Below are 71,566 nucleotides of genomic sequence, written 5' to 3'. Positions count from 1 at the left end.
GTGAATTTTGCCCCATTCCTCCTGACAGCTGGTGTAACTGAGTCAGGTTCGTACACCTCACAAGCTTTTTCAGTTCCCCCCACACATTTTCTATAGGAGTGAGGTCAGGGCTTTGTGATGGCCACTCCCAATAACTTGACTTAGTTGTCCTTAAGCCATTTTTCCACAACTTTGGAAGTATACTTGGGGTCATTGTTCATTTGGAACACCCATTTTTGACCAAGCTTTAACTTCCTGACTGATGTCTTGAGATGCTGTTTCAATATATTTATGTAATTTTCCCTCATGATGCCATCTATTTTGTAAAGTGCACCAGTCCCTCCTGCAGCAAAGCACCCCCACAACATGATGCTGCCACCCCATTGCTTCGCGGTTGGGATGGTGTTGTTTGACTTGCAAGGCTCCTTTTTCCTCCAAACATAATGGTCATTATGGCCAAACAGTTGTATTTTTGTTACATCAGACCAGAGGACATTATTCCAAGAAGTATGATCTTTGTCCCCACGTGTAGTTGCAAACCGTCTGGCTTTTTTATGCCGGTTTTGGAGCAGTGGCTTCTCCCTTGCTGAGCGGCCTTTCAGGTTGTGTAGATATAGGACTCACTTTACTGGGAATATAGATACTTTTGTACCTGTTTCCTCCAGCATCTTCACAAGGTCCATTGTTGTTGTTCTGGGATTGATTTGCACTTTTCTCACCAAAGTACGTTCATCTTTAGGAGACAGAACATGTCTTCTTCCTGAGCGGTATGATAGCTGCGGGGTCCCATGGTGTTTATACTTGGGTACTATTGTTTGTACAGATGAACATGGTACCTTCAGGCGTTTGGAAATTGATCCCAAGGATGAGCCAGACTTGTGGTGGTCTACCGTTTTTTATCTGAAGTCTTGGCTGATTTCCCCATGATGTCAAGCAAAGAGGCACTGCGTTTGAAGAAATACATCCACAGGTACACCTCCAATTGACTCAAATGATGTAATTTAGCCTATCAGAAGCCTCTAAAGCTATGACATAATTTTCTGGAATTCTCCAAGCTGTTTAAAGGCACAATCAACTTAGTGTATGTAAACTTCTGACCCACTGGAATTGTGATACAGTGAATTATAAGTGAAAGAATCTTTCTGTAAACAATTGTTGGAAAAATTACTTGTCATGCACAAAGTAGATGTCCTAACTGACTTGCCAAAACAATAGTTTGTTAACAAGACATTTATGGAGTGGTTGAAAAACGAGTTTGAATGACTCCAACCTAAGTGTATGTAAACTTCCGACTTCAACTGTATGAGGCAATCCATATACCAGTGCGGCAGGCTGGTCTCATAGACTAGACGTAACATAGTAAACCTACATCCGGTACACTCAAATAGAGCCCCACAGTGAAGGTGTCATAATACCAATAAAACCTAGCGGTCAAACAGGGAAATAGTTTTTCCACCACTGATTTTAGAAACAATTCAAATAAGGGCTGTGTGTCGTGTAGGCTTATCCTAGCGTGACGTTTTTTGATAAACATGTAAATCTCTCTCAGACAAGTTGGCCTTTATCAATATATTCAGCTCTGTTTACTCTCAGATTTGAACATGCTAATTAGCATCATAGAAGACTGCAAGCTCGTGCACATCTTCTCTAGCTGACACCTTTGCTAATAGGTATTGTGTTAATTTAAAACTTTATAGACAGTTCACAAAATTATTAACTTAAAAACATTTAGCCAATTTATTCATGACTAAATTTAGCTAATATTAGATAGTTAATCCAGATATTCTTACCTTTGCCTTTATTCAGCTGTCTCATCCAGCCGTCCGGGATGTTCTTTTCCCATTGCGCTCTAGCGACTCCTGTGGCGGGCTGGGCACATGCACACTGACTTCAGTCACCAGTTGCACAGTGTTTCCTCTAACACATTGGTGCAACTGGCTCCGGGTTAAGTGGGCAGTGTGTCAAGCTGCAGTGCGACTTGGCAGGGTTGTGTTTCGGAGGACGCATGGCTCTCGACCTTCGCCTCTCCCAGGGGTAGAAAATATAATAAATAAAAAAGTCACCTTGTCCTAGAGAGATTTACACAGTTATCAAAACATCATGAAAGGGTAAGCCTACACGAAACACAGCCCTTATTTGAACTGTTTCTAAAATCTCCTATGGGAAAAATGAATGGTGGAAAAACAATTAGCGAAAAGAGGCAACTCAAATTATCTTTGATCACTTTTATTAGAATTTTTACATTGCTAAAAGTTACACTTATTTTTCATGCCACAAGAGGTACCGGATCTGTCCAAATAGGTTCCGGAAAGAGGAACGGAGAGGTGCCAGATCCTGTTCCGGCTCAAATTAAGCACTGACATTAACGCTAACCGCTAACCTTAACCCATAGCCTAGCTAACATTAGCCACCTAACTAGAATTCATGACATATCATACATTTTGCAAATTCGTAACATATTGTACATTTTGCAAATTTGTAACATATAATATGAATTGTAATTCATAACATATACGAAATGGGTGATGGAAATCCACAAATTAATACCATGCTAAACGTAACATATCATACTAAATGAAGCATCACGGATTTACATACAAGATAATACAAAATGCTCAGACCAGGTTGAGTGCTGACAAAATTATAAAAATCCAACCCTTGTAATTTAGGTACAGTATGAAAGTTAGGCGATGACAATTAGGTTACAGGATATGAGAATTAGAGGTAACATATTTTGAGGTTCATTTTATTTTATTCATTTTAGCAATGTTGCTTGCAAAAGGTAGCCATTGTTCCCATAGTAGACAGATCAGGCGTATTCAACTCTTACCCTACGAGGTTTGGAGTCTGCTGGTTTTCTCTTCTACCTGATAACTAATTGCATCCACCTGGTGTCCCAGGTCTAAATTAGTCCCTGATTAAAGGGGAACAATGAAAGCAGTGGAATTGGCTTCGAGGTCCAGAGCTGATATGGAGGGGGATAGACAGTACTATGGTTGCTTTATGTATCACTGACCCTGAATAAGTTAGATACTGGGCTAACACAGCTAACCCTTTAGGTCAATAATATGCTTTTTTAAATTAAAATTTTGTTGCCTTTATAATCCTGAGAGAAATTGAACTAGCTAGTAGGTAACTGTAGCTAGTTATACCTAGGTAGCTTACAAGGTTAACTGACTTTTGTCAAAGTGAACCTCATTGTGACTCGCTACTTCTTTTCCCGGGGCTCATGCAAGCCTGCACACCCAAATATCACTCCAGAAACTTCAAAATAAGAAATATTGAAATGGCCAGCATTGTAGACCTTTTTTCCTCTCTTGCTGCAGCTTTATCTCGTCCCGAAACAGAGAAATGCTGTATAAACGAGGGTGATGCAAACGTTCTAAAATGTTTTGTCACCACCCAGTGCTTGTTTTATCGTTTTTTTTTGTCTTTACGCACTGAGGGGGTTTGATTAATCTTGCCCGGGTGCCCGTGTAGGCGTGTTTTGCACCGTAATTTACACCTGGTTCCCTCCCCTCTTTAGCTACTTTTTGCCATGGAACTTCCCCAGGCTTCCCGTTTTAGGGAAGCTTGGTTCACTATGAGGCTAGGTTTGATACAACTCCTAGTTTGATTATTTGGTTTTATCCTTGCCCAGAATCATATTTTATTTTAGTGATTGATGGCAGAGTTTAAACTAAACACATATGTTTGATTAAATATATATATTGTAAGTGGCTAGAGCAAGTTTGATCGTAGACATTTATTTAAATATTTTATTTAAACTTTATTCAACTAGGCAAGTCCGTTAAGAACAAATTCTTACTTATAATGACGGCCTACCAAAAGGGAAAAGGCCTACTGCAGGGACGGGGGCTGGGATTAAAAATGTAAAATAAATACAATATAAATATAGGACAAAACATACATCACGACAACACAACACTACATAAAGAGAGACCTAAGACAACAACATAGCAAGGCAGCAACACATGACAACACAGCATGGTAGCAGCAGAAAACATAGTACAAACATTATTGGGCACAGACAACAGCACAAAGGAAAATATGGTAGAGACAACAATATATCACACAAAGCAGCCACAGTGTCCATGATTGAGTCTTTGAATAGAACTGTCCCGTTTGAGTATTTGTTGCAAATCTGATGGCCGAATAGTAAAGAACACCTAGCCGCTCAAGAACACCCTGACTTGCCGATCTATAAATGATGTCTCCAAAATCTATGGTCATCTGAATCAGGGTTAGTTTGGCAGCTGGGGTGAAAGAGGAGCGATTACAATAGAGGAAACCAAGTCTAGATTTAATTTGAACCCGCAGCTTTGATATGTGCTGAGTGAAGGACAGTGTACTGTCTAGCCATACTCCCAAGTACTTGTATGAGGTGACTACATCAAGCTCTAAATCATCAGAGTTAGTAATCACACCTGTGGGGATAGGGGCATTCTTCTTACCAAACCACATGACCTTTGTTTTTGAGGTGTTCAGAACATGGTTACGGGTAGAGAAAGCTTATTGGACACTAAGTAAGCTTTGTTGAGCGTTTAACACAAATTCTGTGGAGCCCTTGAGCCAAGCCACTCACAATGCTCAGTACAGACTCAGAATGTTGTAGTGCTTTGTTAAGCAGCACTGGTAAAGTAACATCCATGGCCTTGTGTAAATGTGCCATTGATCTCCTTCTACTTGGTATAGGAGAGTCAGTTCCATTTCCACATCTTTGAAGGCATGCTGATCCCAGCTGCTTGGCTAGATGTCATGTGTCCTTGTCAGTTAGGCTGTAAATAGAAACATGCAGAGGAAGCCTTTATAGAGTCCCCTAGCTGAGGGCAGAAACATGTCATGACATCATCATGCGCTGGATGATTAATTCAGACACTCAAGTTGTATTTTACACTCTGCCACTTCACAGGAGAATGGGTTTTAATTAAAAAAGATGGCTCGGCTCTTGCATGGGTGAGATATTTTTAATTAACACCACATGAAAAACAATGTGCCTCTCAACCAATTGAATGTGTTTGTTTACTCAAAATTGAAGTGTTGCTGGATTGAGGAAGAAGAGGATATTATTATTTCTCTCCTCACACCTTTCCTCCCTAATGTTTCTCACATTCAGAAGTCTACACCTGGACTTTCCACACTCCCCGTTCAGTGCCATCTATGGAGTGCCCATCAACAGCCCTGGGACACTCTACCCCTCTGAGTTGCCCCCGTCATATGAGTCTGTGGTGGGGTTGGGGATGGGGCAGACCCATGCCAGTCAGGTGAGTATCACTACCATCCTTCCCCCATAAAAGACCAGTGTACTAGCCAGCCTCTTTCTAACATTACACATTGTCTATTCACAGTCAGAGTAGTTTAGAACCCCTCTCACTGTTGAATACGTCCCTGTTTACATGCACATTGTAAGAACACAACTACAAAGGAGAGTGCTAAGAAAGGCATTTTGGCTTCAGAAGAAGCTGTTGTGTGAGATCACAAAGAGAGAAGGAGAAGTACACAGAGAGAAGCTAGCCAGTTAGAGACTCAGTTGATGTTTCTATTTGGGTTGAGGATTAGTGAGGTGAGAGGATTTTATGCTCCTCTCTCTCTCTGTGTAAATTGCTGCCACAGGCTCTAATAAAGGACAAATAATAAAGACGTGTAACATTTCATTATGCAGATGACCCAATTCACTGCTGACCTCATAAGGCCTCCCCTAAGGCAGCAGCACACACATACAGTGCATTCAGAAAGTATTCAGACCCTTTGACTTTTTCCATATTTTGTTACATTTCAGCCTTATTCTAAATTGGATGAAATAGTCCCCCCCCCTCATTAATCTACACACAATACCATATAATAACAAAGCAAAAACAGGTTTTTAGATTATTTTTTTTGCAAATGTATTAAAAATAAAAAACTGAAATATCACATTCATTTACATAAGTATCCAGACCCTTTACTCAGTACTTTGTTGAAGAACCTTTGGCAGCAATTACAGCCGAGAGTCTTCTTGGGTATGACGCTACAAGCTTGGCACACCTGTATTTGGGGAGTTTCTCCCATTCTTCTCTGCAGATCCTCTCAGGCTTTTTCCGGTTGGATGGGGTCACTGCACAGCTATTTTCAGGTCTTTGCAGGGATCTGGCTTGGCCCTTCAAGTACATTCAGAGACTTGTCCCGAAGCCACTCCTGCGATGTCTTGGCTGTGCGCTGAGGGCCGTTGTCCTGTTGGAAGGTGAACCTTCGCCCCAGTCTGAGATCCTGAGCGCTATGGAGCAGGTTTTCATCAAGGATGTCTCTGTACTTTTCTCTGTTCATCTTTCCCTTGATCCTGACTAGTCACCCAGTCCCTGCTGCTGAAAAACATCCCCACAGCATGATGCTGCCACCACCATGCTTCGCCGTTGGGATGGTGCCAGGTTTCCTCCAGATGTCACGCTTGACATTCAGGCAAAAGAGTTCAATCTTGGTTTCATCAAACCAGAGAATCTAATTTTTCATGGTCTGAGAGTCTTTAGTTGCCTTTTGGCAAACTCCAAGTGGGCTGTCATGTGCCTTTTACTGAGGGGTAGCTTCCGTTTGGCCACTCTACCATGAAGGCGTGATTGGTGGAGTGCTGCAGAGATGGGCAGATATGGTTGTCCTCTAGAAGGTCCCCCCATCTCCACAGAGGAACTCTGGAGAGCTGTCAGAGTGACCATCGGGTTCTTGGTCACCTCCCTGACCAAGGCCCTTCTCCCCGGATTGCTCAGTTTGGCCGGACTGCCAGCTCTAAGAAGGGCCTTGGTGGTTCCAAACTTCTTCCATTTAAGAATGATGGAGGCCACTGTGTTCTTGGGGACCTTCAATGCTGCAGAATTCTTTTGGAACCCTTCCCCAGATTGGTGCCTCGACACAATCCTGTCTCGGAGCTCTACAGACATCTCCTTTGATCTCATGGCCTTTTCCTTCTCTGACATGCACTGTCCACTGTTGGACCTTATATAGACCGGTGTGTGCCTTTCCAAATCATGTCCAATCAATTTAATTTGTCACAAGTGGACTCCAATCAAGTTGTTAACATCTCAAGGATTATCAATGGAGACAGGATGCACCTGAGCTCAATTTCTAATCTCATAACAAAAGGTTTGAATACTTATGTAAATAAGGTATATGTTTTTTTTTATATACAGTTGAAGTCGGATGTTTACATACACTTAGGTTGGAGTCATTAAAACTCATTTTCAACCACTCCACAAATTTCTTGCTAACAAACTATAGTTTTGGCAAGTCGGTTAGGACATCTACTTTGTGCAAGACACAGGTCAGTTTTACAACTGTTGTTTACAGACATATTTTTTCACTTATAATTCACTGTATCACAATTCCCGTGTGTCAGAAGTTTACATACACTAAGTTGATTGTGCCTTTAAACAGCTTGGAAAATTCCAGAAATGATGTCATGGCTTTAGAGGCTTCTGATAGGCTAATTGACATCATTTGAGTCAATTGGAGGTGTACCTGTGGATGTATTTCAAGGTATACCTTCAAAACTCAGTGCCTCTTTGCTTGACATCATGGGAAAATCAAAAGAAATCAGCCAAGACTTCAGAAAAAAAAATGTAGATCTCCACAAGTCTGGTTCATCCTTAGGAGCAATTTCCAAATACCTGAAGGTACCATGTTCATCTGTACAAACAATAGTACGCAAGTATAAACACCATGGGACCACACAGCCGTCATACTGCTCAGGAAGGAGACATGTTCTGTCTCCTAGAGATGAATGTACTTTGGTGAGAAAAGTGCAAATCAATCCCAGAACAACAGCAATGGACCTTGTGAAGATGTTGGAGGAACCAGGTACAAAAGTATCTATATCCACAGTAAAACGAGTCCTATATCTACACAACCTGAAAGGCCGCTCAGCAAGGAAAAAGCCACTGGTACAAAACCACCATTAAAAAAGCCAGACTAAGGTTTGCAACTGCACATGGGACAAAGATCGTACTTTTTGGAGAAATGTCCTCTGGTCTGATGAAACAAAAATAGAACTGTTTGGCCATAATGACCATTGTTATGTTTGGAGGACAAAGGTGGGAGGCTTGCAAGCCGAACAACACCATCCCAACCGTGAAGCACGGTGGTGGCAGCATCATGTTGTGGGGGTGCTTTGCTGCAGGAGGAACTAGTGCACTTCACAAAATCATCATGATGAGGAAAATTATGTGGATATATTGAAACAACATCTCAAGACATCAGTTAAAGCTTGGTCGCAAATGGGTCTTCCAAATGGACAATGACACCAAGCATATCTCCTAAGTTGTGGCAAAATGGCTTAAGGACAACAAAGTCAAGGTATTGGAGTGGCCATCATAAAGCCCTTGACCTCAATCCTGTAGCAAATGTGTGGGCAGAACTGAAAAAGCATGTGCGAGCAAGGAGGCCTACAAACCTGACTCAGTTACACCAGCTCTGTTAGGGGGAATGGGGAAAAATTCACCCAACTTATTGTGGGAAGCTTGTGGAAGGCTACCTGAAACGTTTTAACCAAGTTAAACAAGTTAAAGACAATGCTGGTAGCATACTAATTGAGTGTATGTAAACTTCTGACCCACTGGAAATGTGATGAAAAAATCTACTATTATTCTGACATTTCACATTCTTAAAATAAAGTGGTGATCCTAACTGACCTAAGACAGGGAATATTTACTAGGATTAAATGTCAGGAATTGCGAAAAACTGAGTTTAAATGTATTTAGCTAAGGTATATGTAAACTTCCGGCTTCAACTGTATATTTGCAAAAGTTTCAGAACCTGCTTTTGCTTTGTTGTGGGTTATTGTGTGTAGATTGATGAGGAAAACAATTTATTTAATCGATTTTAGAATAAGGCTGTAACCTAACAAAATGTGGGGAAAGTCAAGGGGTCTGAATACTTTCTGAGTGTACTATAAGTGTGATGAAAAAAAGTCTCATTTAGATGAGATACAGAAGACACATCTTGTCTGGTAGAACATCAGAGCGGGTATAGATTTTAGTTTGATGAGTTTAACATAACATCCTGTTTTTCCTTTGAACTCAATCATGGGGGTACTATTGTTGTCCACCTGGAGAAAATGTGAGATGTCACTTCTTCAAGAAATATAGTTGGTTTCCTGTTGAATGCAGTTGAGTCGTTCCACCAATTGGGTACCTTTTGAGAAGTGGAACTTGGTAAAGAAAAGAACATTTGATTTCATCTCATTTTAATATTGTCATTAAGAGCACATGTTCCTAAAAACATGTTTTCCCATCTCTTGAGGTTAATGTTTTTTAAAATCTATAGTAATTACCTATAAGTGCCAAATATAGTATCAGGGTTGACTGTAACAGGGTTGACGATTTCATCTTAAATCAGCCATACATCCCCTTGTGACAGGGGGGATTAAAGCTTGTTGTGTGCAACAGGGAGTGCAATTGAATGCAAGCTTAACCAAAAATGCCATTCAATCATTGGCACAGTCATCTGTTTAGGGCTGAGTGGTGCTTTATGGCTCTCCTAAGACAGACAAGGGCTTATGTCTCTTACATGACAGCGAAGGGAAACCACAGGAGACAAAGACAGGAATCGAATCTATAACAAAGCTGGGTCGTTCCACAAAAAGAGTGCCTTTTGTGTCCCTTTGATATTTTAAGAGACATTGGTGCACCAACATTTTAGAGCAAAATATATTATTTTCTCTAAAATGTAATACCAAAAGGCTTCCCTTCCTCTTTTAGAGCTCTCTGCACAGATCTCCTGAAAATGATCTTCTAACAAAGATTCTGTGAATAAGGTCAAATCAATATAGAGTTTTCTCACCTGAAGTACATGCCTTTGAAGTGTTGATGCAGGGAGAGCACCTCAGGGGACTGGCTACTGTTAGATGTATGCCTCATAGGGGAGCAGCTGCAATAGGAGGGATCTAGATTCCCCCTGAATAGACATTCTATTCGCTCACCTCTTGCAGGTTGACAAGAATAGAGGTATGGACACGAAATGATCAGTTTGTACAGGTGACTGCAGCTTATGATTGGTAAGACAGAGGTATTGTATTGGAACATACTTTATATTAAATGGTACTACAGACACTACACAGCGTTACATGCTTCTAAGACCCTGATTATCCTTTTCCATGTTCACTGCTATGATTTAGAAATACTCATCATGATGGGATGAGAAAACAAGCACACTTAACACATAACACAATAAGCATTCAATTATTTAAGAAAACCACATTACAGTGACAGTTCACCACCTCTAAAATGGCAATGGAATTCCTGATGTGGAGTGGGTGATGTGTGCTTAGAGAGCTCTCTGCTGGCCAGAGTGTGGTACTGAGCACATGGTTGCCAGATGTGTCGGGAAGAAGCAGCAGCCTCTGACAGATGTTCTCCAAAAGGATTCTCTGCCTCTCCCACCTGTTCCTCATCTTTAACAAGGGTTTCACTAATGGCAGATTTCTCACTATCCCTTTGGAAATGTGTGTCTCCTTTGTTAACTGTAAGAACTAATCGTGTGTGTGTGTGTGTGTGTGTGTGTGTGTGTGTGTGTGTGTGTGTGTGTGTGTGTGTGTGTGTGTGTGTGTGTGTGTGTGTGTGTGTGTGTGTGTGTGTGTGTGTGTGTATCTGTCTGTCCATGTGCTCCTCTCTGCAGGTCACTACCAGCATTGATCAGTCCAGCCTCTGTGAGAGAAACGCCACAGCTGGTCTCAGTACTCAGGGTAGGGAAGGCTTAATCACTATCGCTACAGCCACCACTCACACGACTTTGACTGTGTGTGTGAACAGGCTGGTGTATCTCACCCATAGGGTTGAGCCATGTTTGATATCTATGCCTGTACTATAATTTGGTGCAGCTGATGCTTGTGCTCTCCTGTGTCTTGTCCAGGCTCGGTGGACAGTGCCTCTCTAATGGTATCAGAGGAGGTAGCAGAAATTCCAGACCACAGTTGCTCCTCAGAGGATCTCTGTTCCCTGGAGGTGCAGGGCTCTGACTCCTCTCCCTATGGCACGCTGCACACCGCCCCCACTGATAGCAGCTCCATCAGTCTAGAGTTCAGTGCCCGCTTCTCCCACCGCCACCGCGGCCTGGCCCGGGTCGACTACACTGGCTACAGCGAGCCCTCCCACACCCAGGACTCCATACCCCGCTCTCCAGACTGGTCCATAGAGAATGTCAACATACTGGAGCACGAGGAGCCCAAGGGAGGAGTAAAGCTACACGCAAACCACAGAGAACGAGCCAGTAGGAGGCAGCTGATTCTTCCTGTCCCTCCTACTCCTCCCTCCCTGCCCTCTGCCTCCCCCTCTGCAGCCACAGCCACAGCCTCTGTAGAGGTAGCCACAGCAGCCCAGAGCCTCCCTGCCTGCCCCTCCACGTCCCCCCCTTCCCGGCCCCGTGGCTCCCGGCTGTGCTTCAGTGTGTGGTCCCCATCCTCCTCTTCCTCCTGCCCGGCCTCGCAGCCCCCTTCTACCTCAGCGCCCGCAGAGCGACCCCGCATGCTCCGGTCTGGCAGGAGGTATCGCAAGCTGGCTCGCATCGTACGCTCCACCAGCGACCCCATCTCCTGTACCTCCATATCTGGAAGTACGTGAGTTGTTCCTGTGTCGGCACGGCATTGTTCCCCAAGTGTTGTTTAGGAAAGATCCGGTCATTACTGTTGAGATGAACCGGGTTAATCAGATCACATAGGCAGCTAGCATCACTTCATTTGGTGAAATGCAAATAATATACTTTAGCATAAGTACTTGTTCACCATAAGGCTAACATCTCCCTCTGCAGGTGACAGCTGTGGCTGCCCCTCTGCAAGCAACCCTCCTCCTGAAGATTCTCCTCAGACTTCACCAGAGCAAGGTAACGCCCACCCCACCAGAGCCTTTTACCACCTCTCTACTATGTACGCCTTTCACATCTCCCCACCAGATCACTGCCCACCTAACCTGGCAGTCTACACATACAGTACCTCTGGCGAAAACACCCATTTAGACCAGCGACTCGTAGGTGAAAATAGCGTTCACCTACAGAATGTGCAAATGTGTTGAATATGTTGAGTCCCGCCTGATTGGATGTTGTATGTTTGTGTTGGTGTTGGTGTGTTCAGAGTCTACAGAGGTGGCAGCTCCTCCCCACGCCGCTGCCAAAGTCAGCACCCGCAGTGGTAGGAAGCAGAAGGAGGGGAGGAAAGTGGACATCCGCCTCAAACCGCGAGCCCTGCACACGGTCTCCAACGAGCGCCCACACTCTCTGGCTGACCTCAAGACGTATAAAGACACCAAAATCCTGGTGGCCAAATTCCTGGAGCACTCCAGCTGCAGTCTACCTCCAGAGGTCCAGCAGGTGGTCAACAGCATCAAGTATGTCATCAAGTCTGACGAGAGACACATGGAGGAAGCTATATTCAGTGCCAATGTCATAGATCAGGTACGTCTATCAATGAGCATGAGTATGAATGCATATGAAAAAAAGCTGGTCTGATAACTTAATGAAACCATTGTTGGATCATTCTGGGCTGAACTGTTGGTCTGTTGGTCAGGTGATGACACAGTCACAACGCATCATCGGCAGCCCAAGGAAGCGTGCCCATGAAGACCTGCACCTCCAAAGCTGTGGGGCCTTGAGTTCCCCTTTCTCATCCCTGCGGCGTCCACCTACAGCACCAGGGCCTCCCAACCCCCCTGCTCCCCTGGACTCCTCTCCCTCACCCTCTGAACGCACTCAAAGCCTTTTATGTAGAGAGACCATCCTTTGACCGCCCTCCCTCCCCACCAAGGACTCAACCCCTATCTCTATCTCATAGTGCCCTGTGAGACTGTGCCAAGACATTAGCAGAAACAAACTCAGTAAGTCATGTCTGGACTGGATTGGCTTCTGTTCTCTCTCATATCAAAAACACCAGAATGTTCTTTTCTCCCTCAAGGGATTTTTTAAAGTCTCAACCTTGTAAAACACACTTGTAAGCCAACTAAATGGAGATATGATGAAAAACTAGTGCTCTACTTTATCAAAAGGAAAAAAACAACTTTGTATTAAAACTGTGAACTGGACAGACTTGGGATGGTACTGGCTCCTGCAGACTTTGTGGATTCTAACTCTGATTGGCTGAATACTGTGTGCCACTGCAGGACAGAGAACTTTACAAAAGTGGATTATTTAACTTACCTCAATGTGTTACAATTCTTATCAGTGTTACAATAAAATATGACTTTCTATGTTGTAGTTGACCTCCTTCTTTCAACAATGGTATATCATTTGAACATTACATACATTTTTAGGAGGCACACGAGGCGCAGAAGTCCATACTTAAAGAAGATGCATGGCGCAACTGAATAATTTAGAAGAAGAATAAAACACTGTATCAATGTACAAAACACACAAATTGTGTAATATTTTTAGAAACCTTGGTCATTGTAACTTACGAAATATCAAGATCTTGCGGTTTTACAAACTATTCTGAATCAGATAGGTTGCCATCCAATTGGCAAAAGATTTTCAGGTGAATATTCTAAAATCTACATAGAAACCATATGCACATTTTCCCAACAGAGGTTTTTCCATCAAACTGACTTATTAGCGGATAAAATGCTGTGCGTGATGACGTAGTGTACTTAAAATGACTTTTGCACTTAACTTTTCATGTTCTGAATAAATCAATTGAAGTTTAAAGGGATAGTTTATCCAAATTACAAAATGACATATTGGCTTTCTTACCCTGCAAGCAGTCTATGGACAAGGTATGACAGCAATCCACACTTTGGTTTAGTTTCCCTGGCACTGATTCTATATACTAACCTTTTAAGATGTTTGGCACAAATCCCATTCAAGTCATGGGACATATATTGTACTTTTTCTGGTGTAAATTCCAAATCATGTGAAAGTATCTAAAATCGATTGTGAACCTCAAGAAAGTCACTTATAGATGTTTTAAACATTTTCTCTTATTGATCCAGACAGGTGAGTGTCATCGTGACATGCAGCACTTTAGGGTGGACCCATGGGTGAAATTAGATTACATTTTTTCCGGTACCATGTGTGCACACCCCAAAAAATGATGGGCCTAATCAAAGAAGTACATATAGAATCCCTATTAATTCAATAGGATCTCTGTGGGCCTAGTCTTAAAGATGTTTCATTTAACTTTTAAAATGTACAATATGACCCTTTATTGTGGCATAACCACAACTAGTCATAATGTTTTCATCTGATTCTCAAACATTCACTTCAAAGGGCTCCTTTACTAGGCACCCGCGCACATTCATCCACTTGCAACACATTTCACACCTCCAAACAGAGGTAAATGGAAAGAGACATCCGTTACACAAAACACCAAAAAGTGTAATGACACGTGACATTTGGTGATTATCATTAGGCTAGAATGTATGCATCCACTGCTGTCCCACGTCTCGGGTTTCCGGCACTATTCATCTCAGTTTTCTTGAAATGTTGTTTTAATTATTGCGATAGACTCATGTTTTAACAATGCGGTTTACCCCCACTATTTATTTTGCTGGGACTCTGCACCACCTTACTTTCACACCTGGAGGCACCTACCTGTCTAAATCAATGAGAGAATATTTCAAATAGACAAGATGACGATGTACACATACTTCATGGAGCAAAACATTTATTTATTTTAATAACGGAGCATTTCCAAAATTCTAACGACGCGGACATTTTAGAAGATAAATGTTTTGCCGAACGAAGATAGTATCACTGAGTTAAGGTTGGTCGGAAATTCGCTGCTACGCCAAACAGTACCTTTCCTGTAACGGCTAATGGAGCATCGATATGTATTAGAACATTTGCATCATAACCTATTCCATCTGCTTATAAACTATGCATGTTTTTACATGTTGTGGTGGTAGTAGGCTACAACATCATCGTTTACGACATGGATTTTCTATCAATATTTACGCATAAAACCTTTCCATCGCAATTGTTGCATAATCTATTTTACCTACCCCAAAATATCCGACCTTTTTCTACTTTAAATGTGTATTGTCACAGCCTCCCTATTCATGTATTTCTCTTATCTATCCCTGTGGATCCGCCTACTGTTCTGGAGTGTGAATTCATTATCCTTTGTAAGACAAAAAGGGACGGGACAAATGATGGGGAAAAGGGGAAAAATCTGCCCTACCAACTAACCCTAGACCCTTTAAAACCTCACCACTATCTGATCCTGCACCAGGTCAACAGCCTGGGAGGACTGGACACTATCTTGTAACACACATTGTAACTCTTCTGCAGTAAAATCACGTACACCCAAGTACTTTTCTGCAACACAACGTCTTTTTTTCTGTGATTTATGTTTCATTTCTGCAGTACAGTTGATAACGATGGGTATGAACCCTAAGAAACACACTTACTGAAACACATGTTGTTCCTATCAATCTCTATAGGCCTTATCCTACTCACAGGAATCCTCTTCGAATCCCTCACCCTGGACCCCATCTTCCTCTACTACTCTCTTAACTGCCTTAGCATATGACACCTTCTGTACTACTCTGATCCTGGCAACCTCAACCTACCTTTCTCTCACCGGACAGGAGCCGGCCGAGGCATCCCCAGTTGTTTCAACAGCGGCACCCGGAACCGACGTCACCAAAAATAAATATATAAACTCCATGATGCTTCCAATTGTGGAGTCAGCATTCTGTAAGGACAGACTTTGGGAGACAAGAAGCAAATACAGGGAGTGAATATTTCATGAGTAAACAGACAGGAAACAAACCACGAACAGCGTCTGGACAAGGGACCCATAACAACATTAATAATGCTGACTCGGGAAAGAAACTGAGGAAGTGACAGATATAGGAGAGATAATTAATAACTTGATGGAGTCCAGGTGAGTCCGATGAAGCACTGATGCGCGTAACGATAGTGACAGGTGTGCGTAATGATGAGCAGTCTAGCTGCTTCGAGAGGGGGAGCAGGAGCGGGAGTGGACAGGACAGCATTGTAGGCTGCAAGCTGTTGACGCACGTACCAAGACCAGACTAGGCTATTTAACGCAAAAGTTTTTGTGACAAAACTATTGGTAGAGTTCAAAGTGTGATGAATACACAGGTTTTATTCCGTAAATTGAGATTTAAGTGAACGTCATCAGGACTGATTTGTATCTGCAACGTGTCTGTTTGGTGGAAACATTGGTGGGGAAATTGTCACGTTCTGACCTTTATTTCCTTTGTTTTGTCTTTATTTAGTATGGTCAGGGCATGAGTTGGGGTGGGCAGTCTATGTGTGTTTTTCTATGTTGGGGTTTTGAGTTCAGCCTAGTATGGTTCTCAATCAGAGGCAGGTGTCGTTAGTTGTCTCTGATTGAGAATCATACTTAGGTAGCCTGGGTTTCACTTTTGAGTTGTGGGTGTTTGTTTCCATGTGAGTGTTTGTTGCCACACGGTACTGTTTCGGTTTTCGTTCATGTTCACATTTATTGTTTTGTATTTCATAGTGTTCAGTTATTGTCTTAAAATAAACGTTATGGACACTTACCACGCTGTGCATTGGTCCTCCGATCCTTCTCGCTACTCCTCCTCCTCAGAAGAGGAGGAATGCCGCTACAGAGACACCCACCAACCAAGGACCAAGCATAGTGGTAACAGGCAGCAGCAGCAGCAGCAGGAGAGGCAGCGATACCTGGAGAACTGGACTTGGGAGGAGATTCTGGACGGTAAAGGACCTTGGGAACAGCGCCCCAAAGCAGAGCTGGAGGCAGCGAAAGCAGAGAGGTGGCATTATGAGGAGCTAGCGCGGCTGGAAGCCCAAGAGGCAGCCCCAAAAATGTATTGCGGGGAGGCACACAGGGAGTGTGGCGACGCCAGGTAGGAGACCTGCGCCAACTTCCCGTGCTTACCGGAGAGCGAGAGGGACCGGGCAGGCACCGTGTTATGCGGTGGAGCGCACAGTTTCCCCAGTTCGTGTGCATAGCCCGGTGCGGTACATTCCAGCTCCTCGTATCGGCCGGGCTAGAGTGGGCATCGAGCCAGGTGCCATGAAGCCAGCTCTACGCATCTGGTCTCCAGTGCGTCTCCTCGGGCCGGCGTACATGGCACCAGCCTTACGCATGGTGTCCCCGGTTCGCCAGCACAGCCCAGTGCGGGCTATTCCACCTCGCCGCACTGGCCTGGCTACGGGGAGCATTCAACCAGGTAAGGTTGGGCAGGCTCGGTGCTCAAGAGCTCCAGTGCGCCTACACGATCCGGTCTACCCAGTGCCAACTCCACACACCAGCCCTCCGGTGGCAGCCCCCCACACCAGGCTGTCTCTCTGTATTCTGCCTACAGGTGTTCCCGCCTGTCCAGCGCTGCAAGAGCCTTCCTCCTATCCAGCGCCGCCAGAGTCTCCCGTCTGTCCTGAGCCGCCAGAGTCTCACGCCTGTCCTGAGCCGCCAGAGTCTCCCGCCTGTCCTGAGCCGCCAGAGTCTCCCGTCTGTCCTGAGCCGCCAGAGTCTCCCGTCTGTCCTGAGCCGCCAGAGTCTCCCGTCTGTCCTGAGCCGCCAGAGTCTCCCGTCTGTCCTGAGCCGCCAGAGTCTCCCGTCTGTCCTGAGCCGCCAGAGTCTCCCGTCTGTCCTGAGCCGCCAGAGTCTCCCGTCTGTCCTGAGCCGCCAGAGTCTCCCGTCTGTCCTGAGCCGCCAGAGTCTCCCGTCTGTCCTGAGCCGCCAGAGTCTCCCGTCTGTCCTGAGCCGCCAGAGTCTCCCGTCTGTCCTGAGCCGTCAGAGCTGCCAGTCAGCCAGGAGCCGCCAGAGCCGTCAGCCAGCCAGGAGCCGCCAGAGCCGTCAGCCAGCCAGGTGATGCCAGAATCGCCCTTCACTCCGGAGCTGCCGGAGTCTCTTGTCTGTCTGGCGCTGCCGGAGTCTCCCGCCTGTCCGCCGCTGCCGGAGGCGTCCTTCACTCCAGCGCTGCCGGAGTCTCCCGCTTGTCCGGTGCTGCCGGAGTCTCCTGCCTGTCCAGCGCTGCCGGAATCTCCCGTCCATTCGGGACCCGTGGTGTGGGTCCCCAGTCGGCGGAGAGGGTAGTCGCTTTTAAGAGGCCACGGAGGCGGACAAGGAGGCGGAAAGAAACTGTGGTGAAGTGGGGTCCATGTTCCACGTCAGAGCCGCCACCGTGGACAGACGCCCACCCAGACCCTCCCCTATAGGTTCAGGTTTTGATGGCCGGAGTCCGCACCTTTGGGGGGGGGGTACTGTCATGTTCTGACCTTTATTTCCTTTGTTTTGTCTTTATTTAGTATGGTCAGAGCGTGAGTTGGGGTGGTCAGTCTATGTGTGTTTTTCTATGTTGGGGTTTTGAGTTCAGCCTAGTATGGTTCTCAATCAGAGGCAGGTGTCGTTAGTTGTCTCTGATTGAGAATCATACTTAGGTAGCCTGGGTTTCACTTTTGAGTTGTGGGTGTTTGTTTCCGTGTGAGTGTTTGTTGCCACACGGTACTGTTTCGGTTTTCGTTCATGTTCACATTTATTGTTTTGTATTTCATAGTGTTCAGTTATTGTCTTAAAATAAACGTTATGGACACTTACCACGCTGCGGATTGGTCCTCTGATCCTTCTCGTTACTCCTCCTCAGAAGAGGAGGAATGCCGTTACAGAAATGCACTTTTTTTATGAGGATTCTAGAATATTCACATATTTCCAATTGGATGGAAATTTAGCTAGAATGTAATTTTACCAATAGGTATGCTGTTTCCATAAGGCCTGTCATGACTTATTTTATGCGTTCCAGACAAGAGGCGAAGCTAGAGGTTTCACTCTCAACAAACTCTTTAAAAAATAAGCCCAATGCATCTCTACGGGCTTATTTTGGATTTATCTTGTCCCATTGTTAGGTTGAAGATATGGGCATCTCGTCATTGTATTCAGATAGATGGAAACCTGGTTATTGTAGTCTACATCTACATGACATGGTTGTTTCACTTCAACATGAAGTTATCTACCAGACCACTAACCAGAGGGGTATACGACAAATCTTAATCAATGAGTTAGCCAGATAACATGCCCAAATATTCTGAAATAACTTTTTATTTTTTCAAAAGAGAATCTTGAAATGGGCCTGGTGTAATTGACTCAACAGCAAAAAACACATATCAAAGTTGAACTTTCTTAATGAAACAGGAAATCAGTAGGTGTAGTTATTTATGGTTGTTTATCAAAGTATACCCCTCAGGTATGACATTGGTTGTTGTGTTCCAAACAGCATTGGCATTCTGTACAATTTCCACACATCAAGATCACTCAATATAAATATATCAATTGTAGAAGCATAAACTAAATCTCCATGAGAGTAAAGAAAAAAGCAGAACACCATTTAATGCTATCAAGTTGCTAATTGTCTGTCGATTGCCACTCTGACACCTTCAGTGTAGTGTCTGTTCTGATTCTTGATTGGTTCTCATTCTTTGAGGTTGTAGATACAATGACAAATTACACACACATACACATACACACAGGGACGGCGCTAGCCTTTAGGGGGCCCTAAGCGAGACTTGTTTGGGGAGGCCTCCACCTCTTGGCAAAACATTTTAGTGCCACCCCCTCTTGACGGTGGAGAGAAATGTATGTTTTAAAGTTAGTTTACTGCAAATTCGACACATTTTGCCATAAGGCGTAGAGAAAACGTTGCCGTTTTAAAGGTGATTGACCTGTGTTTTATATGTTTCCACACTATACTGTGAAATTGTGAACATGATAATTCTATTTTAGTGTAAGAGCTGTTTGAAAAGACTGCCAAAAAATGTCAGTCTAATTTGGTGTGATGGAGTTTTGACCTTCCATTGTGAAATCACCATGTGCTAAATTGGTTATTATAAACTGGGTGGTTTGAGCCCTGAATGCTGATTGGCTGACAGCCATGGTATATCAGACCATGGGTATGATGAAACATTAATTTTTACTGCTCTAATTAAGTTGGTAATCAGTTTATAATAGCAACTTTTTACTTTTGACTTTTTAATTTATTTCACCTTTATTTAACCAGGTAGGCTAGTTGAGAACAAGTTCTCATTTACAACTGCGACCTGGCCAAGATAAAGCAAAGCAGTGCGACACAAACAACAACACAGAGTTACACATGGAATAAACAAGCGTACAGTCAATAACACAATAGAAAAAAACTAAAGTCTATATACAGTGTGTGCAAATGGTGTGAGGAGGTAAGGCAATAAATAGGCCATAGTAGCAAGTAATTACAATTTAGCAAATTAACACTGTAGTGATAGATGTGAAGATGATGATGTGCAAGTAGAAATACTGGTGTGCAAAAGAGCAGAAAAGTAAATAAAAACAATATGGGGATGAGGTAGGTAGATTGGATGGGCTATTTACAGATGGACTATGTACAGCTGCAGTGATCAGTTAGCTGCTCAGATAGCTGATGTTTAAAATTAGTGAGGGAAATATAAGTCTCCAGCTTCAGCGATTTTTGGAATTCGTTCCAGTCATTGACAGCAGAGAACTTTAAAGAAAGGCGGCTTTGGGGATGACCAGTGAGATATACATGCTGGAGCGCGTGCTACGGGTGGGTGTTGTTGTCGTGACCAGTGAGCTGGGATAAATAAGGTGGAGCTTTAACTAGCAAAGACTTATAGATGACCTGGAGCCAGTGGGTCTGGCAACGAATATGTAGCGAGGGCCAGCCGATTAGAGCATACAGGTTGCAATGGTGGGTGGTATATGGGGCTTTGGTGACCAAACGGATGGCACTGTGATAGACTGCATCCAGTTTGCTGAGTAGAGTGTTGGAGGCTATTTTGTAAATGACATTGCCGAAGTCGAGGATCGGTAGGAGAGTCAGTTTTACTAGTATATGTTTGGCGGCATAAGTGAAGGAGGCTTTGTTGCGAAATAGAAAGCCGATTCTAGATTTAATTTTGGATTGGAGATGTTTAATATGAGTCTGGAAGGAGAGTTTACAGTCTAGCCAGACACCTAGGTATTTTTAGTTGTCCACATATTCAGAACCATCCAGAGTAGTGATGCTATTCGGACGGGCGGGTGCGGGCAGTGAATGGTTGAAAAGCATGCATTTAGTTTTACAAGTGTTTAAGAACAGTTGGAGGCCACGGAAGGAGTGTTGTATTGCATTGAAGCTCTTTTGGAGGTTAGTTAACACAGTGTCCAAAGAAGGGCCAGATGCATACAGAATGGTGTTGTCTACGTGGAGGTGGAGTCACAAGTAGCAAGAGCGACATGGTTGATTTATACAGAGAAAAGTGTCGGCCCGAGAATTGAACCCTGTGGTACCCCCATAGAGACTGCCAGAGGTCCGAGCAACAGGCCCTCCGATTTGACACACTGAACTCTTGTCTAAGAAGTATTTGGTGAACCAGGCGAGGTAGTCATTTGAGAAACCAAGGCTGTTGAGTCTGCCGATAAGAATACAGTGATTGACAGGTACACCTCCAATTGACTCAAATGATGTCAATTAGCCTATCAGAAGCTTCTAAGGCCAGTACATAATTTTTCAGCTGTTTAAAGGCACAGTCGACTTAGTGTATGTAAACTTCTGACCCACTGGAATTGTGATACAGTGAGTTATAAGTGAAATAATCTTTCTGTAAACAATTGTTGGAAACATGACTTGTGTCATGAGAAAAAACCCTTGCCCACCAAAGAAACCATTGAACAGGAGAAGCAAGCAACAGCATGAAGCCCAAGCTTCCACTATGCACTGTACATTCCACGAGCATTGCCTTTATTTTATCGATTTTAATCGATCATTCAAATTTTCTTGTTTGTTTCGTATTGCCGTTTCCTTTATTGCCTTTTAGAAAATCGGAATATAAGAACCATTCTTAATAATATGACAGTTTGATCTAACTTTATTAAACGAGCACCATTCACCCGAGTAGCCTGTTCTCTGTGTGTAAAGTAGAGAATATATTCATGCGCAGAAGCTTCAGGAAGCTCCGGAACTTTGAGTGGGGCAGACTATAGATCCCGAAAATTGTCATTTTAATCCATAGAGACGTGAATGAGAAGCTTGTCGGATGTTGATCTCTTCTCGGCTAACCAACTTGCCAAAACTATAGTTTGTTAACAAGAAATTTGTGGAGTGGTTGAAAAACTAGTTTTAATGACTCCAACTTATGTGTATGTAAACTTCCAACTTCATCTGTACATATGAGATGAGTCATGTAGGGTATGTAAACATGATATAACGTGGCATTGTTTAAAGTGACTAGTGATACATTTATTACATCCAAGTTTTAATTATTAAAGTGGGTAGAGATTGAGTCAGTGTGTTGGCAGCAGCCACTCAATGTTAGTGATGGCTGTTTAACAGTCTGATGGCTTTGAGATAGAAGCTGATTTTCAATCTCTCGGTTCCAGCTTTGATGCACCTGTACTGACCTAGCCTTCTGGATGATAGCGGGGTGAACAGGCAGTGACTCTGGTGGTTGTTGTCCTTGATGATCTTTTTGGCCTTCCTGTGACATCGGGTGGTGTAGGTGTCCTGGAGGTCAGGTAGTTTGCCACCGGTGATGCGTTGTGCAGACCTCACTACCCTCTGGAGAGCCTTACGGTTGTGGGCGGAGCAGTTGCCGTACCAGGCAGGGATACAGCCCAATAGGATGCTCTCGATTGTGCATCTGTAAATGTTTGAGTGTTTTTGGTGACAAGCCTAATTTCTTCAGCCACCTGAGGTTGAAGAGGTGCTGTTTGCGCCTTCTTCACCACGCTGGCTGTGTGTGTGGACCATTTCCGTTTGTCCATGATGTGTACGCCGAGGAACTTAACTTTCCACCACAGGGGTGCTCCCTCTGCTGTTTCCTGAAGACCACGATAATCTCCTTTGTTTTGTTGACTTTGAGTGTGAGGTTATTTTCCTGACACCACACTCCGAGGGCCCTCACCTCCTCCCTGTAGGCCGTCTCGTCGTTGTTGGTAATCAATTCTAACACTGTAGAGTCGTCCTTAAACTTGAGGATTGAGTTGGAGGCGTGCATGGCCACGCAGTCATGGGTGAACAGGGAGTACAGGAGAGGGCTGAGAATGCACCCATGTGGGGCCCCAGTGTTGAGGATCAGCGGGGTGGAGATGTTGTTTCCTACCCTCACCACCTGGGTGTGGCCCGTCAGAAAGTCCAGGACCCAGTCGCACAGGGCGGGGTCGAGACCCAGGCTCTTGGGCTTAATGATGAGTTTTGAGGGTACTGTGGTGTTAAATGCTGAGCTGTAATCGATGAACAGCATTCTTACATCGGTATTTTTCTTGTCCAGATGGGTTAGGGCAGTGTGCAGTGTACAGTGGGATTGCGATTGCGTCGTCTGTGGACCTATTGGGGCAGTAAGCAAATTGGAGTGGATCCATGGTGTCAGGTAGGGTGGAGGTGATGTGATCATTGACTAGTCTCTCAAAGCACTTCATGATGAAGGAAGTGAGTGCTACAGGGCGGCAGTCGTTTATCTCAGTTACCTTAGCTTTCTTGGGAACAGGAACAATGGTGGCTCTCTTGGATCATGTGGGAACAGTAGACTGGGATAAGGATTGATTGAATATGTCCATAAACACACCAGCCAGCTGGTCTGCGCATGCTCTGAGGACGCGGCTAGGGATGTCGTCTGGGCCGGTAGCCTTGCGCGGGTTAACACGTTTAAATGTTTTACTCATGTTGGCTGCGGCAAAGGTAGGGGGCCGTGTCAGTGGCAATGTATTGTCCTCAAAGCGAGCAAATAAGTTGTTTAGTTTGTCTGGGGGCAAGACATCGGTGTTCGCGACGGGGCTGGTTTACTTTTTGTAATCCGTGATTGACTGTAGACCCTGTCACATACGTCTCGTGTCTAAGCCGTTGAATTGCAACTCTACTTGGTCTCTATACTGACGCTTAGCTTGTTTGTTTGCCTTGCGGAGGGACTAGCTACACTTTTTGTATTCGGCCATGTTTCCGGTCGCCTTGCCATGATTAAAAGCAGTGGTTCGCGCTTTCAGTTTTGTGGATTGCTGCCATCAATCCACGGTTTCTGGTTGGGGAAAGTTTTAATAGTCACCGTGGGTACAACATCACCAATGCACTTGCTAATAAACTTGCTCACCGAATCAGCGTATATATCAATGTTGTTGTCTGAGGCTATCTGGAACATATCCCAGTCCACGTGATTGAAGCAATCTTGAAGCATGGAATCATGGAAAGCATGGAATCGGAGGCAGCATGTGCAAGGTCGGTATTCGGCCATGATTACTACAAGTTTAGATAGCTGTCTAGACTAAATACCAATAAAAAAAGTTTTATCTGGATAATTGAGTGACTGTCAGTGACTGACATAATAAGAGAACTGCTAATGCATAACCAAATTTCAAAATTGCACCTGGTGCAGTCTACAATTCTTATTCTTAAAGCTGCAATATGTAACTGTGGGTAACCTGACCAAATCAACATAGAAATGTGAGTTATAGATCTGTCATTCTTATTTAAATCAAGTCTAAGAAGCTGTAGATCTGTTCTGTGTGCTATTTCTATACTTCCCGTGCTTAAGTTTGGTATTTGCATAGTTTACTTTTGGTTTTGTACAACCTCTTCAAACAGCTGAAAATACAGTATTTTTGGTTACTGAAAAGATATTGCACAGCGATTTAGAACGTACAGTGATTCACTACACTAGACATTGCTTGTTTTGTCACATAAACGGAAATTAGGCTATTAGAATTTTAGCATCCAGGAAATGGTGGAATGATTTCTGCATATTGCACCTTTAATAGTAAGAGACACTAACTGAGTAAAATATATATATATAATAATTGGTTGGGCCCTTATTTCGCTTATGCCTGGAATCGGCCCTGCACACACACACACACACACACACACACACACACACACACACACACACACACACACACACACACACACACACACACACACACACACACACACACACACACACACACACACACACACACACACACACACACATTTCCACCCGAGTCAGACACCAACATTTTTGATAATTTTCACTCATATTTCTGTCCACTGTGTGCTGCCTTGCCTACGAACACGGAACTTCAGAGCGTTAGAAATCCGAATCCAACACCCCCTCATGATCTGTAAAACCCCGTCCATGTCATTTTTCTCGTCCAATGTGCTTCCAAACTTGCAAGAACTACCCAATAGAATGTGTTCTTTATTGCAAGACGTATGTCATGATTGGATAATTGTACTGTCACTTTAACCCAACCATGCACCTTGCACGCCTTGGTTACACTACAGAAATCTGAAATTGATGGTTTGACAAACTAGCTTGTATTGTGTGTCTACGTTAGCTAGTCTTTTGTCAATGTTACGTTAACTGTCTAACCTTTTATAACGATATAGCTAACCACTGTATTCAACGTCGCTTGCGTTTCTTATCCACGAGTCAAGAGGCACCAACAACAGAGGATATGCCAGCCAAGCCAAGGTGGAAGTAGCTAAAAGTAACCATATCAACAGACAAGACAGGTTCGGGACGGGTAAAACAAAACTGATCTGATTAGGAATATGACCGCAAACTAGTAAGGGAAATTGTTATCTATCGTCAAAATAATCGTTTACCTCGTGTAACCTTATTTCAATGAGTCTAGTAGCTAGCTACAAAGAACGTATTGCTACCCTATGTTGCTATCTCGCGTAGTAGCTCCAATGATTAGCAGTTAACGCGTAGCGACTACGTTGAATTGCATTGGATAGCGCTATAAAGGTTAGCTAGATTAACGTTTGAATACAGTATTTTCTATATACATAATTAAGATCCATAATCAAGATGTGTCATTAGGGTGGCAATAGTTGCTTTCTAGTGTCTGACTAGCACTTTCAGTGCAAACAGCTAGCCAAACCAGTTTGGTAAATCTGTGTTAATTGCAGTCAGGTTGCTAATGCGTTAGCTACCTACTGTAGGTTTACGATTTGGTGGATAAATACACTTTTTCTATCTATCTTGAAACGATTCAGGGCCCATCAGAATCGTTCAGATATTTTGACACCGGACTCGTTAGATAGATAAATAATTTGTCACTTGCATGCTTGGCTAGTGTTTGTCCACGTTTGCTGTTACATTTAGGCCACGTCGCTGCAGATGCATTTCATCCACTGACAGCGTCGTTGCCTGTCTTGTTTGCATTCATCCGACAACTGTGCGGAAGAGGGAAGGCGCGTGAATAACTATTCCCCACATTCCCTGCAGCTAACTAATGCAAGAAACTCGTTTGGGGTTTGATACAAATGCTTTCTTTACTGACCATCTCAGTGGCTGTATGTTTGCCGTAATTGAACGGCATGTCAGCTACCCAATTTGTTTACCAGTGGAAGCATAGGCTTATTTAGTTTTCTAGATCAGTTATCGAATACATTCTGAAATGGTTGGCTTTGGCGCAAACCGACGAGGAGGCCGTCTCCCGTCCTTCATCCTGATCGCATTGATGGTGATCATTGCCATACTGTCTTTCAACTACTGGACTGTGTCCAACAAGCAAGGGCGCCTGTTGGACGAGTTGGCAGAGGTGCAGACACAGGTGAAGCGGACCGACGCGGCGCGCAGTCGACTTGAGAAGCGCAACTCGGAGCTGATGGTGCAGGTAGACACGCACAGGAAACAGATCGATCAGAAGGATGGAGATAACAGCATACTGGATGGCAAGCTGCAGGCGCGTGAAGCACTCGTCAAAAAGTGCACAGATGAAAAGGTAGGTAGGACTAGATCACTAAGTCCATCTGTAGTACCTATGCTTCCTAGTTCCTGCATATCTCTGGCTTATTAACTAACTGCCAGAGGTTTGACAGGTGGAAAGCAGCCTTGCACCTGCATCCTATTGTATTACAGTGGAGGGCTAAACCTGTGATGTCAACCTAGTGACACCTACCAACATGGGTAAAGACTGAGCAGTCTCCAGCAACGTTTTGATTGCTCAAAACACACACACACAAGCAAGCCAAAGTTGAGTGTGTTATCCCAGTGCATTGTTGTTATCTAAGCCTCAGATGAGTTAGGTTGTACTGATGTGTACCTCAAAGTGACACATTTTTAAAAATGTACTTCCCAACTCAAGGAATGAGTCTTGATGTAATTTTAAATGTAGGTTATACTCATAAACAATATTTTAGTTTAAGTGGTTATTTTATCTACTTCAGCAATGATAGGCATCGGATCCTTTGAATCTCAAACGTGATTTCAAAAGCCATATCATGTAACAAGCTAATCTCACTTATCCCCCATCACAATAGCACCTGCTAACCTGGCATTGCAATTTATTTATTGGTGTGTATTTGTGTGCTTATATTAGTCATTTTACAGGAGGTAAAGTCTCCCTCCCTGCTGACATGGGGGTTATGAGTCCCAGCTGGGGCCCATCTGTGTGCCCAGGGCTGGGGATCAGCCTCTTACACTTACTACAGTCGGTCTGCCTCTCCCCTCCTCCTTGTCCCAACCACCTCAATGTATGCTTATGTGCCTCATTGCATAGAAGGTGTGGTGAGAACAGCTGCGGGGGGGGGGGGGGGGGGGCGCTACCTTTCATTAGCATTCTGCCGTACCCACACGGATGTTTGCTTTTCGGATTGTGTGGGCTAGCCATTCCCAAACCGGATTGTAATTTAAATTACAGCTCATTTCCTGAATGTTCACTGTTGTACACAATTAACATCTTCTGTTCAACATGAGGGATGTCGTAGTGTAAGACCAGTCCCAGATATTTCCCAGCGTTAATCTACTCTTTGTCCCGTATCAGGATGTTACCAGTGTTAGGGTTGGGCAATGTCAACCGTAGTTCTATTGTGATTATGTACCCATAAAACACGCCCCTATTGCGCCCCTCATAAATAAATAAAAACGTCAGTTGGGCTATAGCGTGAAATTGAATGCAACTGGATGAATCATGACGAAAGATCATGTTAAACACCTGGACAGATGTTATGTGCAGGCAATGGCAAATGTTATCTAATATTCCTTTCTGGTAGAGGGGCAGAGCAGGTTTGTGTGTGTCTGTGTGGCGCACACATGATGATGCAGTGACTGTCTGATGAGGAACGGTCTGTCTTACCTTAGTGCGCTAGGTTATAGGCCTACATCATGGGCTAGATAGAAGCAGTCTTCAGAATTTGATAATTGCTTTATTTCTCTCATAAAATAATGGTAATTTTGCATGAAGCAAAAGCACGTTCCACCAATTTAACTCTTTACATGTGTTTTTGTGGTAGTGGAAGAAGTTTAAAATGTTTTCAGCCAAGCAGTTAAATATAGTCAAAGTTCAGTTTTGTACAATAATTGGTCTGATTGCTTTGATAGACTACACTATCAACCTTATTACTTTGGATTGTGGGGCAGTTAGATCATATTTCTTCACAAATAACGAGATGCACAGATATGAAATTTCGGGCCCATACAGATATGCAATATTTTCCTTGCCTCAAAAAAAAACGTTCTAGTAAGCATTCTAGTACAGTTAAATAGTTGAAACACACACAGACCAAAAAGTTATTTTGTTGGTATTTAGATTTGTCTCCATTACCAGTAAAACATAATCAACACCTATTTATTTCACTTACTTGATGTTTTGTTATTCATTTGTTCAGTCTCAACCAGGATTTCATCACACATGTCAAGCAGTGAAGTTTCAGCTCTGTCTGTCTGTGGCTTCTCTCCCTCGGTGCACACTGTCACTGTGTCCGTTTCCATCTTGTCCAGCTCTGTCTGTAACATTTCACGTAAACCCTGTTTCTTGTCTGCATTGAACCTAGGTCCTTGTACCTAGCTTCGAGCATGGTGGCGATAGAGTAAAGAGGCTCAGATAATGCCACCGAATCGCTTGTTCACAGCCTCTTGCGAGTTTTAACCCCACGGTCTGTCAGCAGTTTTGTTGAGCAGGTGTTACAATGCCATGACAGAGGCTATCACGTCTGCTGCAAACGCAGTTGATCTTATTTCTCGAGTCAGTTTGATTGGAGCTAGGAGTGTGTTCATGTTCTCAAATGCCATTGAAATGTAGCTAGCTGGTAATTGCTATGAGAACCAGCACATTCTTGGGGTGGCAATACGGCTTTCCTCAGTATGAAATCCTCGTCGACCCACTGTGCTGTCAGACTCATCATGCTCATGGGGCTGACATCATTGCTGGTCCAAATGTCAGTCGTGAAGCTAATAGCAGTGACGCCCATAGCAAGTAGCTCATGGATGTGCGTTTCAACAATACTGTGTAACTCCGGTAGGGCGACACCTGAAAAATATTGCCTACTTGGTAGTGCATACCGGTGCTCGACCAGTCAGCGAAAGCCAACATCACCCACGACCGAGAACGGTTGATTGTCGAGGGCAATTCATTCCATTATCTTGGTGTTAAGGAATTTTGCCTTTGAGTTGTCTCGCTGAATTTTTCGTACTCTTTCAAATCGCTGCTCGACTTGAACTTGTTTAGTTGTTGGAAGTATTATTAGTATTTTTCAGGTTTTGTGGCGTCATCTACCTTTATATTGGTATGCAGGTCAGCTTTGACATCGGTTTTAAACATCAGCATTGAACTAGACATTGGGCCGATGTTGGCATTTTTAGATAATATTGGCCGATTTCCGATATGCTTACCGATTTATATCGTGCATCCCTACAAATAACTACACTAGCTCGCCTACTACACTTATCCACTCTCTTACAATACCACAGTGTATATGCAAACTGTAATAACCGAGTACAGAAGACAAGTAGGCATTGTTCAAGTTTAAAATAAATGTAAAGCTGCATATATATGTAACTTTTTGGGCAACCCTCACTAAATTCACATAGAAATATGAGTTATAGATTTTTAATTAATTACGTTTAATTGGGTGTTTCTCAATGCACACTACCGTGCTCCGAGCGGTCGGAGGGTGAGTCCAAGCCAATGTGTGCGAAACAGAGCACTGGGGGCACTTCTCGAATGCGTACTCCGTTTGTACATATTTTGAAGCATGCATCGACGCAAGCTTCAACGGAATGTATGCACAGAAATGTGACGCAACCACGTAAAAAAATGATATAACATTTCTTGAAATACATGGCGGTCATTATTTGAGCTGAAGCGAGAGAATACACCGGAATGAAATGATGCTTATTCACATCTTATATGTTGCCAGACTACAATTTTTTTCAAATCTTCATACGTTAATAAATACATGCTGTGTTAATTTTGGCATGTCTACCTGCCTACAATACTCACTGTAGTGTGTGTGTGTGTGTGTGTAGATTGCAAGCCCGTAGTAAGTCAATAGGGCTAACTGGCTAGCTACTACTGTTAGCTAGCCAGATGGCCACAAATCATTTTTAGCTAGCTAGCTACCTACCATAAGTTTTAGGTCATGTTACCTGTTGAACTAGCTGGCTAGATTATTATGATTCACATGTAGCTAGCTGATAAGTAAAAAAGTTTTGCTTTGTGTATATCTTGATTTGTTTCTATTGTTGCCATTGTCCTGGCTGGAGGAAGGTTTAGTGGAGGTGCAGCGTGAGGTTATAAAGTACTGCGAGTGCTTCTCAAATGCAATGTTTTATCCGTTCTCCACACTCTCGTCCTCACAAGAACGTACCCGAGAACGGCCTCAGAGAATGCACTCGGAGGTTGAGTGTGGAGCACGGTAGCATGCATATTGAGAAACATCCATTTTCTCATTCTTAACACTGTGCTCCCACATTGTTATTTGAAAGTTCTGAAAAGTTCCATGGCAGTTAATTCAACAGTGGAAAGTTGGCGATATTACTAAAACAGACGTATCGTTAAATCTCGACAAGATATTTCTATTACGATTACAGATTTGAGTAGCAGAGAAGTAGATAAATATGTCTTACCCTGTAACATTTTGTCGAACTTTTTGGGAAAGTGGTCAAAGTAGCTGATTTGTATGTTACATTGTTTACAGTGAATGTGAAGTCATAATTTCACAATGGGGTGCTTTAGCCCATACAGTCCCTTCAGTAACTATTCACACCCCTTGACTTTTTCCACATTTTGTTATTATAAGGTGGGATTGAAATGGATTTAATTGACCTTTTTCTGTTGTCAGTGATCTAGAAAAAGTACTCTGTCAAAGTGGAAGGAAAAATTCTAACATGTTGTAGAAACTGAATGTAATAAAACCATATCTTCATTAGATAAGTATTCAAACCCCCCCGGGTCACTACATGTTAGAATCACCTTCGGCAGTGATTACAGCTGTGAGCCTGTCTGGGTAAGTCTCTAAGAGCTTTTCACACCTGGATTGTACTATAATCATAGTAATCATGCTGTATTAGTGTAGCCTAGTTATGCCTTTACTCCTCTCATTCTAGTACTGCTGAAAGGGCTAAAGGATAGAGAATTAACACAATGTCATTGTTTGAAGTGCTTTGCTTTAATGTTTTGGTTTCTGTCATCACATCTGCAGTGTACTTTGTGGGTGCCAAGAAAGAGCATTGTTATTTTCCACACAGCAGATTTGGTGGAGAGACTGTGAACCACTCGGTGTCTCTCTGCAGGGAAGGTGACAGCACGAAGCTTTTATCTCCACAATGGCTGACATTGATGCTGTAATTACTGACACTCCTCTTCTGTGCATTCTGCCTCATTAAAGTCCTGAGCCCCCCCATTCCCTCCCTCTGTGGATTTGATTCAAGCCCTTGGTTCTCACTGGAGAATCCACCCCTGAGAATCTCGTTTGTGGGGGAGGTGTTTGTCTCTGGGACAGTCATATAGAGGTGCCTGAATGGATACTATTCCCTCCTTGGCCTATAAATAACGTTTCCTTTACTTATTGAGCGGTTCTTTCACTTTCACTCCCTTCAATGAACAAAAAGGAGCACATAAGGAATATCAGGCAAGATGGCAGCCTAACACACTGACGTGACAGTCAGGATTATCAGGCACTATTCCACACGGCTATAAAATGTTTAGTGACTGGGCCAATGGAGCTATCAGAGAGAATCTTCTTTGGGAGAGACTAGTATTGAATTCCACATATGGGGCAGGCAAACAAAGTAGGGATCTCTTTTGACACGCGGTTACTTTCCACCTGGGAAGGTAATCCCAGCCAGGCATCCCCTTGGTGTCTGCACCATGCTCAAATCGATTTGGTTTCTCCGGGCTGGGTTTGATGTTTTTGTCTTTTGATGTTCATTCCATGCATTGAGGGTGGTAGAATACAGTAGGTCTATGATGCTCCTAGGTTTGATGGTCCTTAAGCCTGTGTTTTTAGCAGCTGGGATCTCCTGCCCTTACACTTATGACTTTCTTTCTTTTTTACTCATTCTGAGTGGTTATACGTTTGGCTGGGCTGTAGAGACTTAGTCAGACCCCAGACAAGGGAGATGGTGTAATTGGGTGGAGGGCAGAGAGGGGCCTGTCTGGATCAGTCAGGGGCTCAGGAGGACAGAGCTCTCTCTCTCGTCTGACAGATTCTCACTCCGCCTGCCGTCTGTGGCCTCTCAGCCACTGAGCTGACCGGACCTATATGGCCTGTGTTGGATTTTGGACAGCTTGAGTGCTTTCAATTAGATACACTTTGGTATATTAAAAAGATGGGTATTGCAGAGATGACGTGCCACATCTAACAGTATAATACAATAGTATTATTGTTCTATATAGTGAATGTATTTACTTTGTGCATGGTAGATAGGATACCAAGTATTAGGCTGTGCATGTGCAGTAGCTCCCTCAGTGACGAGTACGGCCAATGAGGAGCGCTGCGATGATGGCTCCCTCTTCAGGTCACTGGGCAACGCTGGGCCGTCTTTTATTGTGGTCAAGGTAGGGGGAGGGGAGAGAAGGGACAAAGGAAAGCAAACTGGACAAATTAGGATTTTTGTCTCCTTTTGAAATAGGCTACATCTGGCAACGGTGTATAATATAACCATTGCAGAATTAGACAAATATGAAACTGAGCACAGGATTTCTGCATAAGTTAAGCTCATAATGCCTTTGTAACAAATCCAGATGTTGAGCTCAGAACACAAATACCTACTATTATTTGGTGTAGCATAATGTTGCCTCAGCCTCGCCTCTCTTTTTACTGTGTTCTATTATGTTCAATACAACGGTAACTGTATTTCATAAATACACGTTATACAGCTCGGCCTACGTGGCCACACAAACACTTGTCTGTCAAACTTGCGTATATGGACACACAAATGTGCAGAATACAGATACCAGACATGTAGACTCTTCACGTTCTCTGTCCCTCTAAGCATGCACACATAGCGTCCCGGGGATGGCCTTTCAGTCCTCTGTTTCTCTCCCAGCTGCATTTCACATTCACCTCCTCCCCTCAGTCCCCTGAGATCAATGCCTGCAACCCTCCCACTGCTCCCTAAATCTACCTCAAAGCCACAGCCGCTCTCCTCTGGTTGAGGCAACAAAAAAACACTTGGGATTGAATTGTCTTTGTACATGTATGAAAATACATGTAGTAACCCCTTAGCCAGTCAGTGTCATAATGTGTAACGTGCCAATAGCTCATTGTTCTGATTATAAAGTGGTTTCCCTCGAAGTGGTCTGGGGGTGTAATATGAATTTCTAGGTGAACAAAAGAGCAGTCACAAAGTCAATTGAAAATCAATCCAGTTTATTACAAGTTGCAACAGGGAGACCCCACGAACACCGAAGCAGAGAAAATGTCGAACTGGCCTTCTCTGAGACGACCCTTATATCCTGAATAGCAGACAACTGTTATTTTAATCCTGAGAGGCTATTGGGAAGTCAAAACAAAAGGCATGGACTTGGTCAGCTGCTACAGAATCAGTGTTTTCACAGAATACAATCGTAATCAGTGTCCTTGTACCTCCAGTCTGGCGTCAATCGCTATCAACAGATTTGAGTTTAATCCGTAACATACAGCATCCAGTTTAGTAACATCAACCCAAGTGTCACAGAACACTAGAAACCATTTCTCTATTACAGAAAGAGAATGTATAACTATGCTAATCACTCTAAACTAAATGTGAACTTTATTCTCTTTAAATATTCCTATTACAGTGAGCCATAGCTGGGGCTCTCTCCATCAGGCTTCATTATGAAGGGTAGAGGAGATCTAATGAAGGCTGCTGCTCTGTGGGCTGTTCTGACTGCCTCAGCCTGGCTGTCCTTTAGGATCTCTTCCATCTGATCTGACTCCTGGCTGCGGGTGGTCCTCCAGTCCCTCGGCGGGTCAGAAGCAATGAATGAGATGGGAGTGTTTTGCAAGCAGCATTTTCACTCAACAGAACCTTTTTTTATGCAGCTAGATATCTCTACTGTTGCCCAGCTGACATTTGAAATGCTATTGCATCTGAACATAGTATAAAAATGGTATCTTTCCAGTTAGGCTAGTTCAGCCATGTAGTAATGTAGATGTCCTGTTAAACCGGTTGTGTTTGGAATTAAGATGAGCACAAAGAGTTCTGCTAACAAAGTGTACTGGTGACCTTTCCTCAGACTGATGTGCTTTTCTCTCCTTTCCAGATGAAGGTGCAGGGTGATGTCACAGCACAGATGTCGGAGATTGTGAGGCTGAAAGGTAAGAGCAGACACTGTCCAGCAGAGGGCACACTTCTGTTGGAGTCTTAAGGCTAGGCTAGCAGAAAGCAGTATGGGCTTGTATTACCACAGATTGAGCCTAGAGCAGTAACAGCAGTTTGCTTAATGCTGTTAGTGCTGTTAAGATGTTTCATCTCAAGTCCCCCATGTGCCAAGTGGACTCTAATGCAAACAGATTTTCAATGTTGTCGTTCCTAGTTTCTTTATTGAATGATTGTCTCACATTAAAGCTGTAGCCTGATATCAGTGCATGTTGAAATTGCATTTGTCCATACACTATAACCTTAGGGTTCATATTCTATGTTATTTTTTGGGGGGGGGGTGTAGAGCAGCTGAAGGAGCTGAAACAGGAGTTTATGAGGCAGGAGATCCAGCTGAGGGAGGTGAAGAAGAACAGCACCAACCTGGAGAGGAAGTTGGAGTATGAGAGGTACAGATAATGAACTTTCTCAACACATCTTTCATATTTTTGCTCTAGTCTCTCAAAATCACAGCAAAGTTGAGGTTATGATGACTATCGCACCAATATAGCCATTGGTTTGGAATTTTGACAAGAGCTTCATTGCTTTTCTCTCTGATTTTTGTCTAACCAATTGTTTGTGTGAATGATAGTTTGCAGTGTGGGCGCCAAATCACTCAACTAATGGATGAGTATGAAGAAGCTAAAAAGACCCTGGAGGAGGAGGTGGTGAAGCTGAGAAAGGTGAGGCCCTCTGTCAGAGCTTCTAGTCATGATGTCCCTGCCTTTCCTTCCCCCGTAATGTAAAGTGGTTGTCTACCACCCCCTGTTGGTGTTCATAGATCATACACTCTGTGGAATGTCCTTTGTCCTGGATGTCAGCAGTTCTGCATTTAGTCATTGTGACTTTTGCTTACCCAGCGATAGTAAAGGTGACTGTATTCATCTCTCCCCTCTTTTTCTCTGTCCCTCCCTCCCTCTGCAGAGTGTGCTGGATAGCAGGAAGGTTGGAGCTGCAGAAGGAGGGACTGAGGTGGAGACCGCAGGAGAGCACCCAACTGTGGCCACACACCGAGACACTGACCTCAAAGGTAACATTACATCCAGCTCATATACATTCTGCCTCTAATGTTTCAGAGCTAACCGACCCTCTCTCCCTCCACCCCATCCTTTCTTCTCTCTCTCCCTCCTGGGATAGAAGGTTTGGGCAAGCCTGGCAGTGATGCTGGCATGCCTGGTATTGAGGACAGTGAAGTGGGAAAAATAGATGATGTGCAATTTGGTGAATATTGGTTCTGGTTATTCTACTTTTGATAACGATTCTGGTAGTAAGATTAGTGTAAAATATCATTGTCAAATTTCAACTGGGACTTTCCTCCTCTCCTTTCATTCTCTCCAGCCCTGAAGAAGCCAGCCATCACCCAGAACCACATAGAGATACCTGATAATGGGCTAAGAGAGGTGGGGGCTGGTATGGGGGCAGGTGAGGGGGCTGGTCGAGACCTCTCTCTGGACCGGCCTGTGCTCCAGATCCAGGACAAGGTCATAGGGCTGGGGCTGGAGGGACGAGTGGGAGTCCTCCAACAGCAGCCCCCCCAGGCGGTGGCAGACAGACCCATCCTCTTTGATGAGGACAACAAGGCAGCCATCCAGGCAGATGAGTTCGGAGAGCAGCACAGACCGCTTAGAGGTATGTCAGCTCACACTTCACACACTACATATTTGCATTTTCAGTTTACTTGATTAGCTTTGCTGCCCAGAGACAAAGCCAGTTATGTAGTAATGCTTTAGTGGTGACATGTTATCGTGTGTCTGTCATTGAGTTCGAGACCTGAGGCCATGGCCTGGGTACAGCTCTGACTGGGCTCTTAATGGCTGTGTGCAGCAGAGGCCCCGCTGCTCTTGGCCTCTCCAACTCCACCACTAGCTGCTATAAAACGTGAGCCATGCTGGCTTCCTGTTTTCAGTTCAGTTTTTTTTTTCATGGAATGTTTGTGTAGAAAGTGGAGGGAGATGTATCGTTGGCGCAGTGCTCTGCTCTCTGTTTGGCAACCTCTGTCTTTTTAAAGGTGATTCATCCTTTTCTCCCGGAGATTGAAAACATGCTCCTTCAGACTGTAGGCTAGCTCTCTGTGAAGGAGCACATTCCGTACTACAGGAGAGAGTGCCTCTACTGTACATTAAAAATAAAGCCCAAAAGGATGACCAAATTTCAGGTGAAATATTTCTAACAGAAAAAAAGTCATCATTGATGCAATCTGTTTTGCTGTCTCCTTTTAAGCTCCTGCCAATGTGATGAAAGTGGATGGTGTACAGAGGAAAGGGGCAGGACTGCCTCTGCCTCCTAACCCCGCCCAGGTGCCCAACCCTATAGAACCTCGGCATGCCAGAGACCCCAAGCCTGCTGAGCCCCTGCGTCACAGACAGAGTGAGTGCCTCCAAAGGCTGGTGGGGATGGGCGGGGGAGACTGAATACCTCTCAGTACACAGGAGATGTGACACATGGTGACTGGTTGTGTCTTTCCTCTGACCTTTAGCTGCAGCGTCCCAGTAAGAAGAGCTTCTCTCACTTGCAGATGTGTCAAGGTTACAACATAACCTTTACAATTACATAAGCTATTTTCGAACGCATTCTACAGTCTGAGCCCAATCTAGAGTTTTCTTTCTCAAGGCTGCGTTGGGTCTACTATAAGCGGTTGCCTTCCCTAGCTATCAGGGTTTTAACAAACCTTCCTCAACACTGCTCATGAAGTAATACATATTAGAGGTGCTGTCGCCACAGACTGAAAGAGATGGCCAGATGCCAGAGTGCACACACAGTGGGAGAGGCCGCCTGACTTCAAGGGTCTCAGGGTGTTCCTTCCTGCTGCCTGCCTGGCTTCAGCTCTGCTCCCTCCCTCCCTCCCTTTGCTGCCTACTCTCCAAACAATACCCCAACCAGCTGCCCTGCCAGCTTCCCCTCTCCTTGCTTCATCTTCACACTCTCTGCACCACACACACATGCTTTCCTCCAAGTTTCTCTCCACATATCACTTCATTGCCAATTACTCTTTTTGTCTTTCCAAAAATCCCCTTAAACATACACTATGCCTCCCTCTCATACCTTTACTGTCCAACCAATCACCACCTCCTTCATCCCTTCTGTTTTTTAGTTTCATCATCCTCTCTTTCATTCACTCTCTCCATCCTTTCTCTTCTGACTCTGTCACAATCTCTTTGCTTCCCTCCCTTCCTGATGGGGCCCTTCTCTGCCTCTACAGGCCGTTTCTTTGATGAGAACGAGTCCCCTGTAGATCCGCAGCACGGCTCTAAGCTGGCGGACTACAATGGGGACGATGGGAACGTGGGTGAGTACGAGGCGGACAAGCAGGCCGAGCTGGCCTACAATGAGGAAGAGGATGGTGATGGTGGGGAGGAAGACGTCCAAGGTGAGCCAGGCCAGGGGTCTTCAAGTCCAGCTGTATCACCATTTCTCCCTCCTCCACTCCTGCTGTCCCTGCATTAGACTGAGTACCACCAGCTCGGCCAGAGCTCACAGCACCCTGAGTTACCCACCATTCCTGTCTCGGGAACATCCATAACCAACCGCCCCTCAGGGTCTAAGCCTGAGGCCTGTTCAGTGGGTCATTTTAGGCTGGAGGGCAAGCCTCCCATCATTGTATACCACAATCAAGCCCTATACCTCTACATGTGGGTGGGGGCGCTTCTCCCCCTCAGTGACTCCACTCCAATGTCTGCATGCCTCATCCAGCCGTGCGCTTCTCCACTATCTGTGCTCCACCACCTGTTTGTGCCCACTGGTCATCTGTGTACACCTGTAGTAGATTAGTAGATGCTGTGTTTGAGTAGTACTTGAAGTTTTAAATGCATGTGCGTTCTTGTCTTATCATTATTGTACGGCTGTCATTCATTTCTCCGCGACAGGTTAGGTTGTGAATTATTTTGTGTTATACTTTTTTTAATGGACCAGGTAGATCCATATAGTTCCTTAGTCATTGAACCACTTGATATTGACATTTTATAACCGCTATTGTTGTCCCTGCCATTGAACAGGCTGTGATAAAAGTAGTGTTAGGAATTATATGGCCAATATGGGACCAGACTAATATATACAGTATGTTGCTCTTCTATGGAGTATTCCTAATGATAATCTTCTGGGATTTCCTTTGAAATCTATCTAGCCGATGTAATTTAGGGATGAGAGAGAAGACTACTCCCTGATTTGTTATGTCGTCAATCTCCTTTCAGATGATGAAGATCGAGACATGCAGGGAGACCGGGCAGTGGACTATGGGAAGAGACGTCAAGCCATCGACATTCTGTAAACCTTGTCCACTTGCTCTTGGATCTGGGATGGAACATTCAAACAAAAGCGTTTATTCCTCCACATTGTTTCAATTATGCTACGGATGTCATTCTTAGGACTGGTTGAAATCACAAAGATGTTTTTAGCTGAGACTCTTATGGCGATGGACAATTCTGAAGACACGATTACAGATTATTATTCCATGAAGCAGTTTGACCTAAAACCATGTATCATTGAATCTATAAAACAATTCATGATAATATCATTCTGTGCAGCCGTTGACTTGCAACTATATTTGTTTTATAAGTTATTTGGTATTAGAATTCCTTAGCGATTACATTGATATAATGTACCAGAGTGCTATACAGTATACATTTATTTTCTTCTTACCATGACCGATTTATGAAGGCTTTTGTTTTGTTTACTACTTTGAATGAACTGTCAGCTGCAAGACTAGACTGAAGTGGTCTGGAAGAGCCAGTTTGGGCCAGAACCTCGCTGTCTTGGATGACTCTGTTGCTGACCAGATCACCTAGACTGGCAGGCATGGCATATTGCTTGAAGTTGTCAACTTTAATTTGACTTGTCTTTACCTAAAAAAGGAATGTTTCCCTTTTGATGTGGGACAGCTGTTGCTTGATAAAGGAAAAATAACTGAACTATTGCTCCAAACTGTGTCAATGAATTTGACAGGACAGTTTCTTTGGCACTTTCTAATTGTTGGACTCTTGTATGTACGCCCACACTTCAAACACAGCCGCGCCAACCAACGCAGCGCTTATGCCAAGAACTTCTCATGGCTTCTTAAACCTTTTTGTTCACCTTATTTCTGTCAGACAACACTCAAGTGCTCATTCTGTCTTACAATTATGCTGTTGTTATTAATGCATGTAATCTTTATTACTCAACCTGAAGAACGTCTCGAAGCTGGAGGCAATACTTAGACCAGTTTAGAATTAGGAATCCTGTGGAAGACTAAATGCGCATCTGTCCTGCTATTATGAATGGACTACAGTAGGCATAGATGTACATATTTGAATTGTTTCTATTTTAACTGTAGGACTCAAAGGACTATTCATCCTTTATGCTTATTGTTTAATCAGTTTTGTTTAAAAATTTGATTTTTGTTTTTTCTCATGGAAGGTCGGCATATTGAATGTACGCTGCTGATTTGGTTTTTCAAGATCATAATGTAATTAAGATATTTGGGTAGTTAATTGTTACAACTTAATTTAGATGCTAATAGGTGAAACCAGTGAACTTGTCCCCAGCTAAGTTTTCCCTCAAATTCCAACGTGTTACTGATCTGCTGGGGATTACTAAAAGCTGTTGGTATCACTGATCTTGGGGGTAATTTATAATTTCATACTGAAGAATAAATAAGTGGTAATTATTGATACAAGTAATTAAACAATTGTTTCTGTTTCCCCCTGAATGCCTTTTTGATCCATGATTTATTAAAAATATATATTTTGGTCTGTAACCTCTTGAGAATGTGCACTGTACTTTACCTGAAAAGGTGACTGACTGGCAATGGGAAGACTGCATGTGATTGTGGCAGGGATTCTGGCCCATGTTGACTCCAATGTGTCCCACAGTTGTCAGTTTGGTTGGATATCCTTTGGGTGGTTGACCATTCTTGATACACACTGGAAACTGTTGAGTGTGAATCCCATCAGCGTTGCAGTTCTTGACACAAACCGTTGCGCCTGGCACCTACTACCATACCCCGTGCAAAGGCACTTAAATGTTTTTGCCTTGCCCATACACAATCCATGTCTCAAGCCTTAAAAATCCTTCTTTAACCTGTCTCCTCCCATTAATCTACAGTGATTGAAATGAATTTAACAAGTGACATAAGGGATCATAGCTTTCGCCGGGTCAGTCTGTTATGGAAAGAGCTGGTGTTCTTAATGTTGTGTATACACTAAACTCAGCAAAAAAAGAAATGTCCCTTTTTCAGGACCCTGTCTTTCAAAGATAATTGGTAAAAATCAAAACTTCACAGATCTTCATTGTACAGGGTCTCCCATGCTTGTTCAATGAACCAAAAACAATTAATGAACATGCACCTGTGGAATGGTTGTTAAGACACTAACAGCTTAGACGTAGGCAATTAAGGTCAGTTATGAAAACTTTGGACACTAAATAGGTCTTTCTACTGACTCTGAAAAATGCCAAAAGAAAGATGCCCAGGGTTCCTGCTCATCTGTGTGAATGTGCCTTAGGCATGCTGCAAGGAGGCATGAGGACTGCAGATGTAGCCAGGGCAATAAATTCAATGCCTGTACTGTGAGACGCCGAAGACAGCGCTACAGGGAGACAGGACGGATAGCTGATCGTCCTCAGTGGCAGACCACGTGTAACAACACCTGCACAGGATCGGTACATCCGAACATCACACCTGCTGGACAGGTACAGGATGGCAACAACAACTGCCTGAGTTACACCATGAATGCATAATCCCTCCATCAGTACTGACTGTCTGCAATAGGCTGAGAGAGGCTGGACTGAGGGCTTGTAGGCCTGTTGTAAAGGCAGGTCCTCACCAGACATCACCGGCAACAACGCCTATGGGCACAAACCCACCGTCGTTGGACCAGACAGGACTGGCAAAAGTGCTCTTCACTGACGAGTCTCGGTTTTGTCTTACCAGGGGTGATGGTTGGATTCGAGTTTATCGTCGAAGGAATGAGCATTACACCGAGGCCTGTACTCTGGAGCGAGATCGAGGTGGAGGGTCCGTCATGGTCTGGGGCGGTGTGTCACAGCATCATCGGACTGAGCTTGTTGTCATTGCAGGCAATCTCAACGCTGTGCGGTACCCTTCCTGCAGGCTCATCCTGACATGACCCTCCAGCATGACAATGCCACCAGCCATACTGTTTGTTCTGTGTGTGATTTCCTGCAAGACAGGAATGTCAGTGTTCTGTCATGACCAGCGAAGAGCCCGGATCTCAATCCCATTGAGCACGTCTGGGATCTGCTGGATCCCAGGGTGAGGGCTAGAAAAGTCCAGGAACTTGCAGGTGCCTTGGTGGAAGAGGGAAGTATCAACTCACAGCAAGAACTGGCAAATCTGGTGCAGTCCATGAGGAGGAGATGCACTCCAGTACCTAATGCAGCTGGTGGTCACACCAGATACTAACTGTTACTTTTGATTTTGACCCCTCCTTTGTTCAGGGACACATTATTAGATTTCTGTTAGTTACATGTCTGTGGAACTTATGAAGTTTGTCTCAATTGTTGAATCTTATGTTCATACAAATATTTACACATGTTAAATTTGCTGAAAATAAATGTAGTTGACAGTGAGGACTTTATTTTGCTGAGTTTGTTAGTGCTACCAGAAGCCTCACTGTTGTAATCAAATCCACCTCAACAGATTATTTTGTTTCATTTCAAATGGCCATAAAGCCACCAAATATTTCTAGTATTTTCAATGAATAACTTACATTTTAATCAAAGCTCGTTATTCGTCTGCATGGATATCAAGCAATTGCAAATATCAAGCAATTGCAAGTAAAAACCAACAAGCTGTATGGAGAAAAAAAATCTACAAAATACCCGTTAAGAAAGAAACCTCGAGATGAACCGCATTTATGGGTGCTCGGGGGATTCAGGACCAGGTAACGGTATGTACTGTCAGAGTATCTCCGGGACTGTATTGTTTTTCAAATAAAAGGGGTGTGAGTTCATGTGCCAAAGCAAAGGGAAAAATGAGTTATATTACGCTGGCCCCTGTTGAACCGGGCAATGGCCCGGCACGTCATCGGGTGAAAACGGGGATGGAGGAGCGCCCTTCTCGAATCAAATCTGCGCGGCTTGGTCATGTCAGCATGTTGCATCGTCCAGAAACAACATCATACATGTTTGAATTTTCAAAATATGTTTTCATTGGGAAGGCAGGTAAAGTGTTTTATCCAAAGCAATCACTGTTGAATGTGAAAACACACCTTTGTTTTGAACCGATTTCGCCGTCCACCAGAGTGGGGCACCTGGCTCACGCCCGGAAGCAGCCCGGTTCCACCATGAATGCAATCACTTCACCCGAAGTGACCTTTGCCAGACTCCAGTCACCCAAGTTACGGCAAGCGGTACCGGAGCGCCAAGTCATGGACCAAAGGCCTCCTCGACGGCTTCTACCCCCAAGCCATTAGACTGCTGAACAATTCTACCCCCACCACTGCTGCTACTCGCTGTTTGTTACCTATACATTGTCACTTGGCCCCACCTACATGTACAGATTACCTCAACTGACTTGGTACCGGTGCCCCATGTATAAAGGCTAATTATTATTATTGTGGTACTTTTTATTATTACTTTTTATTTTCGCCTACATCGTAAATATGTTCTTCTTGTTGAACTGCACTGTTGGCTAAGGGCTTGTACGTAAGCAATTCACAGTAAAGTCCACAATTATTGTATTCGGTCCATGTGGCAAATAAAGTTTGATTTGATTCAAACTCTTCTCACCGGGGTACCCGGGCCAGATAAACGAACCACCTCATTGACGCCTCTGGCTCAAGCGGTCCTCTGTCATCCGGGTATCTGCATCGAGAGAGTGTGGGTGAGGAGGCGGGAAATGGCGTCTGGGAGCACATCGCAGTATCAGCTACTAGACGGTTCATAAAAACAGCACAGCAGAGAGGAAACTACAAGAAAAAGAAGCAGCTGTTGTCCGCACCGTGGCAGCCAGCAGTGCTTGATCAGTCAATTCGTTTTCGAGATACTGTGGAGTACTGTAAAGTAAGTAGGGATTATTTCAAGCGTCTTTCAGCATGTGTGAGTGACGTACAAATAAATATTTTCCTTTCTCGCCCCCAAAGCATGGACAACAGCAATCTTAACGTACAGTAGTTAGCCAGCCAACTTGACCCTGTCTTGCTAAAATCTCGGCCTCCTGGTTTGCTAACATGTAACCATTTTGCTGCGGAAAATTAGTCAATGGTTTTGTAAATTTGTCTGATTTTATTGTACATTTACAACAGTCTTTATTAACTTGCCTAAAAACAGCTAATTGACTAGATCCATGTAGCCAAGCTAGGTAGCTAATCAGCTAGCAAAGTTTAGGTAGTGCTAGCTAATTAAGTTTTGCTAATGTTAGTTAACGTTAGCAACTAGCTAGCTAGTCAAATTTGTCTTTGGACAGAAGAGGCTAAAATATTGCTCTTCCAGCCTCTCACAACCTAAGTTTGATTTCGCTAGCTAGATATTCTAACAGCTAACTGCATAGCTAAACCGCTAACATTTCTCAGTTGAAAATGGACAGTGAGAAATGGCAGGTACAGTAGCTAGTTATCTAGGTGCTGTGTTTTTTGCTAGCTAGCGGGGTAGCCGCCACGGCTAGCTAACGTGAACTAACATCGCGCGCTACTTTCGAACGATGTTTGTTACTAGCTAGCAGCGAACTCCTGTGATGTTTAGCTAGTTAGTTACTATTGGCGTCCTGCTTTTACGGCCTTCTACCTGGACACGAGTGGTCGGTAGCAAGCTTTAATTTCCCGCCCACTTTCTGTATACTAGCCTGGTTAGGGCTCCCCTTCCATGGACATAGAAAAAGTTAGTTGGTAATTAGCTCTGGACCAAGTGCGAAAGCTTTCCATGTTTTCATTTGAATTGCAACCAGTATTGGCCCATTACACGAAGGAGTCAAACATTTTGAACAGTGACAATTCGATTAACTTGCCAGAAGACTGTCTAGTTAGCTAACTAGGTATATCAATGAAGTGTGCGTGGTGTTCCCACTTTCCACTCATTTTGATCGACCATCCCCTCATCTAAACCATACCTTCCACATGTTATGGGACGATACACCGCCACCACCAAACAATTAGTAGTGAGGGCGAATGAATGGGCTGCTGCAGTCACTATGGGAACTCTTTCTAGAGCCCACAATTAAAGACCAGGTAGCAGATAATGGACCTTAATAACAGATATTTATGTAGTTGGTGCTGTATATTTAAGCAGTAAGGCCCGATGGTGGGTGTTATATGGCCAATGTACCACATGTAAGGGCTGTTCTTAGGCAAGAAGCACCGTGGAAGGCTGGGTCACGGACCTTAACCGCTGTATATTGACCATATTTCACAAAACCGTGAGGTGCCTTATTGCTATTATAAGTGGGTTACCAATGTAATGAGACCAGTAAAAATACATGTTTTGTCATAACTGTGGTATACGGTCTGAAAAACCATGGCTTTCAGCATTCAGGGCTCGAACCACACAGTCTAGAATTTCTTTATGGTAGTATATAATGGTTCCAGCTGTGGTATCAGCCCGTATACTATGGACATGACAAAGCATGTATTTGTACTGTTCTAATTATGTTGTAACCAGTTTATAATAACAATAAGACACTTCGGGGTTTGTGGTACATGGCCAATATACCACTGCTAAGGGCTGTATCCATGCACTCCGTGTTGCGTCGTGCTTAAGAACAGCCCATAGCTATGGTATATTGGACATATCCCACACCCTCACGTCTTACTACGTAAAACCTCTTAAGGATCGGACACCTTTTTCACATTTTCGGGGGGTGGCAGGCAGGCACAACAGGTGTTCAAAATGTAGAACCTAAATTGATTCGATCAAACAAAACTACGCTACATTTTATTTTTGGGACCCTCAGGATGACAAATCGGAGCAAGATAAGTTAATGTAAGTACATTATTTACCTTCAGAGGTGAATGTATCAAATCAGTTGCCGTGATACATTTTTTTGTTGTTGTGCACTCTCCTCAAACAAAATTGTTTTTTTTTTCACTGTAATAGCTACTGTAAATTGGACAGTGCTGTTAGATTAACAAGAATGTAAGCTTTCTGCCCATATAAGGCATGTTTGTCCTGGGAAATGTTCTTGTTACTTGCAACATCATGCTAATCATATTAGCGCACGTTAGCTCAAATGACCTGGGTGGCTCCGATCCTGTAGAGGTTAAATATACTTGGGTTTTAACTCTAAAATATCTTTGTTAGTTTACAGTTCATGCTCCCCGCATATAAGGAAAGCCCCCAATGCAAGATCAAAATTTCTATGATTCACTTGGTGGGGGAACATATTGCCTGTAACCTACTGTACATGGTGGAGGAACATATTTCCTGTGGGCTACTGTAAATGGTGAGCTGTAAGTGGCACTTCCACTTTTTAATATGGAAAACGGCTGAGGAATATTCACACCACATTGACACAATTAGTCTTTATAGAACAAAAATGTAAATTCATCAGCTATGTGGAAATATGTATTTGTGTGTACATAAAGCAAGTCAATACTCTCCTCCCCCTCTCCCCGGTTTTAGTTTGTAGTCTACAGTAGATGGCTAGGTTTAGGATATTTACTAGCCTGCACCAGTGACAAACGGAGCTATGATAATGACATATGGCAGTACACAAGCAAAATACAAATCACTTATTTTGCTTGCTAGAAATGGCCACATTCATTCGGATATGAATTAAGAGGATAGCTACAGCTGAAGTTGTAAGTTTACATGCACCTTAGCCAAATACATTTAAACTCAGTTTTTTCACAATTCCTGACATTTAAATCCTAGTAAAAAAAATCCCTGTCTTAGGTCAGTTTGGATCACCATTTTATTTTAAGAATGTGAAATGTCAGAATTAGAGGTCGACCAATTAATCGGAATGACAGATTTTTAATCAAGGCCGATTTCAAGTTTTCATAAGTTGGTCATCTGCATTTTTGGACGCCGATTACATTGCACTCCACGAGGAGACTGCGTGGCAGGCTGACTATTTGTTATGCGAGTGCAGCAAGGAACCATGGTAAGGTGCTAGCTAGAATTAACTTATGGCTGGGGGGCGGTATTAAGAAGCATGGGTGAATAAGGTGCCCAGAGTAAACTGCCTGCTACTCAGGCCCAGAAGCTAAGATAGCATATTATTAGTGGACTTGGATAGAAAACACTCTGAAGTTTCTAAAACTGTTTGATGTCTGTGACTATTACAGAACTCATATGGCATGCAACCTGAAACAATCCAACTAGGAAGTGGGAAATCTGAGGTTTGTAGTTTTTCAGCTCTTTGCCTATACAATATAGTGTACATTTGAACCGTTTGCACTTCCTAAGGCTTCCACTAGATGTCAACGGTCTTTAGAACCTTGTTTCAGGCTTCTACTGTGAAGGGGGAAAGAATAAGAGCTGTTTGACTAAGAGGTCTGGCAGAATGCCATGAGCTCAGTCTCGCACGCGCCCGTGAGAGAGACCTGCATTCCATTGCATTTCTAAACACAAAGGAATTGTCCAGTTGGAACATTATTGAAGATTTATGTTAAAAACATCCTAAAGCTTGATTCTATACATCGTTTGACATGTTTCTACGAACTGTAACGGGAACTTTTCGTCATGACCTAGTGCTCGCGCCTCAATTAATTTGGATTTGTGAACTAAACACGCAAACAAAAATGAGGTATTAGGACATAAATTATGGACTTTATCGAACAAAACAAACATTGTGGAACTGGGATCCATGGGAGTGCATTCTGATGAAGGTCATCAAAGGTATGTGGGTATTTATAATGCTATTTCTGACTTCTGTTGACTACACAACATGGCGGGCGGGTATCTGTATGGCTTGTTTTTGTGTCTGAGCACTGTACTCCGATTATTGCATGGTGTGCTTTTTCCATAAAGCTTTTTTGAAATCTGACACAGCGGTTGCATTAAGGAGAAGTATATCTTTAATACCATGCATAACACTTGTATCTTTTATCAATGTTTATTATGAGTATTTCTATCAATAGATGTGGTTCTCTGCAAAATCACCGGATGTTTTGGAAGCAAAACATTACTGAACATAACGCACCAATGTAAACTGAGATTTTTGGATATAGATATGAACTTTATCAAACAAAACATACATGAAGTCCTATGAGTGTCATCTGATGAAGATCATCAAAGGTTAGTGATTAATTTTCTCTATTTCTGCTTTTTGTGACTCCTCTCTTTGGCTGGAGAAATTGCTGTGCCTTTGACTAGGAGCTGGCCCAACATAATCGCATGGTATGCTTTCGTCGTAAAGCTTTTTTGAAATCGGACACTGGTGGGATTAACAGGATCTTTAAAATGGTGTATAATACTTGTATGTTTGAGGAATTTTAATTCTGAGATTTATGTTTGAATTAGGCGCCCTGCACTTTCACTGGCTGTCATAACGATCCCGTTAATGGGATTTCAGCCATAAGAAGTCAAACTTATCTTATAAAAAAACAATCAACCTTAACATAATCACTGGTTAACTACACATGGTTGATATTACTAGTTTATCTATCTCGTCCTGCGTTGCATATAATCGATGCGGTGCCTGTTAAGTTATCATTGAATCACAGCCTACTTCGCCAAACGGGTGATTTAACAAGCGCATTTGTGAAAAAAGCACAGTCGTTGCACCAATGTGTACCTAACCATAAACATCAACGTCTTTCTTAAAATCAGTACACAAGTATATATTTTTAGACCCGCATATTTAGGTAATATTGGCTGCTAACATTAATTTATTTTAACTAGGGAAATTGTCAGAGTTTATGCAGCGGTTTGGGCCGCCTGGCTTGTTGCGAACTGTGTGAAGACCATTTCTTCCTAACAAAGACAGCCAATTTTGCCAAACGGGGGATGGTTTAATGATTTTGGGGTAGGGGGCAGCATTTTCACTTTTGGATGAATAGCATGCCCAGAGTGAACTGCCTCCTACTCTGCCCCAGATGCTAATATATGCTTATTAGTGTTAGTAGTAGTAGTAGTATTGGGTAGAAAACACTCTGAAGTTTATAAAACTGTTTGAATGATGTCTGTGAGTATAACAGAACTCATATGGCAGGCAAAAACCTGAGAAACAATGAGGATTCTACTATAAAGGAGGGGCTCATGAGACCTGTCTGAGTCAGTGGTCTGGTCCAGTGTCTCAGGCTCGTGACGCGCTCCCGACAGTTACCTCTCGTTCCAGTGCTTTTCTTCAGACAGGAATTCTCCGTTTGGAACATTATTGATGTTTTATGTTAACATCCTAAAGATTGATTCCATGCATCGTTTGACTTGTTTCTACGACCTGTAACGGAACTTTTCAAGTTTGTCTGGACGAAGTGCTCACGCCTCATGAAGATGGATTACTGGGCTGAAAACGCTAACAACAAGTGGCTATTTGGACATTAACGATGGACTTTATGGAACATCAGTCATTTATTGTTGAACTGGAATTCCTGGCAGTGCCTTCTGATGAAGATCATCAAAGGTAAGTGAATATTTATTGTGTTCTTTCTAACTTCTGTTGACTCTCAAAAGGCAGATATTTCTCTTGCTGGATTGGGCTCTGAGCGCCGTTCTCAGATTATGGTTAACAAAAGCGCATTTGCAAAAAAGCACAATCGTTGCACGACTGTACCTAACCATAAACATCAATGCCTTTCTTAACCTCTTGGATTTAGGGGGCGCTATTTTAATTTTTGGATGAAAAACTTTCCTGTTTTAAACAAGATATTCTGTCACGAAAAAGATGCTGGACTATACATATAATTGACAGCTTTGGAAAGAAGACTCTGATGTTTCCAAAACTGCAAAGATATTGTCTGTGAGTGCCACAGAATTGATGTTACAGGCGAAACCCAGATAAAAATCCAACCAGGAAGTGCTGCATTTTTTGAAACCGCCTCATGCCAATGACTCCTTATATGGCTGTGAATGAGCTTACGTTTTCCACGTATTCCCCAAGGTGTCTACAGCATTGTGATGTCTTTTTAGGCATTTCCATTGAAGAATGGCTGTAGGGGACCATATATAGCATGTGGTCACATGGTGTCTCCCGCAGAAAATCTTGCGTTAAATTCTGAGGTAGCCATTTTTCCAATCGCTTCTTATGAGAAACCAATTGCCTCGATGGATATATTATCGAATATATATGTTAAAAACACCTTGAGGATGGATCCTAAACAACGTTTTCAGTGTTTCTGTCGCTATTATGGAGCAAATTTTGCAAATAGTTGTAGCATTTTCCGGTCAATTTCTCAGCCATGCATGATGAAGAAACGGGAGCTATTTCGCCTACAAAAAATATTTTTGGGAAAAAGGAACATTTTGCTATCTAACTGGGAGTCTCCTGAGTGAAAGCATCTAAAGTTCTTCAAAGGTAATGTATTTAATTTGGTTGCTTTTCTTATTTTTGTGAAAATGTTGCCTGCTGCCAGCAGAGCATAGCATTATGCCATGATAAACTTACACAAATGCTTGTCTAGCGTTGGCTGTAACACATATTTTGAAAATCTTGAGATGACAGTGTTGTTAACAAAAGGCTAAGCTTGTGTTTGAATATTTCATTTCATTTGCGATTTTCACGAATAGGAAAAGTTTAGGGGTATTTATGTCCGCTGCGTTATGCTAATGCATTTGAGGCTATGATTACGCTCCCGGATACGGGATTGCTCGTCGCAGGAGGTTAAACTCAATACACAAGTGTATTTTTATATCGGCTTTTTTTGGTCCTTCAATAATCTGTATCGGCGTTGAAAAAGTCGTAGTCGGTCGATCTCTAGTCAGAATAATAGTAGAGAGAAGGGTTTATTGCAGCTTTTATTTCTTTCATCACATTCCCAGTGGGTCAGAAGTTTACATACACGCTTTTTTCACGACTTTGTAAGTATGCTTGGGATCATTGTCCATTTGGAAGACCCATTTGCCACCAAGCTTTAACTTCCTGACTGGTGTCTTGAGATGTTGCTTCAATATATCCACATCATTTTCCTTTTCATCATGTCATCTGTTTTGTGAAGTACACCAGTCCCTCCTGCAGCAAAGCACCCCCACAACATGCTGCTACCACCCCGTGCTTCACGGTTGGGATGGTGTTCTTCGACTTGCAAGCTTCCCCCTTTTCCCTCCAAACATAACAATGGTCATTATGGCCAAACCACTCTTTTTGTTTCATCAGACCAGAGTACATTTCTCCCAAATGTACAATCTTTGTCCCCATGTGTAGTTGCACACCATGGTCTGTTTTTTTTATGCCGGTTTTGGAGCAGTGGCTTCTTCCTTGCTGAGCAGCCTTTCCGGTTATATTGATATAGGACTCGTTTTTACTGTGGATATAGATACAATTGGTACCTGTTTCCTCCAGCATCTTCACATGGTCCTTTGCTGTTGTCCTGGGATTGATATGCACTTTTCTCAAAGTACGTTCATCTGTAGGAGACAGAACACGTCTCTTTCCTGAGCGGTATGATGGCTGTGTGGTCCCATGGTGTTTATACTTGCTTACTATTGTTTGTACAGATGGACGTGGTACCTTCAGGCATTTGGAAATTGCTCCCAAGGATGAACCAGACCTGTGGAGGTCTACAATTTTTTTTTCTGAACTCTTGGTACATCTCAAATAATGTAAAGCTATGACAATTTTCCAAGATGTTTAATCTTGGAACTACCCATCCCGGATCCGGGAGAATTGTCATCAACTACACTAATTAGCATAGCGCAACGGTCAAAAAATATTACTAGAAAATATTCATATTTCGTGAAATATAGTGAAACACAGCTTAGCCTTTTGTTAATTACCCTGTCGTCTCAGATTTTAAAATTGTGCTTTACAGCCAAAGCAAGACAAGCTTTTGGGTGAGTTTATCGATAGCATAGTATTATGTCCAGCTAGCAGCAGGAAGCTTGGTCACAAATCAGAAAAGCAATCAAATTAACTGTTTACCTTTTGATCTTCGGATGTTTTCACTGAGGAGACTCCCAGTTAGACAGCAAATGTTCCTTTTGTTCCATAAATATTATTTTTATACCCAAATTACCTTTTGTTGGTTATGTTGAGAAATTCGGTTTGGATACCAGGCCAACTCTAGATTGGTCTTGATGCAAACAATTTAACTGAACCTTTCATGCACTCCTTCAAAAAAAAGTGTTCATTTGGTCATACACTGGGGCAGAGCTATCCAACTGGCCATTTATCAATTTAGAATGGCCCTTTGATAAATTCTGAACCTTCACATAATTATTATTATTTTTTTCATAATTGGATTTTTAGTGCCAAAAGGAGCCCTCGTTCAATATTCTCTATTGGGAGAGATGTTTTCCTGTAGTCCTGCCCATTTATGTACTGTCAATCCAACATACCAGTTACAGCCACTCCGAGCTGCTAATGGGGTGCCCGCCCGCCTATCGGCTCTTTCACCACAGATGAGATCACTACACCAGAGCGTGCTTTGGGCTTAACTCAGTCCACGGTGTTTAACTCACAGCTATCATAAACTTTATCCGATCAACAGCCTGGCCTGCAACACCGCTTGTTTTGTAGGCTGCTGGACATCATTATTTACTTTTACATATTGTTTGGTGGCTAAGCAAGGGTAATAATCCTCTCTCGCAGCCTATGAGAGCTTAGTTGCTTTTTTTCAGTTATTGCCGCCATGAGAAATCCAACAAATATCTAGTAAATGCTTGAGGTGCTCATATGACGTCTTGTTTTTGTGACATCTTCAATCAATTGAATTGACATTAATTTGGGACTACAGGGGAGGTATAAAAGTTATTATTTTCAAAAAGTTTTCTAATTTTCTCCTGATTTAAGCTCAAACAAAACCTTCCATTTCTCTACGCTGCACAACTATATTCGGTCAACAGTACACATCACTCCTGTGATGTCAAGAGTTTTAAGATAAACTGAAAGCAAACTCAAATATTGTTGCAAAGTTAAAGTCCCCACAGAGGTGGTGCAGTTTATAGGCACCAGTTCTCTACTGATGAGATGGGAGAGAGACTGCTCTGCAAAAGCCAGTCAACTGAGATGTTTCTGTGTAAAAACAAAACTAGACAGAAAATTAATGAAATGATTATATTGAAAATGGGACACAATTTGATGTTGGTTAACTGAGATATACCATGCATAAAATGTTTCCTATGTGTAAATAAAAACAAGATGAAGTGATGCATGTAGAAATTAATTAATGTGATGCAGGTCAACTGTGTTAAGTTCAAATGTGTTCCATTATGTAAAACCATTTGATGCACTGAATTGGGCTGGTCTTAAAGCACTTAATGAACTTCTAGTGACATTTAATTTTAATGAAAGTGCTTTATAAGATTATAATATGAATAACCCTTTTCAAATCTGGCCCCTGTAAGAATTTAGTTGAGTAACCCTGCAGTAGGGTAAACTGAGCCACGACAAAATTTAGAGGTCGTTGTTAGATTTTTAACAATTTGCATCGTTGTCACACCGTGTGCATGAGGTCATTTCAATGGTTTTCACACAGCTTCAAACTATTTTTTTTAGTATTGTTTTAGAACGCGCGCGTGTAAATAGCTAGCATCTAGCTACTATATGCCATTTTCTTTGTAGCATGTGTAACAGCTGGTTGTAATCTGGGGCCAGTGAAAATTGTCTACTATATTCCATAAAAATCTAGCTTTATCTGCAACCTTACTTGATGTGTGTTATATATCCATAAACTTCCTTTTTTGTTTAAATAAAGAGAAAAAAGGAAATCCTCTTCCCCAGTATAGTGTTGCTGCTGGCTGCATCCTTGGTTTGTTGGAAGCTGTGAATGAGTCATGCTTTGAGATGGTAAAAACATAGGCATGCTGTGACTAGAGGAACTGAATGTGTGTGTGATTTGTGTTCATTGGCTCTTACATCCATGCTGAGTTCTGCAGGCAAAATTGAGGCGTGCCGTATCTGCTGGCTCCTTGGCTGGTTTAGCCCGGGGATGTCGAACTCGATCAGCACATGGGCCATATTGGGGGAGGGGGGGGACAACATTCACGGGCCAGACCTAGCCTATTTGTTTTTATTTAAAAAACGTGCGTACAACTGCGACCCACTTATGCACATAGGATGCTGTATATAAAATTTGAACATATTAAAGCAAGAGATTGAATAATATTTATCTAGCCTTTGCTACTATGCTTGCAGATGAGCAAAATATGCTGTGACCCTAGTCAAAGTATTTAACTCCAAATAACAACGTAACTAGGTTGTTAGGCCTACATTTCTCCTTTGCAATGTGTTTTATTGAAAGGTTTAGCTTTTCAGTTATTAATTGTTACACTTTAAAAATCGACGCCAGGCTGCAAAAATGTTTGTGGCCTAGGAGGACATTGCTGCGTGCTGTAACGGGACACACGAAAGCAGAGCAATTCACAGATGCACGAGTCCTCCGCTTTTAAGAAATGACACAACTGTTAACTAATTTTATAATCTCTTGTGTGCCCTATTGTCCTTTAGTCATTTACACTTGCATGTGAATCCATTTATCTGAACCTTTTGACAACAAATGTCATTTTCTATAGGCTACTGCAATGGTCAGTTGGAACGGAAACTTGGCATGGACATTAAGCCGACAACACCTTTTTTTAAACTTTTGGTCCGGTAGATTTGGTCAGTGCCATTAGTGATGTGATATAGCATGCAGGTGTGTGTGTGTGTGTGGCAATGCAGTGCTGTTTAGCGTGCACCATGTTGGTCAGTGCCTTCTGTGACTTATAGCGCAGTGCATCGTGGGCGTTATGGAAGCGGGCCAAAATGAATAGACATCGCAAATCAGTGTGCCTTCTGGTTAGAAATGCTTCACTGGCTGGTTTTGGTCCGCGGGCCTTGTTTGATGCCTGGCTTAGCCTAACGGAGAGCTAGGTCATTCCTTCATTCATAAATAATCTTATTTACTGGTTATATTATTGTCTAGGCATAAGACATTTTTTAGTCTGGATTTGAAGCTATTTTTAATCTCTGACTTGTTGCTAACCTTTTTGCTCCCCTCCATTGCGGCATTGCGTTGCTCATACTGACACCCCTGTGCCCGTGGGGCTTGCAGTCATTACAAGGACACTAATGCTGTCGTATTACATCAATAGTACCACATAACATTCCCGTCATGCTAGTTCAACATCACCGTGACGAAGCAATAGCTGTTAAGACTAGTGTTAATTTGTAAATCATCCTCCCTGTGGCATGTATTGAATATGTTCCCCGAATCCCCACCCTGTAATCAGCTGCTAATTTCATTTGGGCAATAAAATAAATTGTCCTTCACACGTTTTGACAAGGGATGGAAACTTTACATTAGTGACTGTAAAAAGGGATGGTGTGTTCACATTCCAAGGTTCTTCTCAGAAGTAAATTTACTTTGTTATATTAGGATCTGTTGAGAAAGTGTGTTCACGGTTTAGGCCAGGCCCCATGGTAATGTAATGCAGATGTAGTGAAAGCAGTGGGTTTCTCTGCAGTGCAATGGGAGTGGTGGATAGAGGGCTATGTCCACTGTCTGGCATGGTGCCTGATAGGTCCTGGACATGTCATGATTTTGTGTGACTCAAAATGTGCCAATTTTTTTTACCAAGATCCAGCAAAAAAATACCATGTGCATTTCAGGTAAAATAACCCACTTTATCTCCCAGGACAGCAAGCTAGCTAAATGTCCATGAATGTTTCATGTGTGTTTTGACCTGTCCCCAAATTTAATATAGTTGGTTTTGATATTGAACCCATCTGGTGTTGATAGACAAAATCAACATGCACACATGCGGAGCTAGTTTGGTAAGCATGTGAAAGTAAGCACGGGGGTGGGAGGGTGTGTTCCTTGAGAGAAGAGCGCTGTGGTTACTTAGAGTAAGTCATTTTCCCTATGCATGTTTTTTCTCATCGAGATGGACCTATTGTTTCCATTATCTCCAATGTCCTCATACTTTTTGTGATCAATTTGTCCCATCAGTTGTTAGATAAACATATTCACTGAAGTAGGCAGCAATGATGTACTGTGATGCAGAGGAAATGGTGTCTTGAATGCAACCAGATGTTAGTAGCAGCAGCAGCACTTTTTCTGCTGGTGTGCTTTGTTCACTGAGGGTTTTCAAATCACCAGCTTGTCCACTCCTTTTTAGCTGTTAGGCTGTGTATGTATCATGTGACTGTATGAAGAGGGTGAAAATCAGGTCTTAAACTAACAAACTGTTTCCCCCCCCCCCCCCCCCCCATTTGTCCGCTTTTGCCCATCAACTGCTTTGCCCTGTCTGTCCTCCAGTCTTACATGTGGCTCTTAAAACAATGAGGCTGAGAATGCGGAAGGCATCTCAGCAGTCGAGCCCTGCCCATGCGCCCCGCACGACCAAGCGGAGGCATTCAGAAGTGGAGGAGTGCACGCCGACAGGTGGCGGGAGAGGCCTGCTCTCCACCATTAAGAAATTAATCAGAGGCAATGCTGTGAAGGTAAGCTGTGCTGTCTCTTATCTGTTTCCGAAATGGCATGCTATTCCCTATATAGTACACTAATTTAGACCAGAGCCCTATGAGTCTTGGTCAAAAGTAGTGCACTATATAGTGAGTAGGGTGCAATCTCTGGGATGTATTTGAGTGTCTGCGCCTAACTGGCACCTTAAGTAACATTTCCCCCTCCAACGTTCTACAGCTGTTTGCTCACCAAAGTTACATGTCCCTAGTGTAACATTTTAGCACTGTGTTATGTAAGCAGCACCTTTTTGCAACCCCCCCTCAACTAGATCTTTATTTAGCCCCTAACCAGATTTAACAAGTAAAGTCTGTTTTAGTACCCAGTGTCATGTTTCCCTAGAAATGCATGGTGGAATGCTGCGGCTTGTCTTCAAACTCAGTGTTCCAATTTTAGCGGTGGCTCTAGATATTGTAGAAGGATAGTAGGTAATGGGGCTTTACAATTTGGGAAAAATTCTTAATTTACATTTTTTGGGGCCAGATATTGCAATTGTGATTTTGGGTGAAAACGTGGTAATTCAGTCAGACATATTCAAAACACGTGGGGCCAGATATTGCAATTGTGATTTTGGGTGAAAACGTGGTAATTCAGTCAGACATATTCAAAACACGTGTCCAGGGAAAGAAAACATCACTTCTAAAATGAGATGAGTTAATACATACTGTGCTAATGTTTTCCAACATTGTTATACATAGGTTTATTAATATGTAGGTGGAGTACTCTTAATTTAACATGATCATCAAATATAGCAGGGTTCTTTAACTGGTGAGTCAGATTTGCCTTCCAGGTCGTTTCGTTTGAGCCCCCCAAAAATGACCATTTTCATTGTTGAACATAGACTAAAAATACCAGGAAATCAGCAGTGATTTTTAATTTAGGACATATTTTCCCAAGTATTCCCACCCATAATAATAGAGATGTGATCGTATACAAATGTAAACAAGGTTTGAAGTGATGTTTTAGTCAAATATTATATATTTTTTAGATTCTTTATGGTCAATTTGCAGTCTACAAATGATTTGTAATGATGTTCTTAGAAAATGATGGAAAGTCCTGTGTTGTTAATGCAGACAGAGAAGAGCTCCAACTTCTTAATCATAGCCTCAATTTTGTCCCGCATATTGAATATAGTTGCGGAGTGTCCCTGTAATCTCAGATTCAGATCTTTCAGGTGAGAGAGAACGTCACCCAAATGTATAACCCCATGTTTGAAAATGTGTGGGGGGGGGGGTGAATTTAATTTTTATTTGGCGTACCCCTGGTGCATTGCACCCATTTTGGGATACCTGTATTAGACCAAAGACAGGCCTATGTTGTAGTTGTGTAATAATCATGTGAGCTCTGTTTCAACTTGTCAATTTTGTTATACAGCGTTGGGATGGTGACTTGAGTGACGGAGTCTTGTATCCTGTCCAGCTTGTTTATCCTCTTTAAGCTTTGCTGACTGTAAATGTGAAACATGTCTTTGGCTGGGTGATAGCCCCTGGGTGACTTCTGTGGGATGTTTAATCGTAGGGCGTTATACTTGTCAATTCCTGTTTAACGTAAGTGTCTAGCTGAGGGGCTTTGCAGCTGTTGGGAGCTTTTTAAATTGATTTATTTTACATTGATTTTTATTCAAGAGCACATAAAGAACATGTACTACATACACAACTTATCTTTGCGGTCTTTACTAAGGAGCGTAATTACTGTCGGGTGCGTTTTTCTTCACCATGCAATCGTCGTGAAGTAGGGGATGGTTCTTCAAATGAATGTTTTTGTTGTGTTGCCTCTTGTCGCCACAAGTCTGAGGCACTTTTTGCACAACACATTTGGTTGACTTTGGTTTGCCTGTAGCCGAATATTGCCATACCACTGAATATGCGCCCTTTGGCACCAAATCGCCTTTCTCGTTAGCACGAGCAGCACGCATGCTTCTGACACACTGAGGTAAAGCCCTTTCTCTCCTCACCAGCATCTAACTGCGTGCTCTGTGGGACACTTGTGATGAGCCAGCATGTGCATGCCATGCAGAGAGTGCAACCCTGGCTAGTGATTGGTCAGCTTCCGCTGTGCATGTAGAGAGTGAATGAACGGAATCTAGGGTATCTTATTGGAGATGGTACCATGGTCTAGTTTTTGTTGTTTTAACGGAAGGTCAAAGAAAGAGTATCTCAGCCTCTTGCGATATGAATATTGCACAGAAATTGCGATATTGATATCTGAATTTGATTCATTGTGTTGCCAAGTAGGTAGGTAGTGTTGGCTGAAACAATATTTCAGGAGATAAATAATCCCCCTGGGAAGGCATGTGTTCTTTGTCTTGGAACATTGTCACTTGGTGTACTACAAGTCCTTTGTCCATCCAACCAGATACGAGTCAGAATTCCTTGGGCATTCTGCTAGTGGGTTTATTCAAAAATAAATGTTGGGAATACTGTAAGAGATTTTGAAAGATTTTGGGGGGGTTTATTCTATAGTTAAATGCTCCTTCCTTCTGTTCTGATATGAGAGTTGTTTCTACCTCAGGTAGAGCAGGAGAACCCAGCGAAGAAGACACGGCTCACCTGCGATGTCGACGACAACCTGATCTCTTCCACACCACAAGGTGGCGATGCCCCCAGAAGGACCATCTCCAGGGTCAGCAGGAGAAACTCTGTCAACGGGGGTGAGTTTGGAAAGGGAGTGGAGGCTTAATTGAAAGATGGGAACAAAACCTTATCCTATTCAGTAATCATACCTTGCACACCAACAGGCCTTTTACATGAGTTTGCATGTCTTGATAAAGCGACGTATCATGTTGTTCTTACTTGCTCCTCACCCTAAACCACAGAAGCGACAAACCATGACACGAACCATGATACGAGTAGTAAGCCTGTGAAGCCCAATGGGAAGCTGGAGGAGGCGGCAGAGACTTTGACCAGTCCGCCTAGAACCACGCTCCTGGGAACCATCTTCTCTCCAGTCTTCAACTTCTTCTCACCAGCAAATAAAAATGGTAATACCCCAAAATGATGCGAGGTCAAAGAGTGCCAAACTTGACTTGTCAGATTAGCCTAAATTGTTCCATGTTTGTCTCTACTCCCTGCACTGGTAAATAGTCTACTATATTACCTCGGTCTTCATTCTACCTTGTATGACGCTCATTTGTTATGTTGTATTTTTTATATTGTGGTCAAATCTAACTTTCCCTGCAGAACTACGGTAATAAGTAGTATATGTAGTAATCTATTGTAATTTTCAGCCACATCAGGTTCGGACTCCCCAGACCAGGCGTTGGAGGCTGAGGAGATCGTCAAGCAGCTGGACATGGAGACTGTGGAGGAGACCCCCACCTGCACTGCCACCTCCACAGAGGAAGTGTGTACAACTATGCCCCTTTACCCCAGTGACATGCTGCCACCACTGCGGGCTCCACATCCTCCAGAAGTGCCTGTCGAGGAAGAGGAGGTTGTCACAGACATGCCTGCTCTCACAGGTAGCTGGAGATAAAGGAATGTCTTCTTGGTATATGTTATTATGGACAAGGATCATTCTCACTTCACTCTCTCCTTCCCATTTCTCTTGGTCTCCTTCCTTTCATCTCAGCCCCAGGCGCCCCTCCAGAAGGAGGCTATGTGGTGGCACAGCCCACAGCCCCTGCAGAGGGGACATACGAGGAGGACTGGGAGGTCTTTGACCCGTAAGTACAAATCTGCTCCCGCTAAGCAAAATATTCCAGCCTTAACCTTTTAGAGCTACCCCCTACTTTTTTCAATTTCTGCCTGAAGACATACCCAAATCTAACAGCCTGTAGCTCAGGCACAGAACCGAGGATATGTGTATTCTTGGTACCATTTGAAAGAAAAGACTCAAGTTTGTAAATGTGAATTGAATGTAGGAGAATATAACACAATCAATCTGGCTTAGATAATACAATGGAAACAAACAAAAACATTTTTTTGTATCATCTTTAAAATGAGCAAGATGAAACAAACATTCAGATAGGATGATGGGGACAATTTCAGAGAAAAAAACACGAGGTCCAACAGTACTTGTGCAAAGTTTCAGAATGATAACTTCCAAAATGAATGTGCTACATGACATTTATCATGAAGTGACTCAGGTGTCCCACACAAGTAGCCCAAATGTATCCTAGTGGCCAAATTGGTGAAGTTATACATTTTGAATGGAATAACTATATACAAAATACCAAAATGGTTTTCTAACACCCCCCCCCCCCCCCAAAAAAAATGGAGAAAAAACACTAAGGGAAAAAAATACACATTTACAAAATAACACTTTCAATATTTGGAAGACCCTCAGTCCTCGACACAATATGCTGCTGGTGCCAGAGAACATCCATGCCTGCAGAAGTACATTTGGGCAGATGAACACCACTTGTGGCAGGAGCTTCAGTGGGGGATGGACACCTTGGCACTGGGGGTTCCCATTCGGAGTTAGTGTCACTGTGAAAGGATGTTCAGTTAGAATAGTTTCACATATGAGCCCTGTATCAACGGGTATAATAAACAGATATAGTGGGGCAAAAAAGTATTTAGTCAGCCACCAATTGTGCAAGTTCTCCCACTTCAAAAGATGAGGCCTGTCATTTTCATCATAGGTACACTTCAACTATGACAGACAAAATGAGGAGAGAAAATCCAGAAAATCACGTAGGATTTTTAATTAATTTAATTTGAAAATTATGGTGGAAAATAAGTATTTGGTCACCTACAAACAAGCAAGATTTCTGGCTCTCACAGACTTGTAACAACTTTTTCAAGAGGCTCCTCTGTCCTCCACTCGTTACTTGTATTAATGGCACCTGTTTGAACTTGTTATCAGTATAAAAGACCTGTCCACAACCTCAAACAGTCACACTCCAAACTCCACTATGGCCAAGACCAAAGAGCTGTCAAAGGACACCGGAAACAAAATTGTAGACCTGCACCAGGCTGGGAAGACTGAATCTGCAATTGGTAAGCAGCTTGGTTTGAAGAAATCAACTGTGGGAGCAATTATTAGGAAATGGAAGACATACAAGACCCACTGATAATCTCCCTCGATCTGGGGCTCCACGCAAGATCTCACCCGTGGGGTCAAAATGATCACAAGAACGGTGAGCAAAAATCCCAGAACCACACGGGGGGACCTAGTGAATGACCTGTAGAGAGCTGTGACCAAAGTAACAAAGCCTACCATCGGTAACACACTACGCCGCCAGGGACTCAAATCCTGCAGTGCCAGACGTGTCCCTCTGCTTAAGCCAGTACATGTCCAGCCCCGTCTGAAGTTTGCTAGAGACAATTTGGATGATCCAGAAGAAGATTGGGAGAATGTCATGTGGTCAGATGAAACCAAAATATAACTTTTTGGTAAAGTCTCAACTAGTCGTGTTTGGAAGAGAAAGAATGCTGAGTTGCATCCAAAGAACACCATACCTATTTATAGAGTACAGGGAACATAAGGATGAATATATTATTATAGACCTGCTAAATCTACTGTCTCATTTATATTATGACATTTCGGCTTATTCTACTCTCTATTATACTATGACAGACCAGCTAGATCTACTGTCTTTATTATATTACAACAGACCAGCTGTATATGTCTCCATTTCACTTTGGCCATTGTTGTGGGCCCGCCCTCTCCTCAACAGCCTCGAATAGGCTATTTAATTTCACAAATAATATTTTATATTATTAATTGCAAACAACAGCATTAGAATGAGACGAACTTACCAGTCCAAAACGATGTCCTCTCCATTAAAAAAACATTCCTCCATTTGGGAATCGCTAAATGAATCGTCCTCGATCAATTTCTTCTAAAATTGTGTGTACATCTTTATATCTAGACTTCGATTTAGCTTTCCCCGACTTAGTCTCCATACTGATTGATTATATAAACAGCTGAATATGCGCTTTACAAAAAACCGCTGTGCGCAACATGCGTTGCTCCTTCTGGTATGAAACTTCATTGGCGAATGCCCCTCCTTACGCCGGAGTTTACTACATGGGTTTGTCTTCCAACACATAAACATTACATATTGCCTTTTACCTCAGCTCATTGGCGATCTACCCAGCTAGATTTCAAGACGATCAGTGGTCATTGGATTAAAATACAGTCAATCAACGAAACAGCGGGCAAATCATTGGTGCACAATGTCATTACTTGTTGTCTTCAAATCGGTTTCTTTCAGTCAATACATCCTGTGAAATGACCCATCAGGTTTGGTTGTGTTACAAACAAACCAGTTGATTGCAATGAAACCAAACATGACTGGAAAAGTCACGTTCTGTGTGTATTTACCTCGAGTGTGTCGTCGGAAAATGGAATGAGACGGAATTCACGACATGCGGTTCACAATGTTTCGTGTTAGGCCATAAAAATGGATTTCATCAAACAATAGACCATTCATTGTGTAACAATGAGCATTGGGATTGCAAACCGAGGAAGATCGTCAAAGGTAAACTATTTATTTTATTGCCGTTTGTGATTTTGTTACGCCTGTGCTGGTTGAAATAGTTGTTTTGGATTAGCAAGATGCTAGGCTTTCAAAGCATGTGAGACGCTCTGGATAAGAGCGTCTGCTAAATGACTTACTTGTATTTTAATCCGTATGTTGTCGAACTACTGGGTTCTGTGCGCAGAGAGGTTTAGGCCAGAATATTAATGTTTAGAATACATTTTTATCTTGTGAATACAATAAAGGAAAATATACTTAACAAAAATATAAACTCTACATTCAATCATTTCAAAGAGTTACAGTTCATATAAGTCAATTGAAATCAATGCATTAGGCCCTAATCTATGGATATCACATGACTGGGTATACAGACATGCAACTGTTGGTCACAGATGCTAAAACAAATTAAGTAGGGGCGTTGATCATTTGCCTCATGCAGCGCAACACATCTACCTTGAAGAGTTGATCAGGCTGTTTGTGGCCTGTGGAATGTTGTCCCACTCCTCTTCAATGATTATGCGAAGTTGCTGGATATTGACGGGAACTGGAACACGCTGTCATGCATGTCAATCCAGAGCATCCTTAACATGCTCAATGGGTGAGGAAGCAGGCAATGTAAGAACTGGGTCTTAGCTTCCAGGAGTTGTGTACATATCCTTGCGATATGGGGCTGTGAATTATGCTGAAACATGAGGTAATGGCACGACAAAGGGCCTCAGGATCTTGTCACGGTATATACAGTGAGTTCGGAAAGTATTCAGACCCCTTCACCTTTTCCACATCACACTTTACAGCCTAATTGTAAAATGGGTTAAACAAAACATTTTCCTCATCACACTACCCCATTATTGACAAAGTAAAAACAGGTGTGTTAGATATTTTTGCAAATTTATTAAAAATAACTACTTATGTAAATAAGGTATTTCAGACCATTTGCTATGTGACTCAAATTTGAGCTCCAGTGCGTCCTGTTTCCATTGACCATCCTTGCTGTTTCTACAACTTGATTGGAGTCTACCTGACTGTGCATGAGTATAAACCAAGCCATGACGCCAAAGTAATTGTCCATTGCGCTTTGGGACACTATTGTTGAGGCACAGATCTGGGGCAAGGAAGCAAAAAAATGTCTATAGCATTGAAGTTCTGGGCCATCATTCTTAAATGGAAGAAATTTGGAACCACCAAGACTCTTCCTAGAGCTGTCCACCCTGCCAAACTGAGCAATTGGGGGAGAATGGCCTTGGTCAGGGAGGTGGCTCCAGAGCGCTCAGGACTTCAGACTGAGGCGAAGGGTCACCAACCAACAGGACAATGACCCTAAGCACACAGTCAAGACAGCGCAGGAGTGACTTTAGGATTAGTCTCAATGTCCCTGAGTGACCCAGCCAGAGCCCAGACTTGAACCCGATAGAACATCTCTGGAGAGACCTGAAAATTGCTGTGCAGCAACGCTCCCCATCCAACCTGACTGAGTTTGAGGATCTGCAGAGAAGAATGGGTCATACCCAAGAAGACCCAAGGTTGTAATCACTGCCAAAGGTGTTTCAACAAAGTACGGAGTAAAGGGTCTGAATACTTACCTATGTAGACGTGATAATGTAATCCATTTTAGAATAAGGCTGTAATGTAATAGTGTGAAAAAGTCAAGGGGTCTGAATACTTTCCAAATGCAGGCTGTATCACATCCAGCTGTTTTTGGGAGGCCCACAACTGGCTCAGCGTTGTCCGGGGTTGCCTTCATTGTAAATAAGAATTTGTTCTTAATTGACTTTGTTTGGAAATTACTTAACTGTCGAGTAAAATAAAGTGCATTCCAATTAATAAAATGCAGTTGTGTGTTGTCAACATTGCCCACACAACGCTATACACGTGGTCTGCTGTTGATGCAGGTTGGACGTACTGCCAAATTTTCTAAAACAATGTTGGAGGCAGTTTATGGTAGAGAATTTCATGTTCATTGATCTGTCAACAGCTCTAGTAGCATTCCTGCAGTAGCATGCCAACTTTTTTCCCCTTTTTTCTCCCCAATTTCATATCTAATTGGTAGTTAGTCTTGTCTCATCACTGCAACGAGTACGGACACGCTTAACCCGCACCAATGTGTCAGCGACCGTGTCAAACACCCGGCGACCGTGTCAGCCACAGGAGTCGCTAGAGCGTGCCGGCCAAACCCTCCCCTAACCCGGATGACGCTGGGCCAATTGGGTCTCCCGGTCGCAGCCGGCTGAGACAGAGCCTGGTCTCAAACCAGGATCTCTAGTGGCACAGCTAGCACTGCGATGCAGTGCCTTAAACCACTGTGCCACTTGGGAGGCCCAAAACTGAACATTTTATTGTCCCCAGCACAAAGTGCACCTGTAATGATCATGCTGCTTAAAATTGCCACACCTGTCAGGTGGATGGATTATCTTGACAAAGAAGAAATGCTCACTAACAAGGATCTGAACAAATTTGTGCACAACTTGAGTATTAAGCTTTTTGTGATCATGGAACATTTCTGTGATCTTTTATTTCAGCTCGTGAAACACTTTACATGTTGCGTTTTATTTTTGTTCAGTGAAGTTTCATATATTTTTTCCCCTTGTGATTTCATTAAGTCCTGTATTTAACTTTGAAAGGTTTGATTTGATTTTGTCCAGGTATTTCTTCATCAAGCATGTACCTCCACTGACAGAGGAACAGCTGACCAGGAAGCCTGCTCTCCCACTAAAGACCCGCAGTACACCAGAGTTCTCCCTGGTCCTCGACCTGGTGAGCGATAACATGGTGCACTTCAATCCGACATCTGCATAGGCCGTGCAGTTTTTACAGTGATACGGCCTCTGAAGATGTCAGGGCATTCATACTACTTGCGCTTCCCGGAGCATTGTTACAACGTTTTGGAGGCTCAATTTGGCTTCTGCATGCCTCCGGATGCTCCGCAATTGTCACACCCTCCGTATTGAGCCTACTACCACATTTTCGGGTCTAGCATAAATAAGCTTTTACTGTAAATGGTACATCTACTTAAAGGGCATTGTTATGGTGGTTTGCAACTTACAACTATTTTTGTGATTCCTACCAGGATGAGACATTGGTGCACTGTAGCTTAAATGAGCTGGACGATGCAGCACTTACCTTCCCGGTCCTGTTTCAAGATGTCATTTACCAGGTATACAGAAGTCCTTGATCTGACATTGAGGTGTTTCTATTTTAAATGGGAAATAATGAAGCATTTTACTTTTCCAGCAGAGGGTGCTAAATCTGTGCTTTTGTAGACCGCCACATATGAAAGTGGGCGACACAGAATCAGTTTCTAGGAGAAACAGAGGCCTCTGAATACTTTGTACAAATAACTAATACTTTGCTTGTCTGTAGGTGTATGTGCGTTTAAGGCCGTTCTTCAGAGAGTTCCTGGAGCGCATGTCTCAAATCTATGAGGTAAACTGTGCTTCCTTTTCTCCTATTTAATTGTAACAGTTTATGGAAAGAGTACGGTTACTTGCATTAAGCTACTCTAGTGAGAAACGTATTCAGTTGTCTTTTCCTCGTTAGATCATTCTCTTCACTGCCTCTAAGAAGGTTTATGCAGACAAGTTGCTCAACATCTTGGATCCCAAGAAACAGTTGGTTAGGTAAGTTAAATGTTTATTTCTACCCCTTCATTTAGATGCATTGGAAGTATCAGCGGTGTTTTTGTAATAGAATACCAAGCCTTAGCTTTGACGTGCATTTATAGTGCTCTGTTTGGATGAGGTTGCTTTGTATGTTGATTGTGGCTTTGGGGCTGGACAATGGGGCACGTGCTGCCTCCATGTGCTGTTCAGTTGTCAACATTGTGGTTTGACTGAATTATTCATAAACAGACCTGTAGACTTAACAATTGATTGATTTTCCTCCTCTCCACTAACCCTAGACACAGGTTATTTCGTGAGCATTGTGTCTGTGTACAAGGGAACTACATCAAGGACCTGAACATCCTTGGAAGAGACCTGTCCAAGACCGTCATTATTGACAATTCACCTCAAGCCTTTGCATATCAGGTGAGCCTTTCAGCCCCAAATGACGTATGTAACCCAACCTAGCACAGCGTAATTAAGCCTACATTTCGCATTTTAAATTATATTCGCTTGTTTTTAGTTATGCTATTGTTGTACAATCCAATAGAGTATACCTTTCTATATCCCTACAGCTTTCCAATGGGATTCCCATTGAGAGCTGGTTCATGGACAAAAATGACAACGAACTCCTGAAGCTTGTCCCATTCTTGGAGAAGCTTGTTGAGCTGGTACATACAAGCTACATTTTACATGTTTTAATCATGATTGGATAGTAATATTTTGCTCATTTCTAAGCCATACATGCTTGAGCTGTCATTGACATGTGCTTTACAATGCCCCCAACATTAATTTTTAGTAGCCTGCTACCAATGTCTTTTACAAAATGAAATGTTCAGCCACTGACAAGAGAAATGATCTCTTTAACTCATCGGTTTAGGTTCATATCACCGTGGTATTAATATAGTCTGTCTGTCTCCTGTGCTCCAGAATGAGGATGTGAGGCCACATGTTCGAGAACGGTTTCGTCTGCACGAGCTTCTTCCCCCCAGACTGATCCCTGGAATAGACGGACAGAAGAAATAACGAATGATTGCATAAACCAATACAGACATGTAAAAAGCCCTCTTTTGGATTCTAACATTGCCATTACTGTTGAAGGTTTCACTTTTTCTCTCTTTTTACCCCACATAGTTTTTGCATCGATAACAACAAAGTGCAAAGTCTTTTTTTTCTTCTTTTTTTTTAAGCAACATCTGGTTAAAAAATAATTTATAAAGCCACATGTTTAGATCACATTACTGTGGGCAAGATCAAGAAGGCTCCTCCTTTTGACTGGCTTTTTTTCAGGAGCAGTTTCTTTCTCCTGGCTTCTTAACGGAGGGGCCAAGGTGCTGTCTGTCTGGTTGGACTGAATTGTTAGCTGACAGAGAAGAGGATTATTCTTGCTCCCTTTGGTGCTTTCATGGGACTGTTGACAGTGACACTTATTGGCTTTAGACCAATTTTTAACAGGAATGGCCAGTAAAGTGTGTATGGGTACATGGCCCATCTTTTTCTTTCCATCTTGGGATTTTATAAACATTTTACCTGTAGCCTATAGGATCTCATTATGCATTCCTCTGGCTGAATTTATTTTTTGTTGTAGACACTCATTGTAACCGCAATGTGTTCTTTTACCACATTTCACAATGTTGTATTGTTTGCTTTTTTTCTGGCTATGTTTTATGTAGATGTTCTCCAAGGCTGTTGATTGGAAAATAATATTGATGATGATATGTTAGGATATCCCCATGCTATGTCAAATTGAACGAATTCAGAACTTCCTGTATAATGTGTACTTCTGTTTAAACAATAGTTGGCTTTGTTTGAATTAATAGGACACTTTGCCAAAAATCTATCAATTAGTGTAACTTTCAAGAAATGTACATCAATGGACAGTTCATTGTTTGTGACCAAATGTCCCCACTTCTCAAGTGAAGTGTTACTGACATTTATTTTATAGTAACATTTTTATTTGTCATATATTTCAATGTATTTTTACGTTGAAATATACATTTTTACATAACCAAGGTTTTATTTTTATGAATATCTCTAGTATTGAATTATAACTAATGTAGATTGTCTCTGTCAACATCTCACCCCTGTCTGTTACTGGGGACATATGGATGGTCCTGAAACAGCCCGATGTGTAGCACCACCAGCATATAAACAGCCTCATCACTGTGGTATAAACCCAACCTGCCTCTAGTTTTTTTTGTTTTAGGAATTGGTTTTATTATATGGCTTTAAAGCCTTTTAAATGCAGTAGCAAGAAGCATCATTATTGGAGGACCTTTTTGTTATGAATGTCTGACTGTCTCTACCCAGGAGAGTTGTATAAAAAATATACCATGATGCATTGTCAGAAATTGTACCTAATACTTATGTTATTTCATGTGGACTAACCAGATCCCAGATCATAGACACTTTATTGATGACCGATAGCGTAAGAGAAAATTACACCCAAAATGTTTACCTTTCCATGTCCATTTGGCCCTTTTCTTGATATTATGGACCTTTACATTAGCTGGTCATGTATATGGTGCCATACAAATCTCCTTCCTAACATGATCAAACGTCGCCACCTTTTATTTTTTAAATCTCATTGGAAGTGTTTTAAGTCGGAGACAACCAAGCCTCTAAGATCAAAACCCTCAAACCGGAAAGGGAATTCTGGTCCGTTTGTTAGTTGCGCTGTTTGTCCTGCGAACAAAGTTGTTAGGCGTCTCCAACTACCCTATCCCAGCTAATCATGCACGTCATCTTGCCAAACATCTGAAAGACTGAGGGTAAAAACTCAGAATTACCAGTCCTTTTAGCCTGCTCTCTCATTGCCTTTCTGGAAATCATCGCCCTATAAAAGTGAACTGACCTGGTGTAACTCGTCTATTACAGGGCACATTGTTTCTTGGCGACGTTCAATGTTTCCAGACTATGAATGTAATTATTTTCCCATCCTTGATCCCAAAATGTGGGGGGAAAATGAACAAATCAAAAGTCCATGATCCAAAGGATCTATCAACTTCTTAGATTTTCTCTGCTTTGAAGGGTGCACAAAGAGTAACATTTTTTTCACCGTTATAAAAAATATATATAAATAATGAACACTATTCTATAGCATTTTCAAATATGCAACCCTATCCATACCCACTTTAGCGGTTGGTTGAGAGTTGGCCCTATGAGGATGAACCTGCTCCTTAAAGGGGGCCTGGCGCTTTTCTATCAGGGGAGAGCTTACTTTGTAATTGTTAAAGGATGGGCTATTTGACATGTACATCCAGTTCATTTTTATGTGAATTATAACTGTTCTATTGTACAATACATGCAGCTTTGCATTAAAAGAAAATCCTTAAAGGAAAATCTTATTTTTTATTTCAGAAGGCATGTCATCTACTTTTTAAATGTATTCATTAAGATTTAACTTCACATCAGATGGTGTTTTTCTTACAAAGATCTGTATGTTTAGTTAGGACAGTGTCACTGAACTGTTAACCTAGCATGTATGTAGAGAATCTTGTTTTGTGGGAAAGTCCTGAATTAAATTTTGATCTTGGCACTTTTTCTGCAGAAAAGAGCAACTGTGTTAATGAACTTTTTCAATTTCCAATAAGGTGTATTTAAAATGTATTTTTAAATGCTTAAAATGACATCTTTGTTAGCCATGTTGTAAAATGTACATACCAAATTGCGTTGAACAAAGTTAAAGTTAAACCATCCAGCATGCTGTTTTTCTTTCCTATTAAACATGGTAGTTTATTTTCACTTGATGCCCCCCCGGGTGCACGTTTTGGTTTTTGCCCTAGCACTACACAGCTGATAAATCTTCAAAGTTTGATGGTGAGTTCTTTAAATCAGCTGGGGGGGGGGGGAACTGGCTTTGCAGTGTTGCGTTAAAGGGCTATACTGAGGAAGTTTATTTGGGTTAGGCAGGCCTACTGGTTTCCAGTTAAAACACTGACATACTCTTGAACATAGTGGGGGGGGGGGGGGGAGTATTTAGTCAGCCACCAATTGTGAAAGTTCTCCCACTTAAGATGAGAGGCCTGTAATGGGTACACTTTAACTATGACAGACAATTATTTTAAAAATCCAGAAAATCATATTGTAGGATTTTTAATGAATGAATTTGCAAATTATGGTGGAAAATATGTATTTGGTCAAAAACATAAGTTTCTCAATACTTTTATATACCCTTTGTTGGCAGAGGTCCTCACAGAGGTAAGTCTTCAAGGTTTTCACACGCTGTTGCTGGTATTTTGGCCATTCCTCCATGCAGATCTCTAGAGCAGTGATGTTTTGGGGCTGATGCTGGGCAACACAGGCTTTCAACTCCCTCCAAAGATTTTCTATGGGGTTGAGATCTGGAGACTGGCTAGACCACTCCAGGACCTTGCAATGCTGAAAGACCCAGCCATGTTTCATCTTCAATGCCCTTGCTGATGGTAGGCTTTATTACTTTGGTCCCAGCTCTCTGCAGGTCATTCATTAGGTCCCCCCGTGTGGTTCTGGGATTTTTGCTCACTGTTCTTGTGATCATTTTGACCCCACGGGTGAGATCTTGTGTGGAGCCCCAGATCGAGGGAGATTATCAGGGGTCTTGTATGTCTTCCATTTCCTAATAATTGCTCCCACAGTGGATTTCTTCAAACCAAGCTTCTTACCTATTGCAGATTCAGTCTTCCCAGCCTGGTGGAGGTCTACAATTTTGTTTCTGGTGTCCTTTGACAGCTCTTTGGTCTTGGCCATAGTGGAGTTTGGAGTGTGACTGTTTGAGGTTGTGGACAGGTGTCTTTTATGCTGATAACAAATTTAAACGGGTGCCATTAATACAGGTAACGAGTGGAGGACAGAGGATCCTCTTAAAGAAGTTACAGGTCTGTGAGCGCTAGAAATCTTGCTTGTTTGTAGGTGACCAAATACTTATTTTCCACCATAATTTGCAAATAAATTCAGTAAAAATCCTACAATGTGATTTTCTGGATTTTCTTTTTCATTTTGTCTGTCATAGTTGAAGTGTACCTATGATGAAAATTACTGGCCTCTCATCTTTTTAAGTGGGAGAACTTGCACAATTGGTGGCTGACTAAACACTTTTTTTGCCCCACTGTATAGTCCCTTATCTGATTTGAGCCCATATCAAACACCAGACAAAACAGCCTACTTTAAACCTCTATAGGATCACTGTCCCTAAACCGGGACGATTGTTGCGATAATATGACTAGAAAAAGATGTAACAGCCAGCTTTCTGGGACACAGACACGTCTTATATGGGGAGAAAGCTTAAATTCTTGTTAATCTAACTGCAGTGTCCAATTTACAGTAGTTATTACAACAAAAAATACCATGCTGTTTAAGAATAGTGCACAACAAAACACTTATCACAGCAACTGGTGTGATACATTCACCTCTGAAGGTAAATAATGTAGTTCCACTAACTTTCACACATCTAGATTACTGAATGTATGATCCATGTATGACATTCCTGGGAGTGTGAAAACATTTTTTTAGTAACATGACATACAAAAATGCTATTTCCTTAAATGTATAATTTTACCAATTCAGCACATTTGGGCAAACTCCTGGCAGACTTAATGCAAAATATTGTGTAGTGCGGTAATTCCTAACTGGATCAATCTGAAACG

At 42.6% G+C, this 71,566-nt stretch overlaps 3 protein-coding genes across 7 annotated transcripts in view; all 3 read left to right on the top strand.

The window, feature by feature from the left end:
- LOC124033818 (protein FAM189A1-like) overlaps positions 1-13,166 on the top strand; it is a 136,836-nt gene extending 123,670 nt beyond the window's left edge. Inside the window, exons 7-12 of the mRNA XM_046346171.1 lie at positions 5,096-5,243; positions 10,618-10,684; positions 10,852-11,550; positions 11,746-11,817; positions 12,065-12,384; positions 12,497-13,166. Of these exons, the coding sequence (XP_046202127.1) occupies positions 5,096-5,243; positions 10,618-10,684; positions 10,852-11,550; positions 11,746-11,817; positions 12,065-12,384; positions 12,497-12,712 (1,522 nt within the window). The 3' untranslated portion in view covers positions 12,713-13,166. The remainder of the gene's footprint in view (positions 1-5,095; positions 5,244-10,617; positions 10,685-10,851; positions 11,551-11,745; positions 11,818-12,064; positions 12,385-12,496) is intronic.
- An 11,953-nt stretch (positions 13,167-25,119) lies between these two features.
- On the top strand, positions 25,120-40,177 carry golm2 (golgi membrane protein 2). 5 transcript variants are annotated; one of them, XM_046346167.1, is made up of 10 exons: positions 25,120-26,608; positions 34,355-34,409; positions 34,757-34,859; positions 35,042-35,132; positions 35,374-35,479; positions 35,590-35,670; positions 35,788-36,078; positions 36,670-36,816; positions 37,649-37,816; positions 38,637-40,177. In XM_046346167.1, exons 1-10 carry the CDS (start codon positions 26,282-26,284, stop codon positions 38,711-38,713), a joined length of 1,446 nt encoding a protein of 481 aa, XP_046202123.1. In that variant the 5' UTR covers positions 25,120-26,281; the 3' UTR covers positions 38,714-40,177. The 5 variants fall into 5 exon arrangements, with proteins under 5 accessions (XP_046202123.1, XP_046202124.1, XP_046202122.1 ...); XM_046346168.1 differs by having other exon boundaries at positions 35,587-35,670; positions 37,649-37,735; XM_046346166.1 differs by having other exon boundaries at positions 35,587-35,670.
- Positions 40,178-43,214: 3,037 nt separating this feature from the next.
- Positions 43,215-69,686, top strand: LOC124033816 (CTD small phosphatase-like protein 2-B). The gene is made up of 13 exons (XM_046346165.1): positions 43,215-43,443; positions 55,713-55,897; positions 58,428-58,566; positions 58,732-58,896; positions 59,143-59,376; positions 59,487-59,580; positions 64,986-65,097; positions 65,411-65,497; positions 65,704-65,766; positions 65,881-65,960; positions 66,242-66,368; positions 66,518-66,613; positions 66,873-69,686. Exons 2-13 carry the CDS (start codon positions 55,736-55,738, stop codon positions 66,966-66,968), a joined length of 1,455 nt encoding a protein of 484 aa, XP_046202121.1. The 5' UTR covers positions 43,215-43,443; positions 55,713-55,735; the 3' UTR covers positions 66,969-69,686.
- Positions 69,687-71,566: the final 1,880 nt, after the last annotated feature.

Source organism: Oncorhynchus gorbuscha, linkage group LG04, assembly GCF_021184085.1.
Source record: "Oncorhynchus gorbuscha isolate QuinsamMale2020 ecotype Even-year linkage group LG04, OgorEven_v1.0, whole genome shotgun sequence".
NCBI classification, from domain to species: Eukaryota; Metazoa; Chordata; class Actinopteri; order Salmoniformes; family Salmonidae; genus Oncorhynchus; species Oncorhynchus gorbuscha.
The sequence above is the reverse complement of the archived record's forward strand: the minus strand, read 5'-3'. Positions and strand labels throughout refer to the sequence as shown.

What these genes read in the sequence shown, in the direction of transcription:
- golm2 (XM_046346166.1), top strand. Translation starts at nt 26,282, where the DNA reads ATGGTTGGCTTTGGCGCAAACCGACGAGGAGGCCGTCTCCCGTCCTTC. An exon ending in AGGTGGTGAAGCTGAGAAAG is followed by an intron (nt 35,133 to 35,373) that starts GTGAGGCCCTCT and finishes CTCCCTCTGCAG; the next exon opens with AGTGTGCTGGATAGCAGGAA. An exon ending in GCCCCTGCGTCACAGACAGA is followed by an intron (nt 36,817 to 37,648) that starts GTGAGTGCCTCC and finishes CTGCCTCTACAG; the next exon opens with GCCGTTTCTTTGATGAGAAC.
- LOC124033816 (XM_046346165.1), top strand. Translation starts at nt 55,736, where the DNA reads ATGAGGCTGAGAATGCGGAAGGCATCTCAGCAGTCGAGCCCTGCCCAT. An exon ending in TCAGAGGCAATGCTGTGAAG is followed by an intron (nt 55,898 to 58,427) that starts GTAAGCTGTGCT and finishes TTTCTACCTCAG; the next exon opens with GTAGAGCAGGAGAACCCAGC. An exon ending in CTCACCAGCAAATAAAAATG is followed by an intron (nt 58,897 to 59,142) that starts GTAATACCCCAA and finishes TGTAATTTTCAG; the next exon opens with CCACATCAGGTTCGGACTCC.